Here is a 69,019-nt window from a genome sequence, read left to right as displayed (position 1 = left end):
TTCTAAGTGCATTTAGGGGAATTCCCTGGCGGTCCAGTGGTTAGAACTCTGTGCTTTCACTGCCGTGGACCCGGGTTCAATCCCTGGTCAGGGAACCAAGATTCCACAAGCCATGCAGTGTGGGCAAAAAAAAAAATTTTTTTAATTAAAAAAATAAAGTGCATTTACTATGAAAGTAACTTTCCCAATGTCCATAATACAGTTGCGCTTTCACAATCCAATATACAACTCAAAAAGTTTTACAGCCCAAAACTTATATTTACTAAGTTTCCAATTTGAATGTAGTCTAAAATATACAAATCAGGGCCCTGACCATACAAAAGGGTAATATTCAAAGAAAGCTCAGTTCAGAATCATTCTGTTTTTGGATCCACAGAAACTTTTGTAGTAATTAGATTTAACAGTAATATAATTCTAATGAAGAAAGTTAAATCAGGGATCTCTAAATTCTGGCCCACATCTATCACCAATGACTCAGATGTTTCTTTCTAATGAATTAAACATTTCATGCATAAAGTTCTGAAATGGCCAACAGACCATAGATACTTCTTTACGCTCCTGCTTAAAACCAAAAGCTTCAGGGCGAAAGCGTTATCACTTCTGTTACTCAAATATTATCTTAGCAGACCAATGCTTTCTTTTTTACTTTTTTAGGCCACACGGCATGTGTGATCTTCAGGGATCGAACCCACACCCCCTGCAGTGGAAGAGCAGGGTCTTAACCACTGGACCGCCAGGGGAAGTCCCTCATCACTTCTAAAACTGTCTTGTTTGCCTGTGTCTACTGTCTGCCCTCCCCAACTAGAAAAAAAGCTCCTTGAGAGATGGACCTTTGAGTTCAGCACTGCTTCCGCAGCACCTGGAGGAGTGCTCTGTCCACCGCGGGCGCTCAGGTTTCTTGAGAATGAAGCTGATCCCACACACGTGGCTGAGCTTTCCGCTGCCCCCAGGAAGCCCAATTACTCGTCCTGACCGGTTCCAGGCGTTCTGTGCACACGCTGGGGCTGTCTTCCACACTGGGTCCCGTAACCACCACCTCTGAGGCGGCCAGTCCCCAACCAGATGAGGCTGAGGCTCAGATCTGTGATCCTGGGCGTGCCTCAAAGCACTCACTGGCCAGGGGCAGGGCAGAAACGAGGACGGAGACGTGGGGATGGTCAACAGATAAGGGCTCAGCCCTTGTCAAGCAAGCCTGCCCCTGAAAAGGCTCTTTGTGCACATCACATGTGTGGGGACATGAGCGTGTGCTCTACCTGTGCTGTTGGAGGCACGTGTGCACACCCTCAGCCTGTTCTCTGGACCCACGTCCCGAGTCATCCTGGCCATACCTACAACTGGGCAGAGTCCCAAAAGGGAGTGAGGCCCAGCCAGGACATCTCAAACCAGCAAAGCGTTTTGTACTGGGCTGGGTGGGCAGCTGGGCTTCAGGGCTGGCCTAAGGGTCTGGGGAGGCCCACAGGCTGAGGCCAAGGGCAACCGGGACGAGTGAGGGGACGAGGTGGGGCCACTGCCCAGCTCAGCACCCTCCCCAGGATATGACTGGACAGAAGCTCCCGCAGTGAAAAGAACCCAGACCAAAGACCAGGAGCCCAGCTCCCACGCCTGGCTCTGCCACAGGTGCCTGGTGGCCTTGGGGAAAGTCCTGACCCCCTCTGGCTGTGGGCTTGACTCCCAGGATTATGGGGCTCAAGAGACCCTGGTTGGGGAAAGGATTCTGCACCCCCTGCAAAGCCCAGAGAGGTCCTCCTGCAAGGCTGCCCCAACTGGGTGCTGCCCACTCTCGCCCCCTGGTGGCTCCAGCCTGAAATGCAGCTCTGGCCAGTCTAGGCCTGGATCCTGAGCCCACGGGTGCTGCATGAGGTAGCAAATTGGGCCAGAAGTTGGCTTTGAGGCCCACTGCCCCACACAGAGCTCAGAATGGACTCCAGAAAAGTGTGCAGACGTTGGGGAGGGGTCTCACGCCAAGGACTCTTGCTCAGCCCCTCCAGACCTCAGCTAGCCTCCGCCTCAGGGCCCACATGTAATTCCTGCAACCTCCTCTGTGCCTTGACTCGACATCTTAGGGCCTCACATGAGTCATGGGGATACCATGCTCATCGGGAACCAGAGGTTCAACTCGGGCCATCTCCAGTCATCTTGAGACAGCACTGTAAGTATGGGACCTCCATCCATCCCCAGCTATCACTACCCCTTTCGAAAAGGTAACTAAGCTTCAGAAGATGCCAGAACCCAGGTGATTAATTGGTGGGCAACCAGCCGTCTGCCAAAAGGCTGGGCAAGGCCGTCAGCGCTGCTGCAGCTGTGCTCTCTGCCCTCTGCTTAGGTGGGGCTGAGGCCACCATACCACACGGGCAGATGTGACGTGGGGAGCAGCTACAGCTGGAAGGGGGATAAGCAGGGGCATTGTACACCTGGAATGCCAGGGGCTGGACTGGGGTTCAGTCACCCCACCAAAGGGTGGGCCAGACATCACAGGCCTGGGTGCTGGGCTCTAGCAGCCAAGCTCTTACCAGCCTACATGATGCAGGTGCACAATATATGGTCAGCACAGGGGACACTGGCAAGGGACAAGTGGCTGAGCCAAGTCACCAAAGCAGAGCTAGACCAGAATGGAAATTGGGGTTCAATGACCTCACCAGCCAGGTGAGCCTGGTCAAGGCACTCAACCTCTGCCGGTCCACATTCTCACCTGTTTTAATGAAGTCCTTGTTAATCACCAGGGCTTTCCTCAAAGCAAACATTCCAGTGTTTTCCTAAGTCCCAGGTGCCGTTCAGGGCTTCTACATGACACCCTCTCCCATGGCCAGAACTTTGCCGCTGGCTACAGAAGAACCTCAACAAGCCCTAACTGGAACCCCTCCTGCATGGATTAGTGACTAAATTAGGTATCTGTACACTCAGCAGAGAGCCAGGGTCTGCCCTGCCATGCCCGTGGGCAACAGCAACACCAGGTCCTCACTGCCTCCTTCCAAGCTGTACAGACACAACGTGTACAGCAGAGACCCAGCTTCCTTGCCCTGTGACAAACATTTCACACAGAGCTCACTCCCCAGGCTGGCTGTAACAGTGCAGGGCAGACCAGGCTGGCTGGCTCTCGCCTCCCGCTTCACCTAGTCTGCTCCAAGCATGGGGCCCGGCCAGTGGTAGGGCAAAGAGGCAGCCAAAGAGGCTGGGGGGACAGCATGCCTCTGGGAACATGAGGGCCGAGGGAAGCAGCCAGGACCGGGAAGGTGAAGTACAGGCAGATGAAAATATTTTCACTGGAAAATAATTTTATTGAGATTCTACCAGCTGTATAATCTGTTCTGACATTAGGCCCCTTCTTCCTTTGCAATTCGGTCCTTCTTAAGTGGTCCCTGTGGAGAGAAATGCAGCAGGCAAGGTTAGAGATAGAAGGCAGTTAAGAATAACCGCCAACCGCAGTGCGGATCAAATTCCGGGCAGGTCTCCACAGCCCGGGGCACACACATGCACAAGGTGGCCCCCTCTGCATCAGCACCAGATGGGCAGGCTGACAGCTGACAGCAGCTGAAAGCCACCCCCACCCCAGCCTGAGGGCAGCAAGGTAGGTGCTCACCATGAACGCTTTCTTCTCCTCCACAGTCTGGAAGCGGCCATGGCCAAATTTGGAGGTGGTGTCAATAAACTTGAGGTCAATCTTCTCCAGGGCCCGCCGTTTGGTCTGCACCAGCAAGGACTGTGGACCAAGAGGGCAAGGGTTCAGAGCCAAGCCTTTCTCTGTACCATCTTTGTTCACAGGTCCCTCATCTTAAGAGGGCAGAGGTCAACTCCATCTAAATCAGTCCTGGAATCAGGACACTCACCCACCCCAAACACCACCATCCAGCCACTACCAAGGGGTTTCCTCCTGCCACCAGGCGGATGAGAATACACTTAAGAACAGAAGCAAACAGCTGGGCCAGGCCAGACACAGACTTCCCTCCTCCCGGGACTTCAAAGTCAGGAGTAGCAATCTCTCCCCGCTTTCCCTCCCAACTCCCCTAACAGAGCTCAGCCTCCCCTCCTCCAGCCTCACCTTGCGAAGGGTGAGCACTCGCTTCTTGGTTCCCACCACGCAGCCTTTGAGCATGACAAAGTCATTGGTCACTTCACCGTAGTGGACAAAGCCACCCTGGGAAGGAGCAAGGCCATCAGAGGTCAGCACAGATAAAACAAGGGGCTGGAGACAGGTCTGACCATGCACACGACACCCACCGCCCCCCGCAGGTCCTGGTGGTCCCACCACCTGACCAGAGCTGTTCTCAGAAGGAAGGCAGCAAGGAATACTTCCGCAGTCTGACTCGGGCGCCGCACCCAGCGCTCATTCCAGGGCCTCATCACTGAACAGCTGGGCCTGCCACCCCACTCCTCACCAGCCAGTCTCCCTCCAATGACAAAGGGTGGACAGACAGCTGGGTGCTGTGCAGGGATCCAGTTAACTGGCTGTAAAAATGGCCCCAGCCCCATAGGGGAGGCCTGGAACCAGAAATCCCCCACCAGACCAGATATCTGAGGCTTTGCAAGGACAGCTCCCATTACTCACCAGAGGGTTGATGCTCTTGTCAGACAGATCGTAATCAGTAGAGGCATTGTTCTTGATCAGTTTGCCATCCTTGATGAGGTAGCCCTGGCCAATCTTGTAGATCTGAAGGAGGAAATGAGCATAAATACTTGAGAACAAGCAAATTGGGCGGGGAGACAGCTCAGAGGCCTCTGGAGCTGGCTGGAGGCAAGGACAGCCATTAGGGACAAATGATCCATCTTGGGGGTGGGCTAGCCTACAAAGGCCTCTGGGAAAGCAGCTATGACCTCGGCCCTAGTGAGGGGGCGTCCCAGGCTCGGAGCAAAGAAAAGGTGGCTGGGCCTGAACTGCGAACAATGCCATCCAGCGAGACAATGGACGAGGCCTCTCCAAACACCATGGAACAGGAGAGAGTAGACAAAGCTCATATCCTCAGCCCTGCCAAGGGTCAGCTGCACCAGAACCACCTTCAAGGATGGCACTTTACTATCATGACACCCAAGAGCCAGAACTCTGCCAGCGGACATGAGCAACTAAGTCCACGGGATGCTCCACCGCAAATGGACCGATGGTGACGGGGACTGGGACCCCCAGCTCCCAATAGTGGGGCCACCCTGCCCCTCCTAGGGTTGAAGTCTCCACAGAACCCCCTTGGGCACCTCACCTTCTTGTTGATCTCGGTGCGGTGATGGTAGCCTTTCTGCCCGGCCCGAGCCACAGAGAAGGCCACCCGTGCAGGATGCCACGCCCCAATACAGGCAACCTTGCGCAGCCCTCGGTGGGTCTTACGGGGCAGCTTCTTGGTGTGCCAACGGCTGGTGACCCCTGGAATAGACACATGCTATTTACTGGGGTGCCTGGTACCCATGCCATTGGCCCTTTCCTGCTATGAATGCCCAACTTGAGTTTGTGGTACTCTGTCCACAGAACATGCAATGCAACACGATTGCCGTGTCCTCTCCCTTCTTATACCTCCATCCAAGCTTGAATACCAGCTGAGACATAACCCTTGAGTTACAATCAGCAAACAAGAAGAGGCCTTGGAGAATCAGCCTACTAGAATGTGATCATGCTTATCTGAGGGCATTCAGGAAGCCTCCCAGTGCGTTTTGCAGTGTGGTCGAAGCGTATGTATGTCACCCCCGGTCCCACATGCTACCCCAGCCACCTGACCACAGCACCATCCTCAGGAGGAAGGCAGCGAGGAATACTTCTGCAGTCTGACTCGGGCGCTGTGCCAGCGCTCATTCCAGGGCCTCATCACAGAACAGCTGGGCCTGCCACCCCTCTCCCAGGTTAACCACAGCAATGTGGGCCACTGCGAAGCTCACCTTTGTAGCCTTTGCCCTTGGTCACCCCAATGACATCAATCATCTCATCCTGTCCAAACACTTGGTTCACAGGGACCTGCTGCTCTAGCCTCTCTCGGGCCCAGTCCAGTTTTTCAGCCACAGTGCCGCCGTTCACCTGGATCTCCATGAGGTGGGCCTTCTTCTGGCGTAGAGGAAGCAGGCGCATCTAGAAGGGAACAGATGCTTCAAGGTGAGAGGAACTCAGGCTGCACACAACAGGCAACAGTTTTGCTTTCCAGTGTCATGACTCCCCACTGGGTACCATTCCCCTTTCAATTCTGGTGCCTGAATCAGGTCAGAATGAGCTGATCCTTGACAGACACACCAGGCCCACATTAAGACAGGCTCATTTAACCAGATCCTGGGACCAACCAGCCCAATGTTCCTGACCACTGTCATTTTGGCCAGTTCCTTTCAGGTACCTGTCCTGGTTTACCCTGGCCATCTACCTTGCTCTATTAACTACCAATAAGCCACTTATTTTGGGAGCAGGATAACACTGCGAGAGTACAAGCTGTGATTAAGGAATGAAGCTAAACAAAGATTTTAAAGCTGTCCGGTGTTATCCTACTGACGCATCTTCAGTAATGGACACACACCACAAATCTGTGGTAATCTGGTCACCACTAACCACACAGGACTACTGATCACTTAGGAATCATGGGTATACACCCAGGATAATCGCCCAGACTGACAGCAAAGGCAGCACCCATTCCTACCCAGACAACCAAGAGCTAATTCGGCTCACATGTCAGGTCTGAAGTGCAAATAGCCAGCATCTCAACACTATTTTCAGTTAGGCGCTAGACAACATTAGTTATGACTCACCAGTTCCTTCGACCAGTTCTCCTAAAATGGGATATGGTTTTCCCCAGTTAAGAACCATCAGGGACACAGTGCCCTCTGCTGGCAACAAAAAAACCAACCCTATGTGAGGAGGCCTGGATGCCTTCTCAAGCAGACAACTGTCCTAAACATGGCCCCAGGAACCCAGGCCTCAAGGCAGGGCACTGGCTGGACTTTGTTGCTTTTAACCCCTTCCTCCACCAGGAAATAAATTTAAGAACCTCAAAGTCTTACCATCCCTAAAATCCTGAGGCTCGACACAAAACCAGTGTGAGCTGAGGATCAACTCAGAAGATAACTGAGCCCCGCAAAAGCCACAGGTGGTCACGTAGGTCATCACCTCCACAGACCATAAGCAGTGGGCACTCACCTGGGTGTGGGCAATGACACGGATGACCTGGCAGTACTTCTTCATGCTGCTGAAGTCCCTCTCCAGCTGCTTCTTGCCGTCTACATCCTGCCACTTCTTGCAGTATTTGGTGAAGGCCTTCTTCTTAGATTTATGCCTTCAGAAGCAGAGCAGAGTTGGGGAGGGGGCCAGGTGCCAGCCTTCATCGCCCCTCCAAGGGGTGAGCGGAAGGCAATCGGGCACCATGTGGGGACGGGGCTCATTGCCGGCTTCTAAGGAGCCTTTTCCACCGGCAAGCGGAGCCTGGATGGAGCTCATCGGGCAGAGCCGAGCGGAGCTGAGCAGAGGTCCACAAGATTAATGATGCAAGTCACACACGTTCAGATACACAAGTTCTTGCTCTAGGTTATCCGTTAACCAGACCACACACCGGGGGTGGTGGGGTATGGGGGCATTACTGCTATCCCTCAGCTTCTAAGTAGACTCAACACTTGCCAGCAACTCAGGAAATACTGACTCAAGGTAGCACCCACTAAGGTGAACACTGAAGGAAATGTCTCAAGATGCTCTTCCCAGCGCAGGAAAGAATGGTTCTGCTCTGTTCCGCAACTAAACCTGACACCAGAGCACCTCCTCCCACCCCAGCTATGGAGCTGAGGCCCTGCGCGGCACACTGCCCCTCCTGGCCAGCCTAACCCAGGGCGGAGGGCGGCATCGGCCCCCTTACCAGTTCTTATAGAAGCGCCTTTTGCATTCATCACTGATATGCTCAGCAAAGATGGTCTTAAAGGTCCGGAGGCCTCGAGGTGTTTCCACGTAGCCCACAATGCCCACAATGACCATGGGCGGCGTCTCCACGATGGTCACAGCCTCCACAACTTCCTTCTTGTTCACCTCTGCAGACGAAGCAGGCAGTTAGACCTGAGCGGGCTGCCTCAAGTACCCGGCAGGAGGGCTGTCTTTTGGAAAAATGTCACGTGCCCTTCCAGGCCAGCAACGCAAGTTGCTTCAGATGACAGGAAGGTTTGTGGGGAAGTATGCATCGCAGCCCAAACTCCCTCACTGCTGAATGCTCAGTCTGTGTGCATTGACCTTTTCAGCAAAAAACTATCTGGACCCTAAGCAGCCAAGTAACAGCCTGGTTTCGGTGCTGGTTTATCATAACCTTCTCCAGAGACAAACTCCTTATTACCTAGAAAATACAAGAGTACTAAGTATAGTGAGGTAGTAATTCCTCAGCATAGACAATTTTAACTGTTTACTGTGTTTCAATCACCAGCACTGTGTGTTCTACTTAGTGCCTTTTCTACTTCGAACTTCACAACCCAGGAAGGTGGGTAGTATTCAGGCGCTCAGGTGAGGCTCACAGTTCAGTGCTGCCACTAAAATGTGAGTGGAGTTTCTATTTAACCCTCAGTGGTTGCCACCTCCCATGTTAGCATACTTCTCTGCTGCAGCTCTTGACAAATTTCCTCATCACGCTCCCTGACTCCATTACATCCTTCTGCCTAAATCAAGCAGTGCCAGCCACCTGAACCCTGGAAGCATTAATCAATCCTAAAATATCTTTCCATTGTGATATCTAGAGGTTCTGTTGATCTCTCCAAAGCCTGCTCTCTTCTGAGAGCTTGGCCCCATCTAGTCATTTCCCACCAACTCCTACCCTCACATCAGCTGGGAAGATGCAGCATGTACTTACTGGACCCTGGCCTATCGACCTCCCTCACAATGTGGGTCATGCCAGCCTTGTAGCCAAGAAAGGCTGTGAGGTGCACAGGCTTGCAAGAGTCATCCTTGGGGAAGCTCTTCACCTTCCCGCGGTGCCGGCTGCTGCGCTTCCGAGGCAGAAAGCCCAGGGACCCATGCCTGGGAGCGGAGAACTTCCTGTGAGACTAGGAGAAAATGATCGATCAATGTTAGCACCTTCTAAGTAGCTCACGCCTCTTCATCCCCAGAGGCCTAGGTTCTAAGAAGATTCCCAGCAACGCTAGATCCACACCAGAAACCCAGGTAACGGGCTTACGTGCGGGATTTACTTTTTTCAGGATCACACATCTAAAAGGCATTATTCAGCCAAATGAGTTAACATTTATCTCAAACCCTCACCCTATAATTTAAAGAACATGAACCATCTACCTTTTCCTCTAAAGAGAACAAAGGCACACCAGGTAATGGTATTAAAAATCGCTTAACAAGCAGCCTTATGTGCAAGTCAGTTAAGATTCTGATCACGCACATACATACAATGGAATGTTACTGAGCCATAAAAAGGAACGAAATCCAGTTATTTGTGATGAGGTGGATGGACCGAGAGTCCATCATACAAAGTGAAGTCAGAAAAAGAAAAATACCGTATGCCAACGCACATAAATGCAATCTATAAAAACAGTACTGATGAACCTAGTGGCAGGGCAGGAATAAAAACGCAGACGTAGAGAACGGACTTGAGGACACGGGGGTGGGGGGAAGCTGGGACTAAGTGAGAGAGTAGCACTGACATATACACGCTACCAAATGTAAAATGGATGGCTGGTGGGAAGCTGCTGCATAGCACAGGGAGATCAGCCCGGTGCTTTGTGACGACCTAGAGGGATGGGATAGGGAGGGCAGGAGGGAGACACAAGAGGGAGGGGATATGGGGATATATGTATGCATATGGCTGATTCACTTTGTTGTACAACAGAAACTAACACAACACTGTAAAGCAATTGTACTCCAATAAAGATTAAATAAAAGAAACAGATCCTGTCCACAATAGGGACTTCTGGTCAAACGCCTGGGTGGCAGATAATAGTAGTAAAGGTTCCTCATGCTCCCAACGGGAGCTAAACGGGCAAGTGGAGGCCACTAGAACTCGACAGAACCAAATCAGAACATGACAATCAGCACACAGTCTCTGTCCGCCCGTCAATAAGTTCATCATCTCTGGTTTCTGAGAACTCTAGAGGCCCAAGAGGTTGTACCAACCGTCCCAGACGTTTCAGAAGAGGATTCAACAACCCATACCCAAAGCCTCCCCTGCCGCCTGCGGCCTGGATTTCTGCACCTCCCACTTTCACAACAGTGCCAAAACGCCCCCACCCAAGGTCCTCCTGGCGAAAGTGCTCATGACTCGGATTTCGAATGTTGAGGTCGAGATCCAGGATAAGTCCATGGCCTGAAGATTGTCGGGCCCGGGCCCCTCAACCCAGCTCCCGTGGCAAGGACTCTCGCCAGCCGACCGGCAGGCCCAAAGCCAACCTCAAGCCTCGGACATTTTCAGAAAATAGACCTGACTGCGGATTCTGCTAAGTGCCCCAAGCTCCTAGAGCACAACCCCGGCGCCGGGTGAGGCGAGATGGCGGGGATGTGCCGCGGATTCACTCATGCCGCCGCGGCGGACAAATAGAAGTCCGCCATCACAACACTCACCATCCAGCCGTCGGATGCTGCCGGTAGAGATCGTTCGACTCTCAGCGCGCAATATATAAATCCCAGTCTAGCTCCGCCCCTTCCGGCGTGAGAGCGCGCGCCCGCGGCAGTCATCGGGTCGGGGGGCGGGTACTGGGTGCCGTTTCCACGCACGCTCGTCCTCGCCTTGCTTACGTTCCGACCGGGACGTCAGTCTCGTAGGCGGGACTTAGAGGCTCTACGGCGAGCGGCCGAGTTCAAACTTAGTGAAAAGCCTCGGACTCGCCGGCAGGGAGTTGTATTACAACGACCCTGAGGCGTTGGGCAGCGGCCAAATTTGATGAAACGGCTGTTACGCTGAAGGAAAATGGCTACGTCGGTTCTTTTCATATGAAATGCAGGTTTCATATGAATCCTCTGGAATTGAGTAACCCTGTTGGGGCTTCAGTTCCAAGGCTCTTTCCCACGTGGTATCCCGATTCCGTCCCACACAGCGTTGTTGCCATTTTGCAGGCACATAGAAGTGGGACGAGTCGCACCGCTTCCACCAGCTCGAAGTTGGAGAGGAAAGACAGGAACCCTGGTTTCCTGGCTCCCAAACCAGAGCCGCTTCCCGGTACCAGCTTGCCTTTAATGCTTCCTGATTTCGGGCCCCCCTCCCTCAAGCCCCATCTCGGCTACTCCTCCGAGAATCTGGCTGTGGGGGCCCGTGCTTGGTTCTGAAGGTCTTAGGCGACGGAACCACCTCACCGTCTAGGGTCATGGGTCCCGCTGCCCGGCCTCACGGACCCTGGCCCTCCCTGCTTCCCAGACTCTGTGCATGAATGGCTCTTGCTGATGTCTGCTTGGGCTCGGGGTCACCTAGGTCCTAGGAGGTTTCCTAGCGGCTCACCCTGCCGCCAGGCTTGCCCCTCCAAATCTTTCTAAGAATCAGATCCCTTCTTGTTACTTCCCATGCCCCTCCCCACGCCCACCCCCAACCCTCGTTGTTTCCTGTGGATGAAGCCTTAACTTCTGAGCCTGCCAGCCAAGAATCTGCCCTAACTAGCTATTCCAGCCTCTTCGCTGCAGGCGAATACACACACTTTTTCATAGATCACCGCCTTCCACATCCATCCTTCCCCGTCCTGTGCTTTGATTCTGGGCCTGACCATTGCTCACACCGTTGTTAAAAAACATTCTCTCATGTAACCCTCACGCCATCCCCCAGTGGCAGTGCTGATAGTCCTCAGCCCCTTACTGGAAATCTTTGGGGCCAGATATGTATCCAAATTCAGCATTCTTCACGTTTTAGATAATACCGTGCAATATGGTGCACATACTGTATATTATGTAATCATACCTAAACTGTTGAATGAAACACGTTAATTCTGCTAAGAAATGTGAATATTCACATGGAGTGGGATAATTATAAATAGCCTCACAGTTAAAGGCTAACTTAGCTACCTAAAAAATTCGGGTTAGTTTGGTTTTTGCCACCAAATGATTTAAGAAGTTTTTTCATAATGCCCTTTACAGCAACATGGATTGACCTAGAGATTATCATACTGAGTGAAGTAAGTCAGAAAGAGAAAGACCAATACCGTGTGATATCACTTATATGTGGAATCTAAAATATGGTACAACTGAACCTATTTACAAGACAGAAACGGACTCACAGACATAGAAAGCAAACTTACGGTTACCAAAGAGGAAAAGGGGAGGGATGGATTTGGCGTTTGGGATTAGCAGATACAAACTACTATACATAAAATAGATAAACAAGGTCCTACTGTATAGCACAGGGAACTGTATTCAATATGCTGTAATAAACCATAATGGAAAAGAATATGAAAAAGATATAACTGAATCATTTTGCTATACACCAGAAACTAACACAACATTGTAAATCAACTATACTTCAACTAAAAAAAAAGTTTTTTCATTTCAGAATTGCAGACAAGGAATTATGGCCCATATGACACAGAAAACTAAGTTCAGGCCAAGAGGAAATAATTTGGCAAAAGTCATGCAATAAGGACAGAGCTCAAGTCTGACTGAGTCTAGGTTGGGTTTTCATGACATCAGACTCAGGGTTCAGTAGCCCTTTCTCTGGAAAAGGAGCTCTGGGGTCCTGAGTCACTCATTCACTCAATAAGAAATTCTTCCTGAAGGCCTGCTCTGTGCCAGGTACTGCACCAGTCTGTGGGAATACATAGGAGAACAAGACAGCTACCGTCGCAGAGCAAATAAGACTGTTTAAAATTATGATGAGGGTTGGAAAAGATTTAACAAACAATGTTACCAAAGGTCCTGGACAAACCATTCCCCCTAAAAGGAATTCCCTCTTTCCAGTCAGAGAAAAGAGAGTATCGACAGACCTGCACAGTTCTGCCAGTTTGCACATAGCTCACTGAGTTATTGCCTTGAGCCTCAGTTTCCCCATCTATCAAATGAGGGATTCATTCATTCACTCAACAAATGTGTACTGAGCCTCCTCTGCCTAAGAATGACATTAAAGGACCAACTAAAGGTGAGAATAAGGTAGAAGGGCTTTCACTACTCCATGCAAGCCGTCAGGTGGGTGACCTGGGAAAGGACACTGAGGGTAGACATGAAGGAGCAGAATCTGGAGATATTTAGGATAGCAGGATCTGGAGACTATTTGTATGAGTCATTGTGGGTGGGGGCAGGGAGAGGAAGCAGAGATGGCAGGAGTCAGGATATCCGTTTTGGACTATTGGATAGATAACATTACTTTTAGAAAGGATAGATTAATTTAGATATGTAGGTTTGGATTCAGTTATGGGGTTAACTGTATCTTTCCTTCTTCCAAGAACATGTTTAAGACTACACAGCAAGATGTATGCAAATCAACAAGAAAAAAATAAGGGACTTCCCTGGTGGCACAGTGGTTAGGAATCTGCCTGCCAATGCAGGGGACACAGGTTCGATCCCTGGTCTGGGAAGATCCCACATGCTGAGGAGCAACGAAGCCCGTGCGCCGCAACTACTGAGCCTGCGCTCTAGAGCCCGCGAGCCACAACTACTGAAGCCGGCGCGCCACAACTACTGAAGCCCGCGTACCTAGAGCCCGTGCTACGCAACAAGAGAAGCCACCGCATGAGAAGCCTGCGCACCTCGACGAAGAGTAGCCCCCGCTCGCCGCAACTAGAGAAAGTCCACGCGCAGCAACGAAGACCCAACGCAGCCAAAAATTTTAAAAAAGTAAAAAAAATTTTTTAAAAAGGAAAAGTCTATTTAAAAGAAAAAAAAAAAGTAAGGACGTGAGTGAAGGGAAATAAGATGAAGCCAGAGAGGGATTGATGCCGAAAGCTCAGCCTCTCTGTACACCCATGCCGAATCGAATCTCGGAGACAGTTTTGGGTCAAGCAGAAAAGAATAGCTTTATTGCTTTGCCAGGCAAAGGGGGACACAGAGGGGTCCTGCCCTCGAAAACTATGTGTCCCAACCCAGGGTGGGGTTCTTAGTTGCGGCATGTGGGATCTTCGTTGCAGCGGGCGTGTGGGATCTAGTTCCCTGACCAGGGATCAGAGCCGGGCCCCTTGCATTGGGAGGGCGGAGTCTTAACCGCTGGACCACCAGGGAAGTCCCTGGTCCCTTTAATCTTGTCTCAGGTGGTTTCTTGGCTGCTCCTCCCTTGATTAGCAACTGTTCGAATCTGCCCTTTGGAGCTCAGGGAAGGTCAGGAAGGCTGGAGTCTTGCCTACAAGAAATGGGGGGACAAAAAGGCCTCTGTGCCCGGGAGCCCCACAGGGCCCCGCTCGGTTTCACGATCACACCCAAAACAAACATTATAGAACTCTTGTTTGTGCTAGAGTAGTCCTCCCATTAGGTTTCAAGCCTCTGTCCAGCTAAATAAGAAAGATAAATATGATTAGTAACATGATTCACAATATCCACATGATAAAAACAAACCAGTGGCCAAAGGAATCCACCGTGCCTAAAGTAAGGCTTGAAAGAAATTTTTCTGGGGAGATGGGGTCCTCCTAAAGGGGCCAAAGTGGGATGCAGCTAATGACACCCTGAACATCACCCCACAGTGAACACACAATGGTTGAGCACATTTGATGAGGACCAGTGAAATCAGGGTGACTCACCGAGCCCATCTGTGTGAGCTCTTTACGAAAGGCCAAAACAAGGGGGTTGGGTTACCCGATCCTGGATTGCTGGTTTAATCCAAAGATAAAATCCAGAGTCTGGAAAGAAATGGATTAGCTTTGTTTACAAATGGTCCCCCATCGATACTGTTTTTCAAAATGGAACTTCTAGTAAGGAATGGAAAAGGGTCCAAGGTTTTGCTCACATCCCTGAAGGGCAGATGTTCTCTGCTGCCAGGTAAAACCAGAGGTGTGGACTAAACTCGGCAGAAGTTAGGGGGACTTGAGGAGCAGGATGGGGAAGCATGGGGGAATTCCCTGGTGGTCCAGTGGTTAGGAGTTGGCGCTTTCACTGCCGGGGCATATGAAAGCACCAGGTTCATCCCAGGTTCAATCCCTTGTCAGGAACTAGGATCTTGCAAGCCACATGGTGTGGCCAAAAAAAAAAAAAGAATGGGGAAGCACGAGGGCAAGAGAGGAGCTGAGTGATGCAGTTTTATCATGAGGGCGTTTCAATGTCCATCTCTCTTACTGGACGGGAAGCTTTGTGGCGGCAGAGATTGCAGGTCCTAGCCCAGAGGAGGCTCTGGCTCACATTTGGCAGATGTGGGCATGAACTAGAACATCACAGTTTCCAAGGCTGCCTCCCTTGCCCATTGAAGCAATAATGCTCCCTCTTTCTTTTTTTTTTTTTTAATTTATTTAATTTAATTTATTTTATTTTGGGCTGCGTTAGGTCTTTGTTGCTGCACGCGGGCTTTCTCTAGTTGTGGCGAGCGGGGGCTACTCTTCCTCATGGTGTGCGGGCTTCTCATTGCGATGGCTTCTCTTGTTGCAGAGCACGGGCTCTAGGTGCGCGGGCTTCAGTAGTTGTGGCACGCGGGCTCAGTAGTTGTGGCTCACGGCTCTAGAGCACAGGCTCAGTAGTTGTGGCGCACGGGCTTAGTTGCTCCTCGGCATGTGGAATCTTCCCGGACCAGGGCTCGAGCCCATGTCCCCTGCATTGGCAGGTGGGTTCTTAACCACTGCGCCACCAGAGAAGCCCAGCTCCCTCTTTGACAAGAGCTCACATCCTGATCTTTTGTGCTGTCACTGATTGTTGCAAAGCCACCTGGCTCAGATGACAGGGCATTTGGGCCAGAGGCTCAGTTAATATGAGCTTGTGGCATGAGTGCAGCCCCTTGCCCCTGGAGCGGGAGGCTGGGCACAGAGCCTCTGGGTCATGAAGGCCCCCCTCCCTGCTCCTCCACCGCCAGCTGCCAAGGGGATGCCCCTCAGAGAGGGCGTCGGCTGGCCAGAGGCGCCTGGCAGCTCCTGCTCCTGTGCGGGCCGGGCCTGGTGGAACTCTATGGAGCCCTGCTGGGGCTGCAGGCGACCTTGGCAAACACGGCTTCTCACTGCCTTTGCGTCTCCATGCTGGGCCTCTGCATCCTGTGCGGCAGGAGTCTGCAGGTGACTGGGGGGCTCGTCCTGGCCTGCAAGCTGAGCGTGGAGGTACCGTTGCCCATCCAGCAGGCCTTGTGGCAGCTGCTGACTGTCGTGCAGGGCTAGGGCCTTCAGCTGCTCGCCACCCTGCTGCACGGAGCTTGCCACTGCGTCCCATGGCTCCAGCGGCACTTGCGGGGGGAGGCCCCCCAGCCCTGCTCTCTGTGGCCCAGTGGGCCTACTACAGCCTGGTCGACTCCCACCACGAGAACTGCAAGGCCTTGGAGCTGCTGCTGCGGGCTGTGCTGCAGCAGGTGGCAGTGTCCCTGCTGCTCCGCTGCCAGGACAGGCTGTGGGTGATCGTGGGACAGGTGGCTCAGGCCCCGCAGGGCAGTGGCCTGCAGTCCCTGGGGTGGGCCGGGCTGTGCGGGGCACCCTCCAAAGACCTGGATGCGGTCACCACCATCCTTCCAGTGACCACCATCCCTTTTAGCCAGCACTTCCCTGGACCTGACCCGGCCACCCTGAGGTGGGTTCACGCCAGCCTCCATCAGCCTGTGCCTAGTGGCTGGGGACAAGGATGCCAGTGAGGGAGAGAGAGGCTGCAGTCTGGGGGCCAGTTAAGGTGCCCATTAGCACCAGGTTCCAGAGCAATAGGACAAGCAAGATAGCCTTCAGGTCTTCATCCAAGCAGGCCCTCACACGACAAGTCAAGGCGACCTGTATTCTTATCATTCTTCTGTATATCTACACCACATGTCTCTTCGTGCAGATCTTAAAATAAATGACCAAGTGTGAGCCAGCCTCTGGTATGTCCATGACTTGCTTTGTCAAGAAGAGATTGAATGGCATCAGATCTGTCCACCCAAGCCTTTGCTGGGCTGGGGGCAAGGGTGGGTGGTACCCAGTATGCAAGCCACATTGCATAGCAGGGCCTGGGCTAGGGGGCCTGGTCTCAGCTCTGTCGCTTCTATGTGTCCTTGGGGAAGTTCCTGGGCCTCAGTTTCCTCTTCTGTAAAATGTGGATAATAAGCCTCCAGGGAGAAGAGGTATATAAAACTGAGCCATTTGTAAGTTGTAGAGGGCTCTTCCCCCTCAGTTATCCTAACAGAGCTTACAAGGCCTCCTTGGAGAACACTTAGATTCTATTAAAGGACATGAAAAGAAGACCTGAATAAAGAGGGACATAATCAATTTACGGGTGAACTGGCCTAATGTTTTAAAAAAGTCAGTTGTCTCCAAATTAATCTATAAAGTCATTAGGATTCCAACCAAAATCTCAAGGGATTTGAGGGCAAGGGAGAGGACTCATAGTGATTCTAAGATGTATATGGAAAATCAAGGTCCTTAAAATTTTAAAGCATTTAAAAAAAAACGGAGCCAAGGTAGGAGACTTGCTCTACCAAATATTAAGACATAGTATGAAATCACAGTAGTAAAAACAATGTGGCAGAAAAAAACAGGCAGATGAATGGAACAGAATGCAGAGCCCAGACATAAGCTGGCTACAAATGGGAACTTGGTACACGGAAAAGGTGACATCACAAACCAGTGGGGAGAGCAGGAACTATTTAGCAGATAGAGTTGGAGAAATTGGTTCACTATATGAAAAAATAAATAAATATGCATCTTCTAATTGTTTGAATGGTGGTCCCCCAAAGATATGTCTATCTAGAACCTGTGAATCTGGGCTTATTTGGGAAAAGGGTCTTTGCAAAGGACACTTTGAACTAAGGATCTTGAGATTAGATCATCCTGGATTAGGATGGGGGACCCAATGACACGTGTCTTTATAAGAGAAGCTAAGGGGAGGAGAAACACAGAAGAGAAGGCCATGTGAAGAGGGAAGCAAATTAGCCAAGGAATGCCAAGGGTTGCCAATAGCCACCGGAAGCTAGGAGAGAGGCATGGAACAGTTTTTCCCTCAGCCCCTCCAGGAGGAATCAACCCTGCTGACACCTGATTTCAGACTTCCTGTTTCCAGAACTGTGGCAGAGTGAGTTTCTGTTGTTTTAAGCCACCAAGTTTTTGGTGATTTCTTACTGCAGCCATAGGAAACTAATACAGATCTTTACCTTGTATCTCAACTCTATACCTAAGGTCCAAAAATATTTGCGGCAGTATACCAATGCAGAGGTTATTTTAATGTGCTTGAGGCATTTATTATTCTTTGGGAAATGATATTAGCTGCCATTTACTGAGGGCAGAACAGTCTTTTATTTCATCGGATCATCCAATCAACCCTTTGAGGAAAGCACTCTTTTATGTCTCCATTTTATAGTTAAGGAAATTGCCTCAAAAGAATTAAGTAACTTCCTTAGATCATACAGCAGAGCTCACACCTTCAACCACACCTCCTGCTCAGGTGTCATGTAGATGGGCTCTGCTGAGTTCCCTGCTAAAGGCCTAGAGCATTTATCCTATGAATGAAATCAGATGCAGGACTTCCCTGGTGGTCCAGTGGTTAAGAATCCACCTTCCAATGCAGAGGACGGGGTTCAATCCCTGGTTGGGGAACTAAGATCCCGCATCCCTCGGGGCAACTAAGCCGTGCGCCACAACTAGAGAGTCTACGCAGCCAAAAATAAAAATAAATAAATAAATAAATAAATAAGAAATCAGACGCACTGTCCCCTTGTAGACTTTCGCCTGTGCCATCCCCATTTGTTTGTGGTTCAGCAGATACTCAACCCTCAACCCACTAAGTCTAGGTCACGGTCACCTCCCACCTGGATTGCTGAACCAATCTATAGGTGCATCCTCTTGGCCCCCCTCCTGCCCCTTCAAGCTGTTCTCCACCCAGTAGCTAGGTAGATATTATACCGAGAATCAGACCATTATTCCACCCATTAAGACCTCCAGTGGCTTTCCATATGAGGCCTCTGGGGACTGCCAGCTTGGTCCCAGCACATCCCTTGGTCCCGGGGTTTCCCCTCACGCTGACCTCCCCCCTTCCACAGGCAGCCCTCCCTGCAGCAGAGTCTTTGGACCTGCTTCTCTTCCTGCCCGGAACATGGGCTGACTTCTATTCTTGTTAAAGCATAAATTGTAAAAGATGATAAAATCACGACACTTGTACAGATATAAAATGAACATATGTGAAAGATTTTTATTTAGCTCATTAATTAACGAGGAAACCAGGCAGATGCCGCAAATGGTTCAAAGGAGAACACAGAACCACGTAGTTATATGCAGCAAAGAAATGTTGAAATGAATTTACAAATAGACATAAAACTGGCTTTTTCCACTGGTGGGGGTGGGAGTGTCCTTCCACTGGACAGGATTTATTTGCATGTGTACAGATAAGGATTATGTGCATTGCTATCCTTTGTCTACAGTGTACAGAGATGCAAAATAGTTTAAGGGCAAAAAAGAACCTTTAAACTACAAAGAACTAGATAATCTCTGAGGCTCCAGCTTGTCATTATAAGGATAGCCAGTGATCTCTTTTGCTTATTCCAAAAATCTTTTTTTTTTTTTTTAAATGAAGGGCAGGGATCTGTGGATCTGCCCCTAGCTGGGTATCTGCCTCTGGTGCGTGGGCCTTGGAGTTGTTGTTGTTGTTGTTTTTTTAATATGATGAAAGCTTTTATTATTTATCTATTTATTTATTTTTTGGCTGTGTTGGGTCTTCGTTTCTGTGCGAGGGCTTTCTCCAGTTGCGGCAAGCGGGGGCCCCTCTTCATCGCGGTGCGCGGGCCCCTCACTATCGTGGCCTCTCTTGTTGCGGAGCACAGGCTCCAGTCGCGCAGGCTCAGTAGTTGTGGCTCACGGGCCTAGTTGCTCCACGGCATGTGGGATCTTCCCAGACCAGGGCTCGAACCCGTGTCCCCTGCATTGGCAGGCAGATTCTCAACCACTGCGCCACCGGGGAAGCCCTCCAAAAATCTTTAAACGTTCCTATACTCTTCACATCTCACCTTGTATGTTATCTCTTTGGGAGCCTTCCTCAGTCACCTGATCTTGTAAACTGGCCTCTCTCCCCTCCCCAGATCTTTTTTTTTTAAATTAATTTACTTATTTTTTAATTATCTATTTTTGTCTGCATTAGGTCTTTGTTGCTGCACGCGGGCTTTCTCTAGTTGCGGTGAGCGGGGGCTACTCTTCTTTGCGGTGAGCAGGCTTCTCATTGCGGTGTCCTCTCTTGTTGCAGAGCACAGGTTCTAGGCACGCAGGTTCAGTAGTTGTGGCTCACGGGCTCTAGAGTGCAGGCTCAGTAAGTTGTGGCGCACGGGCTTAGTTGCTCCGGGCATGTGGGTCTTCCCGGTCCAGGGCTCAAACCTGTGTCCCCTGCATTGGCAGGCGGATTCTTAACCACTGCGCCACCAGGGAAGTTCCCCCTTCTCAGATCTTATCCTGCATTGTGGATTCTAACTTATCAGCTTCTTCAGAGATGGAGCTATTTTCTGTTTTGTCCAGCAGCAAGCACAGAGGAGGGCTGCATAAATATTTGTGGGTAAATGCAATGGTGAGCCTGCTTGTTTTGGGGATATGTAAGTATTGTCAGTGGAGCCCCAAGCGCGGACATCCTGGGTCTCTCTAACAAAAAGGCATTTCTCTTCCCTGGGGGAAATATGAGGATGAGGAGCCCCTTCTCCCAGAATATCCAAAAGTGTAGTTGTGTGTCCTGGCCTTCAAGACTCTGGAAACTTCCCTTTTTGCCATCCCCCAAACAGCATGCCCATCGCCCCCAGCCTTTTACTAATTTGACCAGCTAACCTAATAGCCAACTAAACCATTGTTTCCTCAGCTGTAAAATGAGAACATCACATGTAAATCAAGGGGTCATTTATTCATTCAGCGAACACATAAGGAATGCCTGTTACCAGATTCCGTTATACTCATTACATATAATTCATTATATAATTATAATATTCACTATCTCAGTCATTCTTCAAAATCTCCTGAAACAGTGTTTTTCAAACTTTAATATGCAAACAAATCACCAGGCAGCTTGTTAGAATGTGGGCTCCGATTCAGGAGGATTGGGGTTCCAAGGCTCCTGGTCCATGGAACACACTTTAAATAGCAAGGCCCTAAGTACATCTTATTAATTATACCCATTTTACAGCCCATTACTGAGGCTCAGAGTGGTTGAGGGTCCCACAGCTGGCAAAGGTGGAGAGGGGTTTCAGGGACAGAGTAAAGCAGAGATTCTTCAGCATTGGCTGTACATTAGAATCACCCAGGGAGGTTTTAGAAATTCTGATTCCCAGGCTGACTCTCAGCACAACAAACTGTAGTTTCTGAGGGTGAGACTCAGGCATTAGACATTTTGAAAAGCTCTCCAGGTGATTCCAAGTGTAGCCAAAACTGAGAACTACTGGGCTAGAGAATTCAGTTGGAGGATGAAGTTGTAGGTTTCAACGTTATCCATTCAACCAATCTTTTCTATTTTCTGAATGTGTGCGATGTTCTGCCCTGGGGGGTTGGGGATTTGGACATGAATCCCTTTGGTGTTCATTCAATTCACCTGGAGAGAGGTGGGGAAGGGCTGTAGGAGGGGAAGGACGGAGGGGGAGGAGGGGGAGAAGGGGAGGGGGAGAGGGGGGCCATCTTTCAAAAGGAGGCAGATCTCCCCTGAGGCGATAGCGTTTCTGTGTCCTGCCCTACAGGCTCCTGGGCTGAGTAACTTGTGCTGGGGTAAGTCTCCCAGGGACCTGAGGAGACCCTGGTGTGGTTCTTGGGCACAGAATCCCCTGAAAAATAAAAAATACGTATCAGTCGGGGGTGGTGAAATAAATCACAGCTCACCTTACCCAACATTAAGACATTTCACAAAGTCACTCATTCAGCACATATTTTTTGTGCACCTGTTGTGTGCCAGGCACTGATTTAGGCATTTGGGAAAAATCAGTGATTAAAACAACGCTTCCTGCCCTCTGGGTGCTCACATTCCAGCCTTAATGATAAAAAGAGCATGGAACCGGGACAGGTACAGACAAAGGAGTAAAGACAGAGCATGGAAGCAGATCTCCATGCACATTGGGACCGGACCCATGATTGATGAGCCACAGGCCATGGGGCACAGATGGACTGACAAGTGATATGTATGGTGTGGGGAGAACCGATTCACTGGGGGGAGAAGAACTATGGCATCTTCTACATATGCCATATATGAAGGCAAATTTTAGGTAGATTAAAGAAATGTACGACTATAAAGCTTTTTTTAAAATGGGAGAAAAATCTTTGTGACTTACGGATGCTGAAAGACTTCTTATATAACGCCCCAGAGGGCTACCCTGGTGGCGCAGTGGTTAAGAACCCACCTGCCAATGCAGGGGACACGGGTTCGAGCCCTGGTCCGGGAAGACCCCACCTGCTGCAGGGCAACTAAGCCCGTGCACCAAAACTACAGAGCCTGCACTCTAGAGCCCGTGAGCCACAACTACTGAGCCTGAGCGCCACAACTACTGAAGCCCACACGCCTAGAGCCCATGCTCCACAGCAAGAGAAGCCACCGCAATGCGAAGCCCGCGCACCGCAATGAAGAGTAGCCCCCGCTCACCGCAACTAGAGAAAGCCCTCACACAGCAACGAAAACCCAATGCAGCCAAAAAAAAAAAAAAAAAAGATTGACACCATTGTAAATCAACTTACTTCAATAAAAAAATTAAAAACAAAATTAAAAAAAAAAGGCCCCAGAAACACACATTATAAGGGGAAGATGATTGTATTCAGCTATGTCAAAATTAAGGATTGCTTTTCATTGAAGGAGATTATACTTAGCACTTGCAGAGTATTTCCTAGGTGCCTGGCACTGTTCTATGTGTTTACAAATGTTAACCCATTTCATCTCCCAGCTCTATGAGCTCTGTTCCATTCATATCCTCATCTCATACATGGGAAAACAGAGCCACGGAAAGGTACACTTGAAAGTGATGAGAGCAGATTCAAGCACAAGTTGTCTGGGTCCAAGGCCTGGGTTCATTAGCCAGGGCTCCACAAAAGCTTTCTGTAAAGGGCCAGAGAGGAAATATTTGGGGTTTTGTGGACCATATAGTTGTGGGGATTCAAAATGCACTCCAGTGGCATTAAGATTATTTTAAGCTGAAAATATCTGAACAAACCGCAGCCACAGAAAGAAAACTTACCTAAATGTCTTTGCTGCCTTAAGCAGGACCACCTGAAAGATACAGCCACCATAAATCCACGGTCTGGGAGGTTCACGGTCAGAAAGGAGACTAAGCATCATAACCTGAATATTGCTTAAACCAACTTTATCTGAAACTGTCACACCTTCTATTTGTTCTTCCATAGACGCCCTTTCTACCCACTCCCTATCCCCTTATTAAGTGGGTATATAAATTTATTTATTTATTTATTTATTTTTGGCTGTGTTGGGTCTTTGTTGCTGCGCGCGGGCTTTCTCTAGTTGCGACGAGCGGGGGCTACTCGTCGTTGCAGTGTGTGGGTTTCTCATTGCGGTGTCTTCTCTTGTTGCGGAGCACGGGCTGTAGGCTCATGGGCTCAGTAGTTGTGGCCCTTGGGCTCTAGAGCACAGGCTCAATAGTTGTGGCGCATGGGCTTAGTTGCTCCGCGGCATGTGGGATCTTCCCAGACCAGGGCTCGAACTCATCTCCCCTGCATTAGCAGGCGGATTCTTAACCACTGTGCCACCAGGGAAGTCCCTAAGTGGATATATAAACCCTTATCTTCCTTTCTTTTTCTTTATTTTTTTATTGAAGTATAGTTGATTTACAATGTTGTGTTAGTTTCAGGTAATACAGCAAAGCGATTCAGCTATACATATATATTCTTTTTCAGATTCCTTTCCATTATAGGTTATTACAGATATTGAAGAGAGTTCCCTGTGCTATACAGTATGTCTTCCCTTTACTTTAATTCAGTAGTTCTTGAAGCAAATGAGAACAGTGCAATTGAAGCAGGAGGTGGCGGCAGCCCCAGTGGCCACCACTATGGGGATGGATGAATAAGATGTGGGGATGTACACAATGGGATGGACCACATTTGGAATTGCCAAGTTCGATGCTCCTACTATAAAGTGGAGAAGCCTTAAAACATAATGTGGAGTTGAAAAAGGGAAGAAACAGTAAGATGTTTAGCCCAATGCCATGAATACTGTTTAAAAACACAAACACAAATGCATCCATACTTAATTTACAAGGGGGAACAAGGTAGAAACACAAAGGCCCAGGCCATACCTGTCAGCAAAGCTGGGGTTCCGTGTTCTTTCTTAGCTCTCCCGGGGAGGCTGTTACACTCCAGCGTTTGAGAACCTCTCTTTAGAAACTGTTGTGATGAAGGGCCTGGGAGTGAGGGTCAGGGGAAAAGGCAAGAAATTAGAGGAGACAGGAGAGGGCTTTTGACCGAGTCTGGAGACTGTAATGTGTTGTGAGCTGAGGAGACCAATGAACCCGGCAGTTTGCACTTGAGGTGAACAAAGAACAATAATTATTATTATTACCACGATGATTGTAGGGGATGAAAAAATTATTTTTCCTTCTACGCTTCTAGGTTCTTGGCTGGGGCTCTATAACATATGACTGATTAACAAGAGAAAAACGAACAGAAGTTTATTAACATTTATATAGTATATACACATGGGAGAAACCCATGAGTAACTCAAAGGAGTGGCTAAACCTTGGGCTTATCTTGCAGCTGCAATAAAGAACCACACGACTGTAGAAGAATGCCGGGACAAAGGAAGTGGGTTTAAGCTTCCAAGGGTGGCAAATTGTGGGGAAGTAGATACATGGGGGGAAACGAATGGAATACAGTTCGTTTTCAGATTCCTCTGGTGCTGTCTCTGGGCTAATAAGAGTCTAGAGTTGTCTCCAGGAAAGGAAATTTTATACCCTAGAAAAGGGGAGGGGAAAGAGAGCTTTTCCTGTATTTGCTACTTTAAAAAAAATTTTTTTTTCTTAGTTTTAATAGATTTTATTTATTTATTTATTTTTGGCTGCGTTGAGTCTTCCGTTACTGTGCGCGGGCTTTCTCTAGTTGCCGCGAGCAGGGGCTACTCTTCGTTGCGGTGCGAGGGCTTCTCATTGCGGTGGCTTCTCTTGTTGCCGAGCACGGGCTCTAGACGCGCAGGCTTCAGTAGTTGTGGCACGTGGGCTTCAGTAGTTGTGGCATGCGGGCTCAGTAGGTGTGCCTCACGGGCTCAGTAGTTGTGGCTCACGGGCTCTAGAGCGCAGGCTCAGTAGTTGTGGTTCACGGGCTTAGTTGCTCCGCAGCATGTGGGATCTTCCCGGACCAGGGCTCGAACCCATGTCCCCTGCATTGTCAGGAGGATTCTCAACCACTGCGCCACCAAGGAAGCCCCTGTATTTGCTACTTCTTAATTGCCTTCAGCTCAAAAGAATTCTTATGTCAAAGAGGCATATTTGGGGGTGACATATTCTGGTTTCCTTCAATGATATTTCTGTACAGTGAAATAGTTTACAGCCTGTTAATCAGAATTAGGTAGATCTATATATAGTGACGTGAGAAGACTTTCAAAACACATCAAGTTAAAATAAAAAAAGCAATTCATGGAATAGTCCAAATGCTATAATCCTATTTATTTAAAAACTAGGGACTTCCCTGGTGGCACAGTGCACTCAGCTAGGGAAAGTTTGGGCAAATCATTTAAGCTTAAAATCCTAGTAATTGTGTAAGTCTTTGCTGTGCACCAAAAAGCTCCTGTAGGACATTACAAAGCTCTTGTTGGGAGCCTTTGAGCAAATCCCTTCCCGTCTCTGGAAAATGAGGGGGTTGGACCAGAATCTCTTTAATGGATGGTCCCAGGCCCCTTGCACTTACCTTTAGGATTCTAGATGAGCTGTGTTTCTAATCCAACCAACCAAAATCTACTACTATGTTGTTAAAAAACAAAACACCAGATAACAGCTCTGCTAATAAATACAGAATAAAAATAGAAAAATCACCCCTTTGTAATCCCTAATTGAATCAGGCAAGGATCGTCAAGAGACGTTAAAACCATTGAGTGAAACACAGCTGGGAAACAGGCTAGTCATGTGAAGTATCAGCTACAGATTACTTATTAATAACCAAGGAAAAGTGCACTTCCACATCAGGGAGACTGATGGTCACACTTTAAGCCAGCAGCACATAGTAGGACAACTTGGCATCATGTCCCTCCCAGTGGGGTGCACGGTGAAGTGCATGACATCATATGTGAACTACGAACGTCCAAATGTTTCACATAGGTGTCATCATGAGGAAACAGACAAATCATGCCTCTCTGGCCTCCACTTTCCCCCGCCCCTTCTCAAGCTCTCCCCTTCAGCTCCTCTAAATTTATTGCAACTCCCACAGATGACGTTTGCAGTGTATGTAGAGGTGACACATATGACAAGTACAACATAGAGCAGGGAGGGTAAAGGGACTTCTATGATGGCGAGATTTTTACAACCTAGTTGTATCAGTTGAAGTTCTCCAGAGAAACAGAACCAAAAAAAAATATATGTATGATTTATTTTAAGGAATTAGTTCATGTGATCATGGGGGCTGGCAAGTCTGAAATTTGTAGGGCTGGCCAGCAGCCTGGAAACTCAGAAAGGGGTTGATGTTGTAATCTGGAGTTTGAATTCCTTCCACTCTGGGAAGCATTCAGGCCTTTACCTGATGAGATGAAGCCCACCCATATTATTGAGGATAATCTCCTTTACTTAGTCAAATGATTATGTGTTAATTACATCTACAAAATACTTGCACAGCAACATCTAGACTAATGTTTGACCAAACAACAGGGCACTCTAGCCATCAGTAAACTATACCAAGGCATTTAATCACTCTGATCATCCACCTCACTAATTCATTCTTCAGCTGTATCCATGCTGTGTTCTTTATTTCAACATTTATATTTTTCATTCAGTACTTCAAGGGAGTTCCCTGGTGACTTAGTGGTTAAGATTCTGGGCCTTCAGTGCCGTAGCCCAGGTTCAATCCTGGTCAGGGAACTGAGATCCCACAAGCCATGTAGTGCGGCCAAAAAATAAAATAAAATGAAATACTTCTGCTGGATTCACTTTGATTATTTCTTGTTCCTCATTTATATCATTAATATCATCCCTTAGCTCTGTGTCAGGCCTATTTTATATTCTTGGTTTGTTTTTACCAGTAGCCCAGCTTCAAGTGGTATATGTACTGCAATTTACTGTGTTTATTTTCAGGGACTTGTCCTACTCAGACATCTAGTTATTTTAGCCTCTGAGCCCCACCCTCCCCCACAAGGATTTCAACTATTCAATCTGGTAATGTGTATTGGGAAAAGAAAAAGGGCAGTTTCGGGCTTCCCCGGTGGCGCAGTGGTTGAGAATCTGCCTGCCAATGCAGGGGACACGGGTTCGATCCCTGGTCCGGGAAGATCCCACATGCCGCGGAGCAACTAAGCTCGTGTGCCACAACTACTGAGCCTGTGCTCTAGAGCCCGTGAGCCACAACTACTGAGCCCTCGTGCCGCAACTACTGAAGCCTGCGCGCCTAGAGCCCGTGCTCCACAATGAGAGAAGCCACTGCAATGAGAAGCCCGCGCACCGCAACGAAGAGTAGCCCCCGCCCGCCTCAACTAGAGAAAGTCCGCGCGCAGCAACGAAGACCCAACACAGCCAAAAATAAATAAATAAATTAAATAAATTAAAAAAAAAAAAAAAAAAGAAAAGAAAAAGGGCAGTTTCTAGTGTGTGTTTGTCCCAGGAAATTGAAGTAGAGGGGAGGGTGAGCCCTGGGGCAGAGAGCTCCTGGCTCCACAAGACAGCCAAGCACCCCCTCTTGCTGACACTACCTCCCACTTTACTATGGTTTTACCTGAAAACGCTTAGGGTGAAGGGGCTTTGGGAGGAGGCCGTCTCCCAGCTGTCATCCCTGGGTTGCTGCTTTGGAGGGGAGGGGTGGGTAAGTGACTCCTGCGGCCCGTCCACACCTGTTTTCACAACTGCCACACCCGCTGGGGCTTTTGATTTGCACTGATGGTACTTGCAACCAGCATGTGGAATTAACTTGTGGGAATGATGTGAGGTAGGAACCCAAGCTCATTTTCCCCCCATGTGGACAGCCATTCTTCCCAGCTACTACTTACTTACTGAATGGCCTATCCTTCTGTTTGCAGTGTCACTTCTGCTGTATAACACACTTCCATATGTTCACTGTTCTATTTCTGGGCTCTGTATTCTGTTCCATTGTTCTTTCTGTCTACCGCCTTACTTTAGCTTTATAATAAACCTTTACAGCTGCCCTACCTGTCCAATAGGGCTTGCCCTTCTTCCTCAGACTGTTTTACCAATTCTTGGCCCTTTGTTCTTCCATAAACATTTTAGAATCAGCGTATCAAGTTCCACTAAAAAGCTTATTGACATTTGAATTGGAATTACACTGACTCTGTAGATCAATTTGGGAAGAATTGAGATCTTTATAATATTAAGTATTCATACCTGATTATCTTGGAATACATCTCCATTTTCTTAGGTCTTCTTTACAGTAAGTCCCCTACATACGAATGAGGTCCCATCCGAGAGCGTGTTTGTAAGTCCAATTTGTTCGTTAAGTCCAACAAAGCTAGCCTAGGTACCCAACTAACACAATTGGCTATATAGTATTGTACTATAATAGGTTTATAATACTTTTCACACAAATAATAAATAAAAAACAAACACAAAACATAAAGAAAACAATTTTAATCTTACAGCACAGTACCTTGAAAAGTACAGTGGTACCGTACAACAGCTGGTACACAGGGGCACGTTCGCATCTTTTAAAGTTCACAACTTGAAGGTTTGTATGTAGGGGTCACTGTGTTAGGGCTTAGGTTTTATTTTTATTTTAAAACTATTTATTTATTTATTTACTTATTTTGGCTGCGCTGGGTCTTAGTTGCGGCACGTGGGATCTTCGTTGTGGCACGCAGGATCTTTTAGTTGTGGCATGTGGACTTCTTAGTTGCGGCATGCATACACGATCTAGTTCCCCAACCAGGGATCAAACCTGGGCCCCCTGCATTGGGAGCATGGAGTCTTACCCACTGGACCACCAGGGACGTCCCCACACCCCCCCTTTTAAAATTACCCCTAGATTTTTAAAAAATACATTATAAATGGCTCCCTTTTAAATTTTACATTTTCTAAGTATTGGCTGTGGGAATATAAAAATACAATTGCTTTTGGTATTTTGATTTTCTAGCCAGCATACTTACTAAACTCTAATCAATTCTAATAATTTGACTGTACATTCTTTACAGTTTTCTATGTACAGCAATTATATCACCTGGAAATAATAAATATTTCTTTCTAATCTTTGTACCTTATATATAGTTTTTCCTTGTCTCACTGTGCTGGCTATGATCTCTAGAGCAATGTTGAATATAGTGATGGCTGGTATTCTTGTTTTTTCTCTAATTTTTAAAAGGAATGCTTTTTTTTTTTTTAAAGGAATGCTTTTAATGCTTCATCTATTAAGTATACTCATCCTGGGGCTTCCCTGGTGGCTCAGTGGTTAAGAATCCACCTGCCAATGCAGGGGACACGGGTTCAATCCCTGGTCCGGGAAGATGCCACATGCCGTGGAGCAACTAAGCCCGTGCACCACAACTGCTGAGCCTGTGCTCTAGAGCCTGCAAGCCACAACTACTGAGCCCGAGCGCCACAACTAATGAAGCCCACGTGCCTAGAGCCCATGCTCTGCAACAAGAGAAGCCACGACAATGAGAAGCCCGCGCACCACAACGAAAAGTAACCCCCACTCGCTGCAACTAGAGAAAGCCTGTGCGCAGCAATGAAGACCCAACGCAGCCCAAAAACATAAATAAATAAAATAAATAAATTTTTTTAAAAAGTATACTCGTCCTGTAGGACTTTTGTAGATAATCTTAAGTTAAGGATGTTGTATTTTTAGTTTGGTAAGAGATTTTATATTGAACGGGTATTGATTTTGAATAGTTTTAATGCATCTATTGAGATGATCATGTAGTTTTTACCTTTTAATCTGTTTATATGAAAAATTACATTTATTGATTCCCTAAAAATGAACCAAGTTTGCATTCCTAGGATAAAACCAACTTGCTCATGATGTATTACCATTTTATGCATTGCAGGATTAGGTTTGCTAATATTTTCTCAGCACTCTTTGCAATGATATTCATGAATGAGACTGGCCTGAGCTTTTCCTTTCTAGTATTATCTTTCTCTGATTTTGATGTCAAAGTATTCTAACTTCATAGAATAAAATAAGTATACCCACTTTTTCACTCTAAAAGAATTTGTGTGAAAATGAAATCATCTTTTTTGGGTGATTGTTAAAATTCACTCATAAAATTATCTGGGCCTTGTATTTTATTTGTAACTAGATTTTTTAGCCACTGTTTCAGCTTCTTTAATGGTTATAGGACTACATAGATTTTTCTATGTCTTGTTGAATCAGTTTTGGTAAACTATATTTTTCTATAAATACATAGGCAATTGTCCATTTTTCTTTATTTTCAAATTTTATTGGCATAAAGTTCACAATATTCTCTTGCTATATTGGTATTATTATTTTAAATCTCTGCAGCTCTCACAATGATGTGTTAGGGCTCTTTCCTATGGACATACTGGGGACGCCTTGTTTGGGGTTGCAGTGGGAGGCTTGCTTCAGCATTCGGTGGCAAGCTAAATCTTTGTCCTCCCTTCCTGGACCCATCACTTTCTTAAGTCAGAGTCCCAGGCAAGAATCCCCTGCAGTTCTATTCTTTGCTTCCTTTCCCAGTGATGGAGTGCCACCCCTGTTGCTGACTTCAGGCAAGAGCCTGGCTCAGGTTCTGTCTCTTTTGGAAAGTTTTAATCTCTGTTATCCTATAAAAGCCAAAGCTTCAGTGGCTACTTGGATGCAGAGCTCAAGTATCCATGACTTCAGCCCTCTCCCCAGCTCGTATTTCTGCTCTGTGGCATTCAGCTGGTACATGATCAGTCTGGAGGGTTCAGGACAGTGGTGGTGATGGCTGGAGGGATGGGCTCAGCTGGGAAAGTGCTGAGTCGTAACCACTGGACTGCCAGGGAATTCCCTCAGCTGGGATTCTTGACCTGAGTATGGACATGATGTCTCAGTGGTGTCAACATAGTCAGACTTCTTACGTGACAGCTCAGGGCTGAGTGTTTCAAGAGGTGGAATGTGAAAGCTGATATTTTCTTAAGGCCTGGGCCAGGAAAAGGGCACAAGGCCATCCTATTGATCAACGAATCACAAGCCTGCCCATATTCAAGGGGAGGAGACATAGACTCCACCTCTCTGTGGGAGGAGTGTCAAAGAGACCACGTACTATGTCACTGTTGGATCCCAAGAGTCTTCAATGACCTGGTGCACAGTGGTGTTACAGATATATTGAACAAATGACTAGGTGAATGTGCAACCCGGTCTTAGAGCTAACTAGATCTGTGTGTACTTCCTACATCCCTTCCTTGGGAAAAGAATGGGATTTCTGTATCAAACGGCACATTCTTTATTCAATTGAAACACACTGCCAAACAGCTCTCCAGAAAGGTACCTTTGGCAAATTTTTAACGTTATCATTATGCTGTGGCTCATGCACTCAAATACAATGAATGCATTGCCCATTTGCCCAGGTAACTCCACGCTCGCAAAAAACAGACCAAACACCTTCCATACCAAAGCGGCCTCCAGGGGGCAGGAGAGAAGGAACAAAGGCGAGTTACAGCTCAGCCTGGGCTGGGAACTTGAATGACCAGGCAGTACAAGGCATGATCCAGGCAGCTCTGGGTTTGCAAAAGCTTGACCTACAAAGGACAGCCTGACTTCCTCCTTTGGCCTTGCCGCTAATGCAGAACACATAAATACAGACAATAGAAGAGGAGGTTTCTATGACCTGCAATGATAGTTAAAAAGTAGAGGTTCTTGGGTGAGTTGGGAAGCTACCCACCATTTATAGCTTTGTGTTTCTAAGAAAGTGCCTATATACCCTGTTGTACACAGCTACCCTGAAGACCAACGGGGATGGGTAGCTCACTAACGTTTACTGAGCTCATTCTTTGTATCAAGCGCGATTCTAAGCACATTCTGTGAGTTTTCTCCTTTAATCCTGTCAATAATCCTCAAAGGTAGGTACTATGCTTATTTTCATTTTTCAGATGAGGAAACAGGCACAGAGAGGTGAAGCCATTTGCCCAAGGTCACACAGTGAGTGAAGGGTGGTGGGAGCCAGGACGTCCACCCAAGAATATCTCAGTCTGAAGCTCAGGTTCCTGAACACTACCCTTTCTGAGATTTAATTCATTAGTGTGATCAAACCTTAGTGCTGGAAGGTCTAGGGACAGTCTCTAAATTCTTCACTCTTATGGCCCTATGCTTAGCACAAAGTCTAATGCATGGTGGGCTTCAAATAAATATTTATTGAATGAATAAATGAATGAACATGACTCACTGATCTGAATATTACTCACTGATTCAGCCCATCACCCTTGCACCTTTTTCTCCATTAAAAAAAAAATTAGGTATAACTTCAATACAAAAGTCACACTTTTATGGACATTTTTGCAAATTTTGACAAACATATATAGTCAATTGTATAATTATCACCACAAACATGATATAGAATGGTTCCATCATCCCCCCAAGTTTCCCTGTGCTTCTTAGTAGTAAATCCTACACACACACACTCACGCACACCCCAACCTCACTCCTAGCCCCTGGCAACCACTGGTCTGTTTTTTGTTCCTATAGTTTTGCTTTTGTAAGGATGTCATGTTAAGGAAGTCGTGCAGTCTGTAGTCTCTTGTGGTTGAGTGTATCAGTTGTTCATTCCTTTTGATTCCTGAGTAGTATTCCATTGTATGAATGTTCCACAATTTTTTTTATACAATCTACAGCTGAGGGACATTTGGGTTGTTTCCAGATTTCAGCTATTCCCAATGAAACTGCCATAAAAATTCCTGTACAGGGTTTTGTGTGAACGTAACTTCTCGTTTCTCTAGGGTCAATACCTAGGAGAGGGGTTGCAAGGTCATATGGCAAATGTATAGTTACCGCCATAAGAAGCTGCTAGATTGTTTTCCTAAGTGGCTGTACTATTTTGTATTTTCATCAGCAATGTACAAGAGTTCTAGTTGTTCTAAATACTCATTAACACTCAAAACTGTCAAATTTTTATTCAATTTAATTAATTAATTTATTTATTATTTTTGGCTGCGTTGAGTCTTCGTTGCTGCGCGAGGGCTTTTCTCTAGTTGCGGTGAGCGGGGGCTACTCTTTGTTGCGGTGCACGGGCTTCTCATTGCAGTGGCTTCTCTTGTTGCAGAGCACAGGCTCTATGCGTGTGGGCTTCAGTAGTTGTGGCACGCGGGCTCAGTAGTTGTGGCTCACGGGCTTAGTTGCTCTGTGGCATGTGGGATCTTCCCAGACCGGGGCTCGAACCCATGTCCCCTGCATTGGCAGGCGAATTCTTAACCACTGCACCACCAGGGAAGCCCTAAATTGTCAAATTTTTAAAACATTAGCCATTTTAATAGGTGTGTGGAAGTATCTCATTGATTTTAATTTGCATTTCCCTAATTACTAATGATGTTGAGCATCTTTTCATGTGCTTAGTTGCCATCTGTATATCTTCTCTGGTGAAGTGTGTCTGTTCAAATCTTTTGCTCATTTTTTAAAAAATGGGTTGTTTATCTTATTATTGACTTTTTAGAGTCCTTTATATATTTGGGATGCAAATCCTTTGTCCGAAATGTGCTTCGCAAATATTTTCTCCCAGACTGTGGTTTGCCTTTTCATTTAGTCTTTTAACAAGGTCTTTGGTGAGTGGTTTTTTTAAAAAATATTTATTTATTTATTTATTTGGCTGTGCCGGGTCTTAGCTGTGGCACGCGGGATGTTCGTTGCCACGTGCTGGATCTTTGTTGTGGCGTGTGGGATCTTTTAGTTGCAGCATGCGGGCTCTTTTAGTTGTGGCATGTGGGATCTAGTTCCCTGACCAGGGATCGAACCCCAGCCCCCTGCATTGGGAGCGTGGAGCCTTAACCACTGGACCACCAGGGAAGTCCCCAGATGAGTGTTCCTAATTCTGACGAAGTTCAATTTATCGATTTTCTTTTATGGATCATGCTCTTGGTATCGTATCTAAGAACTCTTTGCCTAACCCAAAGTCACAAAAAATTTCTGTTTGCTTCTAGAAGTTTCATATAATCATAGAATATGATTGCTGTATTAAATGGGATAACGTATGTAAAGCCCTTAGCTCAGGGCCTGGTGCTGAGTTAACACTCACTAAACAGAGCCTAAGATGGACATTTGTCTATGGAATGTTTATAAGGGGTGGCCTCACACCCACCACATTTCCTCCGCACGGATCTGGTGTCCTGTCATCACAGTATGCAGCATGTTCTGTGATCACCAGGACAGCAAAGGCCCCTGCAGATAGACATCCTTATCCAACAGCCTCCTGGAACCAGTGGAGACATGAGGCCCTAGGGACTACAGGTCATGCTAAGAGCCAGACCTGGAAGGCAGTCATTCTCACTGCAGCGAGCACTCCTCCATCCAGCCTCGGTTTCCATGAAAGCTGGAGCTCTAGGTCAAGCAGTGATGGGGTGATGGGGATTAGGGTCTGTTTACTGAGCACCTACTGTGTGCCAGGCCCTTGGCTACCGCAGTGAACAAGTCAGACAAAATTCGCAGACTAGCAGAGGAGGACAATGAACAAATAACTACATAATTAATTAGTGGATTAAGGAAAAGGGTAGCGTGCTGGTGGGGTGGGGGTGAGAGTGTCTCATAAAGAATCAATTGCCCTTCCTCAGTCTCTGCCTCTGAGTCAGGTACCTCGGACCCCTCCAGGCTGGGGGTTGGGGGTGCGCAGACACGGGGACTCACGTGACGTCAGCGTAAAAACAGGGTGGAAAGGTCCTCCGGGGCGGTGGGGCTGTGCTTTAGAAGGCTCTGAGAGAAGGGTTATTCATTCGTGGTTCATTCATTCGAGAAGTCCTGCGGCACCTACTGTGTCCCATGCACCCCATGAGGAGTACAAACGCGGCCTCTGTCCGCTCACTATATTGGGGGCAGACAGAGCGACAAGAAACCAGCAAAAATGTCACGAAGGTGGTTTCATCCAGGGCCGTAGGCTCGGAGGGGGTAGGGCGGCCCAGCAGACCCGCCACCCGGGGGCGGGGACAAGACCTGCATTTACTGCACCCCACCCCCGTCCCCCCTACTCAGCAAAGAGGTCACCAAGCCAGTGACGAGCGCGCCCTCCGCCGGCGCCGCAGCACCCGCATCCCCACGATCGAGGGCGCGCGCGACCCCCCCGCCCGCGCCGCGCCCGCCCGGCGCCCTCGGCTTACGGCGCCCCCTCGCGGGAGCCCTCGGCCTCGCCGGTCGCGCGAGCAGGGGAGGGGGCGGTGGCGCCGCGCACGCGCACGGGCTGGCGGCGCGCGCCGAGCGGGGTGCACCGCGCGGGTGCAGCCACGATGGAAGGGGGTGCGTACGGAGCGGGCAAAGCCGGGGGCGCCTTCGACCCCTACACCCTGGTCCGGCAGCCGCACACCATCCTGCGCGTCGTGTCCTGGGTAAGGACGGCTGGGTGGCCCAGCCAAGCAGGGGGTGGGGCGGGGTGGGGGCGCGGGCGAGGGCGGCGCGCCCGGACGGACCCCAACCCCACCCGGCTTGCTGCCCGGGCGCGGCCGCGGGTGGGGAGCCGTCCGGCTGGCGTACTGGCGCCCGCCCCTCCCTCCTTCCCGGGCTCCGGGCGGGGGTCCCGGCGTTCGCGGGGGCGCCTGCTCCCCGACCCCTGGCTTCCCGGTGTCCCCACTTCTTACTCTCCCCCCCGCCCCCCATCGCGGTGACCTCCAGGCCGCGACCTGGCGCCTCGCGGTTCGGGTTGCGCGCGGCCGCCTGGGCGGACCGGCGACCGTGGGGACGGAACCCTGGTTTCAGGTGGCCTTTTTTCGGGGGTGGATCGGGGCGTGGATCGTTTCGCGGGGTGCACGCGCTCTTGCCATGGACGATCAAGGAGGAGAGGGCAGGAAACCGGGTTTTTGTGGCTTAGCTGGGCTCATGTGGAGCGACGCGTCGGGAGCCGGATACTTGGTCTCTCTCCCCGGGAACTGCCTTTCTGCAGCGTGACCTTGGGCTGGAAGCCGCCCGAGAAATGTTCACGGAAAGCGAGGAGTTAAATTCCGAGGTGGGCAGCGTCACCTCCTCTCGCTTGCCTCAGTTTCTCGAGTTGTAGCGAGGTGGGAGGAGCCTCCTTGAGACCTCCTTGGGCTCGGATATTTCCCGAATTCGTGCAGACACCTGGATGCCTGAGGGGGCCGTGGGCCGGGAGGGCGTGAGAGAGGTCCCCTGCCCACAGGGAAGAGCAGAGAAGCCCGTTCTGGACCTCCAGCCTGGCGAGGGCAGAATCCCTCAGTGCAGAGAGCTGAGTGGGGATCCCTGTTCAAACCTGGGGTCGGGGAGAGGAGGATGGGACAGAGTCAGCACACAGGGAGGGGTTCACATGACCTGGGCAGCACCCCAGGGAAAGGAGGCCTGCTGCTGTCTGGGGAGGGGTGTCTGGGCCTCCCTAGGGTTGCTGGCCATTGCCCAGACCCCCTCACTAGAGGGTCTTGCCTCTGCAGGCCTGCCGGCGCCTTCCTGTGGGCCTAGATCAGAAAGGCCTGGATTGGGGACGCTGGGCAGGGGCCCTGTCAACCACCCCAGGGGGCTAAGCCTAAAGCCAGCTGTGGGGTGCTCAAGCTCCCTCACTTCCTGGATTTTCAGGGCCATATAAGGGTGTGATGGGTGGGACAGCTGGAGTGTTTATCTCTGGCCTCCCAGAGGGAAAGGGAGCTACCTTTCCTTTGTCTAAAAACGTTCAAACCTCCCTCTGGTGCCACAGGAAGGGTGGCCACGTTTAAACCCCTTTTTCTCAAGTGCCCACCAGATGGGGAGCTCTTTGAGGGCAGGGAAGCCCTGTTCTTTAGTCTTTGGGTCCCCGGTGCTGGCACATGGCCTGGCACCCTGGGTGCATCCAGGAGGGTTTGTGGTGCTGAGTTCATTCATCCGTGTTGTCTCCAGCTCCCCAGAGACCCTGGCAGGTCCTCGGCAAAGGTAGAGCTCTGGGGGACACCTGCCTGATGAGGTGGGCCGGCTCTGTGCACTGCTCCCCTCCACCGGCCCAGAGCGTGAAGTCACTGGCTTTGTGAGGGGGTGTGGGCGTTTTGTCTGCTTGGGTCACTTCTGCCGGTGAGGGCTTCATTTAGCAAAGCTTTATTGAGTTGGCTAGGCTTCCAGGGAAGGCAGCATGACTCAGACGCAGCCCTTAGTGCTCAGGGAGCCTACAGTCCCGCTGGGGAGTGAGCCAGGCACCCTCAGGCAGAGGCTAGCAAAACCAGGAGAGCAATCAGGGAAGCTTCCTGGAGAAGGCGATGTCAAATTGGGCCTGGAAGGATGAGGAGGGTTTACATGTGTGCACATAAAGGTGCCGGGAGGACATTCCAAGCAGAAGGGAGAAAAAGTCACTGAGCACCCACTGTATGCAGGGCTGTTCTCGCGATTACCTGGCTAGTTCCCCCCACAGTCTGTATCACACTTGAGGGAACCGAGGCTCAGAGAGGCCCAGAGTTACTGAGCATGTAAGTGCAGATGGAGGATTTGAACCCGGATCTTCCTGTCTCCAAAGCACAGTGCTTCCCCTGGCTCAGGAAGAGTTTGAAGTCCTGGGATTTCAGGTTTGGAAAGGATAAGGGTCATCTGGGTCAACCCCCATCCAATGTTCAAATCCCCCCAGAGGCCCCCAACAGTCTCCCAGCCCTGCTCGCTACCTTTGCGTGAGCAGAGGTATCTGATAACAGGCTGATTGAACTTTTAAAAAATATATAGGTTTTTTCCTGATCATAGAAGTAATACCTGCCAATTATTGGAAAACATAAATCACTTGTGATGGTTGCACAACAATATATATGTACTGAATACCACTGAACTGTACACTTAAAGATGGTTAAGATGGTAAATTTTATGTTGTGTGTATTTCACCAAAAAAAAAAAAAAAATTGGAAAAAAAAGCACGTGTGATCCCACCACTTAGGGAGGGCTGCTATCTCCTACCAGTCTTTTTCAAAAACACGTGATGCACTGAGACATTTTAACACGTGGGGGCACGTAGTGGACGCACATGGCCACCTGCCCTCCTCCCTCGAGCTCCCTCTGCTTGCTCACCGCAGGGTCTGGAAGGCAGTCTGGCTGGCGTTAAGCTTCACCTTCGAGCTAATGGAGCCTGAGCATTCAGCACCAGCTTGCCCTGGGTTTGCCAGAACTTTCCAGGCTTCAGCACTGAAAGTCCCATGTCCTGGGAGCCCCCCTGTCCCAGACAGACAAGACGGTTGGTCACTCTATCCAGGACTCCTGTGCTCCCCGGACCCCTTCTGCCGCCCTGTAGGGCCCTAACAACGTGAACACATGGGCTTGCGATTTTGTAAAATTTGTAAGAGAAAGATCTTTTTTCTGTTATTTGTTTATTTGAAAGTGGGTCCCCAAACATGTAAGCTTCAGGGAGTCACCAAACCTGGACCTACCCTGGAACCTGAGCCCCCAGGCCTGCAGGACCCCTTATCTCTTGACTGAGGCTTTCTCAGCTCCTCTCTGCCCCTGTGTGCCCTACACCACCTCCCCCGACCCCCCACACACACCTGGGCGGGGGTGGTGATTACTCACAGCGGGAATTGAGGAATGCACCCTGATCCCAACTTGGACCCTTCCTGCCCTGGGCGAGGAGGTGATGGCTAAGTTGGGACAGTGTCCAGGGTGAGCTCAGAGCTGCCTCCTCTGACCTGGGTTGGCAGGGAGGTGGGCTGTGCTAGCCGGGGGCCAGGAGATCTGGCACCAACTGTGGCCACCCCCTCTGCCTCTGTCTCCTCATCGGAAAGCGGAGGCTGGGCTGGGTCAGAGATGCCCAATCCTGCCCCGATCCTGCAGCCTGTCAGTGACCCCTTTCTTTACCTGGAGCCAGGTGGGGGGAAGTGGAGTTTCAGCAGGGAGCTAGCTGATTTCATATAAAGGACCACCTTCTATTTGGAATTTACATCCTTTTAGAGCTTTGAAATGACATATGGGAAAAGAATATTGGCGCTGGTAGATGAGAGGTTTTCTTTTTCTTTCTTTCTTTCTTTTTTCTTAATTAATGCTCTGTTTTGGCAAAAATAAAACAATAAAATGTTTGAAATTTTGCCATTTTCAGGGTTGATCTCTTAAAGGCTTTGGCTGTAACACTCAGGATGTTGTAAGGAGGGTGGGTGTCATCCCTCCCATGACAGAAGTAAGGGGCAGGCTGGAGGTGACTTCTCTACTGACTAGAGACAGAGCTACTGGGCCCTGGACTGTCAGAGCCGCAGTTTCAATCCACATTGAATGTGGACATGGGTCCACATTCAGTGTACTCCCCGTGGCTTCCCTGTCTGAGTCGCAGTGGCACCAAGGAGTGGCTTGAGGGAGCAGTTTTACACCCTCATTTTTATCAGACCCCCTCAATCACTCCAAGCAAACACTGAGTATAAGAGCTGAGCTTGCAGGACTTCCCTGGCGGTCCAATGGTTAAGACTCCGTGCTTCCACAGCAGGGATCGCGGATTCAATCCCTGGTCAGAGAATTCTAGATGCTGCGAGGCTCAGCCAAAAAAAAAAAAAAAAAAGCTGAGTTTGCTTTGCAAACGCAGCAGCTTCAAAATGAGACCCCTTGTCTCCGTACCCAACCAGATTGCCACACTCTAGCTGTCCCATATAGAAATTCTAGAGCCTGCAGGGGCTGGGGTGAAATGGGTCCAGGGTGGAGACAGAGCCTCTGGCCAGCTCTGGCATTCATTCATTCATTCCACAAATACCAAGTCCCTGCTCGGTGCCAGCCTGTGTGTCCCACCGGAGATGCTCTCAGTCCAGTGAGAACAGAATTGAGTCGACAGGCACCATCCAGAAGGCTTGGGATGCAACAAGAAGGAAATCCAGTGGGGAGTAGGTACCTCTGCCAGGGGGCGTGGAGGGCTTCCAGGGGGAGGTGACCCCTGTGTTGGTCCTAATAAAGAAGGTGGGGGGGAGGTGCATTCCAGGTGGGAGGAACAACATGTATAAATAAATACCTGGGGGCACAAGGTCTGAGTGGGTTTTAGAAACGTTGCTGAGCTCCTGGGGACCCCGGGTGTGTGAGTGAGAGCAAGTCAAAGAGGTGTGGGGGGCAGGCAGGGTGGGCAACCCAGGGTCGGCCTTGGATGCCAGTTTCACAAGCTGGGCTGCGTCGGAGGGCCATGGACAGCCTCAGAGAGGGGTTTTAAGCAGAGAAGAGGTGTGTTTCGGAAGCTCGCTGCGGCTGCCATGTGGAGGTATGGCTTGGGGAGGGCTCTGGGGGCAGGAGGCCCAGCAGAAAATGTGTGGTGTGGTCTAGCCTGTCCTCTCGCTGCACCGGGCAAGGCCCTGTCACTTACTCAGGGAGCTGGGTCCACGCAGGCATGTCCTGTGCTCCTTTGGCATGTATCGCTGACAGTCTCGGAATCTTCTTGACCTCTTCGCCTGCCTGTGGCTGACCTTTGGCTGGTCCGTCTCTCTCAGGCCTGGGAGAGAGTCAGGACAAGGAGGTCATCAGGAGACGTGGATGATAGGTTTCTGCATGCGTCTTGGGCATTTCCTCGTGTCCTGGGGCAGTGTGGGAGCTTGAGGAGTCTTGGGTTTGGCATCGAGACCAGGGCCACCAGAGAGGGACCTTGGAAAGTCCTCACCTGTAACGTGGGATTGGAGTGCCTGGGTTCAGGGCGGACTCGGTTTGTGAAAATGGATGTACAAAGGGCCTGCCATCCCGTTCATTCCTCTAGGCACGTGACATCCCTGTCCAGTGGGTTTCGTTACCCCCACTTTAGGTGAGATGCTGAGGCCCAGAGAGGTTAACTGGAGCTGCTGGGATTGCAGCCCATGCCTGACTTCCAGGGCGTGGCCCTTGCTTCCTGCTTTGGGGAGTTCCCAGCCACATGGGGAGTCCCACACGGCCACTTGTGCAGAGCTGTTAGGCAGGCTTGAGCCTGGGGAGAAAGAACAAAGGCTGGGGGGGTGGGGAGAGCGGAGAGGAGGAAGAACCAGGAGGAGGAGGGAGGAAAGGGAGAGGGCAGACGGCAGAGCTGGCACGGAGCCACATTTGGCACCTACACCGGAAGAACCAGCTGTCCGGTGGGAGGAGAGGCAGGGCAGAGCGTCAGGAAGTGCCTGGGGCCCGAGGCCTGAGTCCGTGTGTGTTCTGCGCCCACTCCGCCCCTGACAGGTGGTGTGACGTGAGCAAGATGCTGGTGCTCTCTGGGCCCCAGTTTCCCCATCTATCAGATGGGAAAAGGGTAGTCAGATTGGGCTGGTGGTTCCCAGCCTCTCCACCCTCAACAAATGCTACTCTTGCTCCTAGTGGATTGTAGGTTGGGAACTTCGGGACTGGTCAGTATTTAAAGAAGTGATGTCAAGGACCAGTCTCCCGCACCCCTGATGCTCTGTGGGGGCCTGCAGGGGGAGCCTGGGCCCCAGATCCATACTGCAGGAGCAGAACGGTGTCAGCTGGAGCCGGCAGGGTGGCCCGTGCCCCTGTGTTTCTGGGGAAGCCCTCCCTTCCTGGAGGGAGTCGTGCTCACCCCCACCTCTGCTTGGGAAGATGGTGTGGGGGGAGGGGGACGGCGGGGAAGGGGTGGCTGGGACAGTCCCAGGCTGTCAGGCCCAGACTGTTCAGAAAGCCATCACCTAGGGACCCCAACCATCCCGGCTCCTCAAATGACTCAGGGTCCAGGGGTCAAGAGGACATGGTCTTCCCCAAATCTTGGCCCCCACTCTGAACATCCCTGACACCTTTTGTCAGTTGCACCGTAACCTGGCCTCCCCCCACCCCGGACCCTGCTTCCCCAGCAGCCTTCTCAGTGGGGGCTGTTCTTTGCCTCATGCCCTCCCTCCGCCGGGCCTGGAGATGGGACACGGTCCTCCCGGCTCCTGAGTCTGCTTCCAGACCATTCTCCCCCAGCTGTGAATCTCATCGCAGCCCTGGACCAGCCACTCCCCTCATTGCAGGCCAGCCCCAGGTCACTTCCCCTGTCCCTCAGCACCGTCCCGCCTTCCGTCCTTCTCCCCGTAGTTCCCGCTTCCGTGATCCTTCTCACAGCCTGGCCTCTCATTTCCTGGGCCCCCAGCCTCCCACAGGCTTGTCCTCCCTGCCTCAGCCACTCTCACTGGGTGTACCCGGGGCCTGGCCCTCGTTCCTGGCGAGAACTCAGCTGTCCGCCTCTCCCCAGCCCTCCTGTGGTTCCAGCGCTCTGCCTCGCGCGCGGTCCTTGGCCTGGGACCCTCCCTCTGTGCACCGGCCCTCACCCCATCCTCCCCGTCCCCCTCTCCAGCTTGGGCTCCCTGGTGGTCTCACCCACCTGCTCCCGGCTCTGGCCCTCCTGCGTCTCTGCGCTCACCTGGCAAAGCCCTGCTTGCATCCGCCCTTGGCCTCCTCACACCCGCCCCTCCCCCAGGCTCTCTCCTGTTCTGGTGGCCAGGCCAGCCTCGCAGGGTCCACCAGGGGCACCCTCTCACCTGCTCGAGGACTCAGATGCCCTCCTTCCCTCCTTCCCTCCCTCCCTCCGCCCTTGCCTCCATCCTCCACTCTGGCTCTTTCCCATCAGCTTACAAATGTGAGTTCTTCCCACCCCCTTGCCCGTGCCTCTGGTCCTGCAGAAGATTTGTCTATGGTCACCGTCTCTGGTGTTTCTCCCCCGGTTTTCTCTCACTTGCGCCCTGCTCAGGCTCTCGCCCTCACCTCTCCATCTCGTCAAGATCATCCGTGACCTTCACGTTGCCAAATCCTGTGGCCGATTGTTATTAATGGCTCTCACGACCGCATCTTGGCGCAGCGAGGGGTTCGTACGTCCTCCCGTTGGTTCCGACAGCCGCAGGACTGTCACCTTCTCTTTAATGTGCCTGGTCTTTGCGAGACTCACAGTCTAGTGGCGGGAAAAGTGGCTGAGAAACCACTTAAAATATGGAGGTGAGCATAAGCCCTAGAGTGAGGGAACACTCACTCAGGCTCACTCGGGCTCGGGACAGGTGGGAGGGATGGGGCCAGCCAGGCGGAGAGGGGGGACATTCCAAGCAGAAGGGGCAGCACGGGTGAAGGCCAAGGCCAAGGCGGAGAGGCGCGGCAGGGTGGTGATGAGAGGCTGCTGCCCCCCTACCTCCACGCCCCATGGGCTGTAAGCTCTACGGGGCAGGGACCGTGTCTGTCAGGTCACTGTCGTATCCCCAGTGCCAGACGGCACCTGGCATCTTGTCATGGCTCACACGTGGGTGAATGAGGCCGGGAATTGCAGTGCTCTGTCCTCCTCCGTCCACCCACCGTCCCCATTCAAGTCTCCAGTCTTCAGGCCTGGGTCTGTTTCCCCGTTTCTAAGGAGGCTCCCTGCTCTCCTGGTGTTTGTGCAGCCACAGGAGGGAGAAGACAGGGAAGCCTTCAGATCACCGGCTCGAGCGAGTCTCAGTGCCGCGGGGACAGGGCCCCTGCCCGCAAGCCCACTTCCCACCCCCACTGCGCAGAGCACACGGAGACAGCTTGCGGGAAGATTACGGCCTAATCCGCAGCAGCTCTCTGTTTCCAAGGCTGCAGAGGTGGTGGCCGGGCCGGGCCTGGGAGGAGAGAAGGGAGCCCGCCTGCCCCGCCCCCGCCCTGCGGCTCTGCACGAGGCTCTTGAGGAAGCCGAGTGCCCCCCCAGTGCCCGTCACGCGCCCCTGCGTTGGCTTCGGCCCTTTCCCTCACGTGACCCAGGGAGAGGCAGGGCCCGTTCCCGTGAAGGGGGGCCCTTGCAGCCTGACTCATCCCTCAAATGCTCGGCTGCCCGTTTCCTTGTCCACTCTTTCCGTGGGGCCCAGGAGGCCGGTTGAGGACTTCATGGGGATGCCGGCAGGAAGGCGGGGAAGGCGGGCTCAGCTTGTGCCGAGGGAGAGGACGTGGCAGCCCTTTGTTACGGAGTGAGCTCCCTGTGGTCAGAGGTGTGCAAGCCAAGGATGCTGAGGAGAGAATATAGTCTTTCTCCCAATTCTCGTGCTGCCTGTGCCTCTGCCCATCTATCAGGCTTGCTGTTCACTCACCTTGAAGCCTTTCCTGACCCTACCTCTGGGTCTGGAGTGGAGACATACACCCAACAACTGAACCAAAAAATAAAAAAATATGTAATGAGATTATCAGGAAAATAAATGGGGGTATTGGAGTATATTGGGAGTCAGGTCCAGAGAGCTTCTCTGAGGAGGTGGCTTGCATTGAGATTTGGATGTTGAGAAGGAACCAGCAGGAGCCAGCCTGGAAGATCTGGGGAACTCTAGGCATCCCAGGTAGAGGGAACAGCCGGTGCCAAGGCCCTGAGGCAGGAATGAGCTTAGGAGGGAGCGAGAGGAGAGTGGCAGGAGAGGAGGGTGAGAGGAAGGCAGGAACCCTGGGGGTTGGGGTGGGGAGGGGGATTTCACCATGCGGGTGTTGGTGAGTGGGATGCAGCAGGGGGTGACACGATCTGACTTAGGTTTAAACAGATCTTTTCAGCCCCAGTGAATTGAATGGTGCAGGGGCACGGGAGTGGCACACAGAGGCTGGGAAGCTGCTGTCATCGCTTAGCAAGAGGTGATGGTGGCCTGGACCGGCACGGGGGCGGGGGCGGGGGCTGCATGGAGGAAACTCAGAGTTGTTTGGGGAAGGATGAAGAAATAGACCCAAGTGCCAGGTTGGATGGGGTTCAAGGACGTGCCCACTCTGGGGTCTGAGCAGCTGAGTGGGGGCCAGTGTGCAGATGGATGAGGGGCTGGAGGTCACTGGGGGCGGGGAGAGACCAGAGGTGAGACCAGCAGCCCATCGTCGTCGTCTTCGGGGCTGGACTTTATCCTCAGCCCCAGGAGGGACTGGTGAGAGTTGGGGGAGTGGTGAGCGCCCCCTGGCGCCCGTCTGGAGATGGGTTGGAGGAGGCGGGAGGGGAGACTGTCCTGAGTCAGGCAAGCAACACTGTGGCCTGGAAGGGGACAGTAGCCGATGCCGCGAAGTGGAGAGCCGGCGAGCGGGTCCGCTGGCCGCCTGCAGCGTGAGGCAGGGACCGGGGACTCCTCCCAACCCCCCGTCTTGGGAACAGATGTCCCTGTACAGGGTGAGGTAGAAGGTGCCGTCAGGAGCTGGCAGGACCGGAGGGTCGTGGGCTCCCGACCTCATCTCTTGACAGCTTGTCTGGGGGAAGACTCAGCAGGTGCCTAAGGATGTTTAAAGCCAGGCCTCTGGGAAGTTCCCTGAGAACAGCAGGGTCCTCTGTCCCCACCTGCCCCCGATGCTGGCTGGGCCCCGCTGTCCCTGGAGCCCGAGTTAGCCTGATGCCCGGCCCTGGCCCAGGCACAGCCTCTCTGCCAGCTCTCTGGGCGGATGTGGAGAAAAGTGGGCCGGGCCCCTCCTGCACTGTGGGATGGAGACAGGCTCGGCACAGCAGCTGTCTCTCCTGGGTCTCGTGCTGGTCCTAGAGTCTGGGATCTGGAAGTCATTTCTCCACGGGGAGGCAGCTGAAGGTCGAGGTTTGGCTCCCATTCTGGAATGGGGCTGGACCAGGGGCAGGCCTGGGCAGGAGGCCCAGCACCATGCTTACCTGCCCCGGGTCGTCCGGCCGTGGGCTGGCCAGAGACCTGGCCTCGTGGAACCTCAGCTGCCCCCTTCTGGAGTGGGCTAAGTAAGCCTGCTTTGTGGGGGTGGGCGTTTTGTTATTGTTTTTGTTTGTTTATTTATTGAAGTGTAGTTGAGTTTTACAATGCTAGTTTCTGGTGTACAGCAAAGTGATTCAGTTATACATATAGGTGTATATATATATATTTTTAGATTCTTTTCCATTATAGGTTATTACAAGATACTGAATATAGTTCCCTGTGCTGTACAGTAGGACCTTGTTTATCTATTTTGTACATAGTAGTGTGTATCTCCTAATCTGTGGGGTGTTTTTAGGTTTATTTTTTTCCGTAGAGGTTTTGATGAGGATTAAATGAGATGATTTTTGTCAAGCCCTCCCAGTGGATGCAGGGCCCCTGCAGAGGCTGTGGGCTGGCTCAGGGTCGGGGGTGAGGGTGGGCCGGGGGGGACAGACCGGTGGATGAATCCCAAGCAGGAGTATGTGCAGGGTTAGGGGGGGCGAGAGTGACTGGGAAGGAGGGTGTCCCAGGAGGCAGCTGCAAGTCACCACCTCCCAACAGGGTTTTGAAGGGTGGGAAGGAGTTCGTTCCTATTTGAAAGATGAAGAAGGTGGGGAAGGGCGTTCTGGGAGGTGGGAACAGCTAGGGCGAAATTATCAAACAGCCTGTGGCTTTGCTAATGCTGGCCCCCTAGGATGGTTGAGTCATGGGGTGGGAGAGAGAGAGATGTGAGGCCAGGGCAGGGTCTGGCAGTTCTGGGGTCTCTGTTTCTGTGTGTCTCTGAATTCAGGAGCCTGAGATGCTGAGATCCCTTCGATTTGTTTTTCTGAGTTTGAGATAGCTCTGCTCTAAGTGCCATCTGGAATCCATTTTTTTAAGACTCAGGATTGGATTATAAAGACGGTGAAAAAAACAGAATCTTGCCCATGTTTACCTTGGTGCTTTTTTTTTTTTTTTTAAACATTTTTCTCTAGTGCAAGGGAGGGAGGTTGTTTTTCCTGTGCCTGCCTGTGACCAGTGGCCCCCCTGAGTACCTCCCGAGGCCCTCGCCCTCCATCCTCTCCTGTTTCCCGGCTGCTCGTTCTGCCTCCGCAGACCTGTCTCCGGCCCCTGCAGCAGATCTGCTCGCTGGGGTGAGCGTCTCCCTCCCATGCCTCTGCCACTGCGGCCAGCGTAGAATTTCACTGTGGTTTAATTTCCGGTTCTCTGGTGGCTGCTTTGCGTGCTCCCTGCCGTCCCTGCCGATCCGGCCTTAGCAAGTCACCCCCTAGGCCGCCCGACACAGGGCACCGGCCTTGCATTTTTGTCAATACTCCATCCACCCTTAAACAGCCGTGCGACCTGGGCAGTTCCCTGGACGTGGGTAAAATGAGAATAAGGACATGGACCTTGTGGAGTGAAGAGCGTGTGTTTCAGTCACATCATGGGTCTTGAGGGAGTCCCCGTTCCTCCTGCCTTGGACTGTGGAACAGAAACCTGGGGCCTGGGCCTGCTTTTGGGAGGCTGCCTCCCACTCGGGGTGGGGAGACTGCAGCTAAATGGAGGAGTTAACCTGGGGCCCAGAGGGTCCTGCGGGGGGTGTGGTGAGACTGCAAGGGCCTTGTTGTGTGTCCTTGGCAACGCTTCTTCCCCTCCCCTGGGCTCAGTTTCTCCATCTGTAGACTCTCAGCCTGGTCCAGGGGTGGCTCCCTGCCCTGGCCCAGCCCTGCAGCCTGCGGGGGACCTGGCACGACACCTCTGTTCCCAGTTCTCACCCAGCCCAGCCCCTCCCCGACCTGCTCGTGCTCTTCCCCTGCTCCCCGCAGCAGGCCAGTGTCTGCAGATGCTGGTGGCTTTACCTCCAAAGGACATTCAGCCCCCACTACGTCACCCCATCCCGCTGCCCATGCCAGCCCCGCCCCCTTGTCCCTCACCTGGGCGCTGATTAGCCCCGCTGGTCTCCCTGCTTTCACCCTCGCCCCACAGTCTTTTCTCCACCATGAGCAGGGTGAGTCTTCTTAACCTAAGTCAGATCAATCACTCACCTGCTGTTAACCCCGAAGCGACTCCTGAGCTCAGCCTTGCCCTGCAGGCCCTGGGGGCCGGCCCCTGCCTGCCTTGGTGACCTCCCCGTGCTCACTGTGCTCCAGCCACACCCTGTGCACCTCCTCAAGGCACCAAGCTTATTCGCGCCCCAGGGCCTTTGCACTTGTGGTTACTTCTCCCTGGAACGTCTCTCTCCAATATCTGCATGGCTCTGCCTTTCTGCATATGGGCGTCTGCTCAAAGGTCACTACATCAGTGACCCCCATTCACCCAGTCTGTCTCCTCCTGCCCTTCTTGATGCTTCTTCGGGACACTCGTCTGGACTTCTGTACATGTTTCTCAGCTGTTTGTCTTCCTGATGAGAACAGGGACCTTGCCCCCTCAGCCTCTCGCACAGGGCCTGGCACATACTGGGTGCTTAGAAATACTGTCAAATGAATGAACAACCGAGAGGAAGCCCCAGTTCTCTGGCCTCCGAGATGCGGCCTCCCAGGCCCCGGAGGCAGGGGGCCCTGTGGCTGCAGAGCGGTCAGCTCCCTGGGTAGTGCATGCCCAGCAGAGGGGCAGCTCACCCCACCCCCACCCAACATAGTCAGAAAAGTTAGTTATAGCCCAGCACCTACCGCGTGGTAGAAAGAATATTACAGAAAGAAAACAGTGGAAAGGGCCGGGGGTGTGAGGTGGGCAAGTAGGTGGCTGGTGGGAAGTGGAGGGAAGGGAGGCCCCGGGAGAGGCGGGCAGAGCGGGTACTTAGAGGACCTTGACCACCAGCCCTAGAAGCTTGGATTGTGTCCAGAAGGCCCAGGGCCGGGGATTGGGGGCGGGGGCACTTAGGTGACCTTCGTGCTGCAGTGTGGGGACCATGATCCATAGACCCAGATCGCGTTGCTCCTGTGGCTTCTCACTGCATTTAATCCGATGTTCCCGTGGCCCACCAGGCCCTGCCCTCCCTGCCGCTTCCTGCCCCATTGCCTCTCCAGCCCCAGCTCTCTGGTCCCTGCTCCAGGCGCGCTCCTTCCCTCACCTTCAGCCTTTGCCCCTTCTGTTCCTGTGCCTGAAACACGCTTCCCCTGATCTGTGCAGGGCTGGCTCCTTCTTGGCCCAGCTCAGAAATCACTGCTCAGGGCTGCCTTCCCTGACCACTGCCACCTCTTCCCAGCACCTGCCACCGTGGGTCATTGCCTCCATTATCTATTCCACTTGTTTAGTGTCAGTCTGGCATTTGTTGGATGCTTCCTCTGCATCACGTGCTCTTCCTTACACGTAGGACCTCGTTTATTCCTCACAGAATGTCAGTGGTTTAGGTGCTATTGTTGTTGGGAACTGAGACTCAGAGAGGCTAAGGCCAAGGTCACCCCGCTAGACAAGGGGCCTGGCTCGGATTCAGCAAGCCCGGGTAATCTGACCCAGGCTCTCGCCCCCTCGCTCCTGTCCCTCCAGACGGTCAGCTCCCCGACAGCAGGGGCTCCACGGACGCGGTCCCCCTTGACGCCCCCTCCCAGCACAGTGCAAGGCACTGAGAAGCCTGTGACCTGTGATGAATGCCTGACCGAGGCCCAAGTCTGCAGGAGGGAGCCGTGGGCGGAGAGGAGGGCGGGGAGCTCGGGGCCTGAAGGACTGGCTGCAGGGAGCTGGCACGCCAGCTCTGCCGGTTCCGCGGCCCCGCCAGGTCCCTCGGAGGCTGTTTTGATCTTGCTCCTTCCCCTCTTGGGGACACGTCCTCACCAGCACTTTCCTCCTGGCCCCTCTGAGGACTCGCTGCTCCTCTCCGCCAAGAGGGCCCGTCTTAATGGTTCCTCCTCTGCTGTCCCCAAAGCCTCCACCCCTCCACTCAGCCTGCTTTAGGGGAGGGGTCCAGCCTTGTTCCAGCCCCCAGGGAGCGTGTCTGTTAGGAAGTGCTGCTCCAGAGGGCCTTCCTGGTGCTCTGCCTTCTCTCCCAGGGCCTCTGGAGAAGGGAGTTAGCCCTTAACTAAGTCCTGACTGCTGTGCTCTGTGTACTTGTGTGTAATTCTCCCATCAGCCCTGGAGGGAAGGTTAATTTTTACAGAGGACCAGTCTGAGGCTCAGAGAGGTTAAGTCATTTGTCTGAGGCCACACAGCATGAGCAGCAGGCCTGGGATTTGAATCCAGCAGGTCTGTGTGACTCCTCAGTGTCTGAAGTCTCTGTCTAATCAAGAGGCTTTTCCATTTTGCTGGATTGGTGACGTCTGATGACATTGGGACTGGGCCTCAGATTCCCAACCTGGCAGTTTTCTGGTAGGAGCCTTGGACTTGTCTTGGTGCACAGGCCCAAGGGGCTGTGTGAGTGGCGGTCCCTGGAGTTGTGCAGTGCACGGCCCAGGCAGCTGGCTGTCAGAGCCTGCCTTTGTCTCCCAGTGGCGTCTGCATTGCTTGTCTGGGCTGTCAGTAGCCCGGGGGTCCCTTTGACAATTGCTTTGAAGTCTGGACTTTGTGCCTCTCTCCTCCTGTGCCCCTGAACACCAGACTTGCCATTCCAGTCCCACGGCCTGTTCCTGTCACACTGATGCTTTCCTACTGATCCCCTGGGTCTCTGGAAATAAAGGGTCACGCCTGCTTCAGGGCCCACCTCCTGAGGCTGAGAGCTTGGTCAGGTGGAAGAGAGCGTAGGGCTGAGATTCAAGAGACCTGGGTTCAAGTTCAGCCTGTACCCTGACAACAGTGTCACCTTCTCTTTCTGAGCCTCAGTTTTCCTTCTCTGTCAATTGGGGGCAGTACGAATTGCCCTTGCTGCTCCATGCGGAGATTGTGAAGATACAGAGCCTGTGACCGGGCAGAGCTGTGTGCCAGGAGGCCTGCACTGGTCTGCAGGTTGAGGTGACATGTACATTCCCAAATCAGGATTGGCAAATGTGTGGCTCACAGGCCACCACTGCCCATTTCGGTGCCCGTGGCTGAACCAGGACACAGCCCCCCACCCCCAATCCTTTCTCTTTTTTTTGAATTGCAGAAAAATTCATATTACCCACAATAAACCATTTGAAAGTATACAGTTCAGTGGCATTTAGTGGATTCACGATGTTGTGCAACTACCACCTGTCTAGTTTCGAAACTTTTTCATCACCCCATAAATACCCCCCATACCCATTAAGTAATCACTCCTCATTCTTCCCTCCCCCAGCCCCTGGTAACCTGTAGTCTGCTTTCTGTCTCTGTTTTGCCTATTCTGGGTATGATACATAAAAGAAATCATAATACTGACCTTTCGTGTCTGGGCTTCTTTCACTTCTTTCTTCACCTGTTTTAAGGTTCATCCAGTTGCAGCGTATATCAGAACTCTGCCCCTTTTTATGGCTGAATACTATTCCATTGTATGGATGTGCTATAGCTTACTTCTCCATTCATCCACTGAAGGACATTTGGGTCAGAATCCTTGTTAACACACAGTGTCATGAACCAGTGGTCTCCAAACCTTAGTTCATGCCATCCTTCAGGAAAAATTTTTGAATCAGTCCTCCCATTAAATGTAAATTTGAAACCCACGGACCTATGGTCAGTTAATCTATGACACAGGAGGCAAGAATATACAGTGGAGAAAAGACAGTCTCTTCAATAAGTGGTGCTGGGAAAACTGGACAGCTACATGTAAAAGAATAAAATCAGAGTGTTCTCTAACACCATATACAAAAATAAACTCAAAATGGATTAAAGACCTAAATGTAAGACTGGAAACCATAAAGCTCCTAGAGGAAAACGTAGGCAGAACACTCTTTGACATAAATCATAGCAGTATTTTTTTGGATTTATCTCCTAAAGCAAAGGAAATAAAGGCAAAACTAAACAAATGAGACCTAATTAAACTTAAAACCTTTTGCACAGCAAAGGAAACATGAACAAAACAAAAAGACAACCCTACTGAATGGGAGAAAATACTTGCAAATGATATGGCTGATAAGAGGTTAATATCCAACATATATAAACAGCTCATACAACTCAACGTCAAAAAAACAACCTGATTAAAAAATTGACAGAAGACCTGAATAGACATTTTTCCAGAGAGGAAATGCAGATGGCCAGCAGGCACATAAAAAATGCTCACCATCGCTAATCGTCAGGGAAATGCAAATCAAAACAAAAATGAGATCTCATGTCACACCTGTCAGAACGGTTATCATCAGAAAGAACACAGGGACTTCCCTGGTGGTCCAGTGGGTAAGACTTCGCACTCCCAATGCAGGGGGCCCGGGTTTTATCCCTGGTCGGGGAACTAGATCCTGCATGCGTGCTGCAACTAAGAGTCCAAATGCCGCAACTAAAGATCCCGCATGCTGCAATGAAGACCCGGTGCAGCCAAAATAAATAAATAAATATTTTTTTTAAAAGAACACAAATAACAAATGTTGACGAGGATGTGGAGGAAAGGGAACCCTCATACACTGTTGGGGGGAATGTAAATTGGTGCAGCCACTGTGGAAAACCGTATGGAGGTTTCTCAAAAAACTAAAAATAGAACTACCATATGACCCAGCAATTCCACTCCTGGACATATATCTGAAAAAAACAAAAAACACCGAGTGGAAAAGATACATGCACCCCAATGTTCATGCATTATTTACAGTTGCCAAGAAATGGAAGCAACCTAAGTGTCCATCAACAGATGAATGGATAAAGAAGATGTGGTAAATATTGTATATATATACAATGGAGTACTTACTCAACCATAAAAAAGAATGAAATTTTGCCATTGCAGCAACATGGGTGGACTTGGAGGATATTATGCTAAGTGAAATAAGTCAGACAGAGAGAGACAAGTACTGTATATCACTTATATGTGGAATCTAAAAAACACAACAAACTAGTGAATATAACAAAAAGGAAGCAGACTCACAGATATAGAGAACAAACTAGTGGTTACTAGTGGGGAGGGGCAATATAGCGGTAGGGGATTAAGAGGTACAAACTATTACGTATAAAATAAGCTACAAGGATTTATTGTACAACAAGGGACTATAGCCAATATTTTATAACTATAAATGGAATGTAACCTTTAAAAATTGTGAATCACTATATTGTATACTTGTAACTTATATAATATTGTACATCAACTATACTTCAATAAAAAATGTGGATTTGTTTTATATATATTACTCCTACACTAATATATCCAGTACATTATAAAACCCATGTAAAGTGTAGACATCTTAAAAAGATACAATTTAAAAAATGATGCTTCTTATATTTTTTCTCACACCTGCGCTGGGGTCACTTCCCATCCTAGGTGTTAGCTAAGGACGAAAATGTGTCTGGCTCATATTGAAATTCTAGTTCCTTATTGTAGAAAAATTGGAAAGCAAAGTGAAGTGGAAAATGGACAATAAACCCTCTGCAGCCTGCACCTCAAGTTCACTGTAGGCCACATCTGAGGTTCTGTTTTCCTGTTTGTTTGTTTGTCAGTTGGGTCTGGACCTCCTCGTAATCATAGTTTCCGGGGAGGTGAGAGGTAGGAGGAAAAAGCAGGAACTTCAGAGTCAGGTCCCTGGGTTTAAAGCCAGCTCTGCCACGTACCAGCTGTGTGACTCTGGGCACATTAACCAATACCTACACCTTCCCTGCCTCATCTGCAAAACGCCGATGATGCTGATTGTATTCGTTAGCTGCTGCTATGTAACAAGACACCCCAAAATGTAGTGGCTTAAAACAACAAACATTTATTATCTCACAGTTTCTGTGGCCAGGAATCTGCTTAGCGAGGTGCCACTGCCTCATATCGTGGTGTCAGCCAGGGCTGCGGTCTCATCTGAAGGCTGAGGGAGGATCCATTGTCAAGCTCGCTTACATGGTGCTGGCAGGACTCGTTCCCTGTGGGCCGCGGGGCTCAGTTCCCTGCTGGCTGTTGACTGGAGGCCTCTCTCAGGTCCATGCTGCGTGTGTTTCTCCATAAGGCAGCTCAAAACCTGGCAGCTGCTTCCATCAGAGCAAGCAAGTGAGAGGGGTCAAGAGAGGGTGAGCACAGTGGAGGCCGGATCTTTGTAACCTCCTCGCACAAGTGACATCCCATCACTTTTTGCCATATTCTGTTTGTTTAGAAGCAAATCGCTAGGCTCAGCCCACAGTGTAGGGGAAGGAGATTGCACAAACGCGTGAATACCAGGAGGTGGGGTCTTAGGGGACCACCTCTGCTGGCTGCCAGCCCAGCTGAAGTAGACCTGTCTTGGAAGTTGTTGGGGGCACTTAAGGAGGTAACACATGTTACACTTGGGGTCCTGCAAGTAATTGACCTGTTGCTCTGTAACTGACAGGGTTGTGACTGTTGTATTCTTTTCATTTATCATTCTTTCCACTTGTCAGGGCCTGGGCAACGGAGAAGGGTGGGACCAAGGACAGGGCCTGAGACCCCAGAACAGCCCGTGGCTCTGCAGAGCAGAGGAGAGCACAGGATGGGGCTGGGCACATGCCCACATCCGGAGGAATCAGCTGGGGGCTTCCTGGCTTGGCAGTTCACCACCCAGAGGGCTGAGACCTCTTCTTCTGGGAGGCCAGGTCCAGTCCTAGAGGAACTGTGGTATCAGGGCCCAGGAAGACCTCTCGGCACCTGGCTGGAAGGGGAGCGGGGCCACATCTGTGGTCGGAGGGTCCTCAGTGCCTGCAGCTGAAGAAGAAAGCGATTGACCCCGCCTGTGCTGTGTGACCCCAAGCAAGTTCCCCTCCCTCTCTGGGCCTGCCCTCTGAAATGCCTGCTTAACACCGGCCCTGTGGCTGTTTGGGGTGAAGAGGGCTCACAGAGAGGCAGGCAGCAGGCCGAGGGGGTTGGCAGCCCTCCCCTCCCCTGGGGCTGGTACTGGGAGGGGTCTCACGCCCGCCCCTCCCCCGCCACCGCAGGTGTTCTCCATCGTGGTGTTCGGCTCCATCGTGAATGAGGGCTACCTCAACAGCCCCTCGGAGAGCGAGGAGTTTTGCATCTACAACCGCAACCCCAATGCCTGCGGCTACGGCGTGACCGTGGGCGTGCTTGCCTTTCTCACCTGCCTGCTCTACCTGGCCCTGGATGTGTACTTCCCGCAGATCAGCAGTGTCAAGGACCGTAAGAAGGCCGTCCTATCCGACATTGGCGTCTCGGGTGAGCCCCCATCCCAGTGGGCACCCCCCAACCCCAGCACAACAGAGTCCGCAGGGGGCTGTCCCGGCCGTGGTCCTGCTCATCCTCATGCACATCTGGGAGGCAGCTGCCACTCTTCTCCCTATTTTCCAGATGGGGAAACTGAGGTGCAGGCGGGTGAAGGGACAGACTTGGGGTCACAGGGCTGGCAGCAGGGAAGGGTGGGACCAGGGCTGGGCCTGAGACCCCAGAACAGCCCACAGCTCATGCGGGGAGGGGAGCACAACGACCAGAGGAGTCCCCTCTTCTTTCAGTGGCCTCTTCTGGCCCCCTCCCTGGTGGAGCCCCGTGAGAAGTAAGCAAGGCGATGGCTGAAGGCCCTGGCACACAGTAGGTACCCCGGGAGGGTCAGGACCTGGAGCTGGGGAGCTGCCGTGACCTGCCACTCTTGCCCTTCAGTAAGGGCCTTTGGCAGAAGTACCGTGGCCTCTGTCCCCATGAGTTCTGAGAGACTGATTGGAGGGTGCTTGGGTTTGGTGTCACTGGCCTAGGGTTGTGGTCTCAGGTGTCTGGCTGGGACCTCCCCCCACTTCCTGGCCCCAGGACTCTCAGGATGTGCCTGGCTTGCAGGCAGTGAGGCCCAGGGTCCCTTAGACTTGAAGGAACTAGAATGACATGAGTGGTTCTCAAACTGTGTTCCATGGAGCCCCAGGGTTCCCCAGCAGTGCCTCTGGGAGGGGCTGGGCTCTAGGCACCACCCCCAGCACACACGCTTTTTATCCTGAGCAGCTCTGGACTTCTATGGATAGACTGTGGGCATCCAGAGATCTTGTTGCCACAAGGCTCGCACCACTAAACTCCGCAGACCTCGGCTCTCAAAGGGCCCCTCACTAACCTCGGGGCTTTGTGAGGCTGCAGACACATTAGTGGTTGAGACTCAGACCGGCTGGCCCCAGCGTCCCCTCATCGTCCCCTGCCCAATTCTCTGGGAGGCTGCAGTCAGGCGCGGGGTTGGGTGGACGCTCCTCCCAGAGAGCTGCAGGCCTCAGGGTGGACCACGGGTCAGTCAGGGATTCAGCCAGGAAATCTGTGTTGGCTGAGGTGAGAGAAACGCCGGCCGAGGCTGACTGACTTTTCTCTGTCTCTCCTTCCCTCTGTCTCTCCCTCCCTCTCACTGCCCGGCCCTCCCTGGATCTGCTCCCGGCCTGGCTGGTTCCTTTCTGTGGTCTCTGTCCCGCTCTGCATCTGACCGGCCTCTCTGTTCTCGCCTGCACCTTCCCTGTGCTCTCCCCACTCTGACCCCCACCTCCTCTCCCTTTGGGGGTGGGGGAACGTGGGAGACGTGCTCTTGAACCTCCCCTGTTCCTCGGTTTCCAATTTCCTCCCTATTCGCCCTTTCTCCCCATGCGGGCGTTCCGCCTGGTCCCATGCACACCCCAGCCTTCTGGGCCTTCCTCTGGTTCGTGGGCTTCTGCTACCTGGCCAACCAGTGGCAGGTCTCCAAGCCCAAGGACAACCCACTGAACGAAGGGACAGACGCGGCCCGGGCTGCCATCGCCTTCTCCTTCTTCTCCATCTTCACGTGGGTGAGTACACCGCCCACCCAGCCCGCACTCACCGGCCCCAGCCGGGCTCCTGGGCTGGTGGCCTTTGAACATGGCCATGGACTCTGTTCTGCTTCCCTCCTCAATGCTCATGGCGGGGCTGCTCCTTGAGGAAGGAGACTGTCCAGAAAAGACAGTCAGGTGGTGGTGGCAGACCCTGGCTTTGGTGCAGAGCACCATTCCTGTGGTAATGCACTCCCCTCCCGACCACTCCAATAGTTGGGTGGTAGGTATTAACTGTCCCCTTTTACAGATGACAAAGCTGAGGCATAGGTGGGAAGATAAGGCCTTGAGGTTCAAGGCTGGGAAGGAGCCCAAGCTGAGAGTCAGGAGACCTGGGTCAAATCGTGGGGCTGCCTCTTAACTTTCTGGGCCTCTGTCTTCCCATCTGTAAAATGGAGAGATTGGATTTGCTGTGGGGTGTGTCACAAACACAGATGGCCACGGGGCAGGCAGGATGTGAGAAGGCGTGAGTGGACCGGGTGGCATGTGCACACCATCCTAAAAGGGTACCCTCTGCCCGGCCCCTGTTCTGAACAGTAATGGGGACCCACAGAGGCCAGGTCTTCCTGTTTTCCCAGGGAGCCCAGAAGTCTGAATTTCTATGAGAAACCTGATCTTTATGTGTTAGCAATTTGTTCAGGTTTAAAAAAATATATTGTGTGGGTCCAAAAAAGCATGTCTCTGGGCCCCACTGGCCAGAGGCCACCCCTTTGCAGGCTCTAGACCGAGTGGTCTTGAACACCCATCAGCGTGACAGCAAGGCTGGTCCTTCTTTCCCACTGGTTCCAGGTCCTCTCGATTTATTTTTTCTTCTCTCGTCTTCCTCCTGCAGATATCTGGGGTTATATAGGCTCTGTTCCCCCATCCCAAGGGCTCTCGCCTCCCCTCTGACAGTGCCCCCCAGCCCACAGCCCCCTTCCCTCCAGACCTTCCAGCCGTCCTGGCCCCTCCTGTGAAGCCTTGCTGCAGCCGGCCTTCCCTGTCCCCCCTGCCCTCCTGGGCCTGTCCTAGACTTCTTCCTTTTTTGTGGGCTCCTGGCTATCCCTTTTCTCTTGGGGGCGGGGCTTGCAGAGGAGGAGTGGGTGATTGGACACCAGGACTTCCAGGGGTGGGTCTGAAAGCCTGACTGACAGGTGCCCACCAGCCCACTGAAGTCAGCCTCCCTGCTGGCACCTCTGCCTCTCCCTGTTCTTCCCCGCTGGCCTCACCCCTGCTCTCTCCTGGCAGAGCCTGACCGCAGCCTTGGCCGTGCGGAGATTCAAGGACCTTACCTTCCAGGAGGAATACAGCACGCTGTTTCCCACCTCAGCACAGCCGTAGGCCCGCCCGGCTTCCAGAGGCAGGGAGCCCTAATCATGCCCAGTGGCAAGGTTGGGGGGCAGCCCACTTCCTGGACCGGCCGAGATGCCAGGGCGTGCAGGGCGGTGGAAAGCTGGCTAGAGGGGCCAGTTAAGACTCCCCACTCGCTCACCGCCTCCTTTGTTTATTCTTCATGTGTCCGTTCATTCAGTAAACATTTATTGAGCAACTGTTCTGTGCCTAGTGATGAATCAGATGTGGTCCCTGGCCCCAGGAGCCCACAGCCTGGGGAGGGGAAGACAGACAAACCGAAACCTCCCCCAGATGTGCTGCACAGGCTGTAGCAGGGCCGGAGGTGGCTCCACCCGTGGGCTGTCAGGGTGCCGAGCTGTGGGCTGAGAGCCCGTCCCATGGCTGCAACATGAAGGCCGATTTCCCAGTCCCCACGGAGGCTGGCTGCCAAGGGGGGTCTGGCCCAGGACGTCAGAGGACTCCTGGTCTGGCTCTGCTCTCGTGTGCTTTGTGACCCTGGGCAGACCTGTGCACCTCTCTGAGCCTCAGTCTACTTCCCGGGACTGAGGAGTGATAATGGACCAACCTCTCAGGGCTGTTGCACAGATGAAACAAAGCTTGGCACAGGGCTTGGCACAGAGATGCTCAATAAATGTAGATTCTTTTGTTCATTCATTCATTCTTTATCTCCAAGGAGTCAAGGACACCTTCATAATCTCTACTTTGGGAGTGATTCCCGTGTGGTGAATCCCTGTTCTTCCAAAGGACCTTGGCACCCATTTCTACACAGGTTCCCTCCGCTGCCCTGGAGTACAAACTGGCCCCCAGGGCAAAGCACTGCACGGTGGAAATGCCACAGAGAGTGCACCTGCTCTGGAGAAGCAGGGCCAGGTGGACCACCAGGTCCCTGGGCTCTGAACAGAACTCCCAGCCTCACCTCTGCACCCCAGTCCAGCGGGGGCCCACACCCCTCCATGGCTCCTGAACTGGCTGGCTAAGGGAGGCCTTGACTCAGTGGGGATGGAGGAGTGACCACAGACATAGCACTAAGTGCCTGCAGCTAGAGGCCCCTCCCTGGAAGGGTCTGCAGAGGTCATCTGCTCCAGCCCTCTGCCTCCGTGCAGACACCCGTGGAGCCAGGGAGCTGTGGGAGGACCAGGTCTGCAGAAGTTCCTCTCAGGGACTCATTCATTCATTCATTCATTCGTTCCCCGTGTGCTCTTGTGGGCTCACTGATGGCTCAAGGGTGCTGACAACGTGGCCGGTACCCCAGGGGGGACTTTTCACCTCCCTGCTTCTCCAGGCTTCTGCATCCGAGCGCCCCCGCAGCCAGGACCTCGTACCAACATAGTGGAAAATACAGGAGGGCCACTCCTAACTTCCTCAGCCCACCTCCTTGAGGCCTGGTCTGCCTTTCCCAGGCCCCTGGCCCTTTGCCCCCTGCCTCTCACCCACTGACCCTTTTGGGTTCCTGGTTGACTTAGTGCCTTGTCAGCAGGCTGATCAAAAGGAAGGAGGTGGGGAGGGCCTTGGCCTGGGAAGGGGCAGGACCCCTGTGTTCAGGTCTGGGTTCTGGCACTGACTGCCATGAGGCCACCCTTTTCTAGGCCTCAGTCTTCCCAGCCCCAAAACAAGGGTATGTAGAACATTAGCATTTTCTCATCACAGGCAGATGACCTGGATTGGGAAGGTCTCTGGAGAAGGCTTTCAGTGTAAACCTATAAACTTCGTCGTTTAATGACAGATTTAATTGATTCCCTAGCTTCGTGTGATCAGTGTCATTGTCCTTAATAACAATGTAACTGCTTTTACTGGAAAAGAATTTCCCGCCTATGCATTTATGCAGTAGACAAGTCTTTCCCAACTGGGTCCTATGAAAAAAGGGCTTCAGTGGTTGGATAAGGTTGGCAAATGTTGCTTGCCATAGTTTTCCCCTTGGGGATCCCAGCATACATTAGTCAAAGCTCTGACAAGTCCTATAGTCTTCTATTTAACTCAGTTTCCCAAACTTGTTTGGTGAAGCATTTCAGTTAGAATTAGGTTCAGCGACAAATGACAGAAATCACAAATGACAGTGGTTTAAGCAAAGTCTAAGTCTGGGAAGACAGTCCAGGGCTGGCATAGTGGCTCCAGAAGTCTTTAGTGACCCAGGCCTCGTCCATCCCTACAATTTGGCTCATGGACCTCATGGTCCATTATGACAGCTAGAGCACCCGCTATCACACCTGCATTCCAGGCATCAGGTCAAAGGGTGGGACAAAGAACTTGGGGGTGACCCACTGGCTAGAACTTAGTCATATGGCTATGCCTAACTGCAAGAGAGACAGAATAGCTTTTAGGAGATGCCGACATTTCTCTGTCCCACCAAAAACTTTTTTCTCCATTCCATCTAACTCCCTAAGAACACATTTTGAGAAGGATGCTGTGGGCCTTGGGGGCATTTTAACACTCCAAAATGAGGACTCTAGAATTTTTGTTGACCCAGAGTGACCTCTGGGATTAGGGGACATAGGGCAGGTGATTTCCGAAGTTCTTTCTGGCTAGAAGTGTGGTTCTGGGCTGGCTGCAAGGACAGCCTTCCTTCCTCCCCAGTCAAGCTAGGTTTTATCTCCTGTGTTTTGAGGATATTTAACCCTCTATTGCCCGTGTCCTGTGGACTAACCTCTACTAACCCAGTGCTCTTGTCTGTCTCTCCCCTAACCATCCCCTCCCGCCTGTCCTTGTCCCCGCCGACCCCCGTCCCCAGGCGGGCCAGGCTGTGCTGGCCTTCCAGAGGTACCAGATTGGCGCAGACTCGGCCCTCTTCTCCCAGGACTACATGGACCCCAGCCAGGACTCCAGCATGCCTTACACCCCCTACGTGGAGCCCAGCACCGGGCCAGACCCCGCCGGCATGGGTGGCACCTACCAGCAGCCGGCCAGCGCCTTTGAGCCCGAGCCCCAGGGCTACCAGTCGCAGGGCTACTGAGCCACAGTGACCGCCTGCCCCCCGCCTGCCTATGACCTGCTCCAGCTGCTCCCTGCTCCCTCCCTTCACACCCGGCCCCCTTCTCCCTCCCAGGCTGCCCTGGCCGGTCCCTCCAGGTGGTTCCACTGAGGTCCAGGGCAGCTCGGGTGGGATGGGGCAGTGAGGTGTTGGGGGGGTATCCACATGTGTGTGCAGGTGTGTCCAGCAGGGCCCTGGGGTGTTTGCATTCATTCCTTGTGTCTTTGAGCGTTTGTTGAGCACCTACTGTATATCAGGCCTGTGCTTGGCATGAGTGCTGAAAGACAAATGGTCCCTGGAAATGGGGAAGAGGAGATGTGGAGGAGGCCCTACTGGTACCAGAAGTAGGAATGGAGAGAAAGCTAGCCCGGGAGGATGCTGGGAAGGTTTGGCTGCAGGGTGTGAGCACCCACAGGACACCGGGGGCTGTCACCTGCTAGGAGTGATACAACCGCCCTGCTAGGAGTGTTGGCCTGTCTCCATTTTATGGCTGAGGAAACTGAGGCCTGGAGAGGTCAAGGTCACTCGCCCAGGGTCACTCAGGCAGCCAGTGATAGAGATGGGGCCAAGCCCAGGCCCCCTGACTGCAGAGCACCTGCTGTCCCCTGGCCTCCCCACCATCCCCCCTCCCCGAGCCGGGGGCTCCACTGCTCAGTGCTACCGTCACTCTGGGAGGCCTTGGGGACCTCAGCCCATGAGACACCCTGATTCTGCTGCAAGCCAGGGGCCTGCTCTGCCCCGACTGTTCCCCCCAGTGGGACAGCCCTGCCTCCAGGCCCCTCTCCCCACATCCCGCCAGCCCCTCCCCTGGCCGCCTCCCAGGGCCGGAGAGCCGAGAGGGCGGGCCTGGCTCCCATGTGCCGCTCCATGCTGCGCGTATCCCGCCAGGAGCTCCAGCACGCCTTTGTGGCCTCCCGACTGACCGCTGTCCCTGCCTCTAGTCCCTGCCAGGGGCCGAGTGAACAAGGAGGCCTGGATGGGGAGCACCTCGCCCAAGGTTACAGTGAGTGAGTGGCAGGGCTGGGCTTGCTACCTGGTCTTCTTGGTCCCAGCTACCCAGCAGGTGCCCCATTCCCTGCCCTTGTGACCTCCCAGGAAACAGAACTGATCTGGGACACTGTGTCATCTTTCCTCATTCGGGGTCAGCCAGGGGCCCAGGGGCTGGGACAGCCAAGCCAAAGCCTTCCAGAAGGCCTGCCAAATGGCTGGTCTCCCTATGGGAAGACAGGGGCTCTAGACCCAGCAAGGCCAGCCTGCAAGCTGCTGCCGTGGGACAAACTGTCCTCAAGATGAACGGTGAGAGACCCTGGGGCGTGGAAGGCTCCGGGAGGCCACAGGCTGTAGGGGAGAGGGTGGCAGGTGTCCTCAAAGGCACAGGGAGGGTTGTGGGGGACAGGGAGGGACTTTTACACAACGTGGGCTCTCCACTGAGCCCTAAGGGTTGGGGAGGCCTTGAAGAGGGGAGAGGTGTGGGGAGACCTGGGGCCCAGCGTCCACCAGTCAGTGCCTCGGGAAGCAGGGCACTGGGATTGCAGGTCAGCACGGTGCTGGGTGTTCCCACCACCAGCCCCCACGAGAACCCTAAGGGGCAGGTAATATTTGTTCACTTGCCTGTTGATTCAGCAGTTATGGGGCATCTGTGCTGGGAATACAGAGGGTGGGGTCCCTGCCCTCAAGGAACTGACAGTCGTCAGAGATGAGCATTAAACTGACAGCTGTACCCAGGGTCCATTACAGGGGTGAGGCGCTACGCAAGTGCGTGACGGGCTGCGGCTCCCCAGGGAGGGGCCCTGAGGATGGGCAGCAGTTAGCTTGGCAATGAGGGAAGGAGAGGGAATTTCCTAGGCAGAGAAGTAGCATCATTGTCTCCACTTAAGGGGAAACTGGCGCTCAGCACATGAATTAGCAGTGGAGCATGGATCAGGTCTGGTCAAGTCCTCCCAAGGGGCAGCAGTGACAGGAGAGGACCCCAGACAGCCGAGTGACAGCTGCTTGTTGCTGACTTCAATTTTCCACATCTGGGGAAGGGGCTCTACCTATGGTTCTCTCCCCCTGGGTGGCCCAAGTGGGGACAGGATGGGGCTCTGGTATCTGCCAGGTTGAGCAGTGGAACCGGTACCAGACCAGAGGTTTGCGAAAAAGGTAAGGGTGGGAGTGGGTGTGTTTCTGGCAGAGAGAAGTTCTGTGCCCACATAGGATTCTATGAGAAGTCCTCTCCCTCACCCACTCCCCACCAAAAACATCCCTTGCTGATGGGCACCAGGAGACCCCAGGATGCTGCCCATCTCTTCCCCTGGGCACCGACCAGCTGCTGGTGATGCTGGGCTAGAGGGCAGGGTACCATCTAAACTTTACCCGGTCGCTGGGTGTTTATTACAGACTCTACCTGCCACCCCAGAATGGGAAAATTTACAAGGCCCTGCCAGGAGTAGGGGCTGCTGAATCATCTCACTGAGCATTACCCCCTAGTCCTGGGGCGCTGCCCAGACAGGGTCCCGTGGTCAGGCTGTGCTGCGGTGGGGGTGAGAAACAGGAGCAGAGATTTGGAGGGTGGGATTTGATTGAGACCCAGGGCTCCTGACTCCCCTACTGAGTGGTTGGTGGGGAAGCCCTGCTCCTTCTGTTGGCTAAGGACAGCCCCCTGGGGGCCCCAAGCTTAGAGCCTGTGCTCACAGGCCAGCTGTATCCCCTTTTCCCTCCCTGCTGCCCCCCTCTGCCTCTCCCTTGCTTCCAAGCCCTTCCTTGGAGAAGGGCACCCCTGCAGTCCGGCCTTGCTGAGTTTGGGCTCCCTCCTCCCATCAAGCACAAGAGAGGGCCAAGGAAAACTGGGTTCCACGTGAGTTTAGAGCTGCAAGGACACTTAGGGGTGGTAGAGTCTGGGCCAGGAAGACAGTGACTTGTCCAAAGTCAAGCACAGAGCTAGAGGCTCGGGATCCAGGCCTCCTGCCTCTGAGTTGACACTGATCCTGCTGCATCACAGGCATCTGCCTGGGTGCGGCTCCTGGTCCACCTGGGTGTGTAACAACTGAGGGACTAACTCCCAGGGTACTGGTATCTGCTCCCCACTCCACCCTTCCCTGGTGGTTCTTGATCTTCGAAGACTGTTGAGGGTCCCAGGCTTCCCCCATGTAACCAAGAGCCCCCGTGTTACCCCTCGGGAGCCCCCAACCTTGGCCCAAGACCCCTTTGATTCTCTAAGGAGCACAAAGGGGGAGCACCCCTCCCAAGAGTTTGTGGGAGGATGGACTTGTCCATCCGTCTCCCAGCGCTGCCCCTTGATGTGACGCTCCCCATCCCCTGGTGCCCACAGCCCTTGTCTGGGTGCCCTGGCCCTTCCCGCAGCGTTACTGCCTGTGTATAGTATAAATATATATATTTTCTATATATAAGATGTATAATATAAGCCTCCACAAATATATCTGTGTATGTGTGTGTGTGCAGTGAATGGCAGTCCCCATCCTGGGCCCCCACTCTGGACTCCCCCACCACCTGGTTAAGTCTCTCAAGAGTGAATCCAGTGGCCCCGTGGCACCCTCCTCTATGACATCTGTCCATTTGTGGTGAACCAAGTGAAGGTGGTGACTTCTGGTGACATAGTAATAAAGTGAAGACTCCAAACCCACCAATGGATTGCAGAGTGTCACGGTGTTTTTTTGTTCTTGGTGACTGTGGCTTGGCATTTGCCCATCCCCTCCGTCTCCCCTGACCTGGAACATGCTTTATTTGTTCATTAATGTTTAGTAAAAAGTCAAGTCATTACAGATGAAGCCAATGCCCCCCAGCTTTACATGTGTGCATGCACGCACACCCCATCCCCACTCCCTTTCCTGGTCCCTTCCCCAACCACCAGAGGCAGCCAAGATTAGCTTGGCCTCATTCCTTCCAGACCATTCCCATGCTCTTACATATGTTTGCAGGGCGCTGTTTTTAAAGTTAGTGGCCCTCAGCTGGCACAGTATTTATTCAGACTCTATAAAGTGCCAGACACTGTGCTGGGCCCTAGGAGTTCAACACTGAACCAGTTAGACACCCCTGCCCTTGCAGAGGTGGTCTTCCAGCAGGGGAGATGGACGTTAAACCAACATGCAAGCAAAAATCTCAACTGTATGAAGTGCTGAGAGTGTCAGAAGATGCGGTTTAGACCTGGGCCCCTCTGAGCAGATGACCCTTAACTTGAGCTGTCTAGGATGAGCAGGGGTTCGCTGGCAAGAAGGTGGGCTGGTGAGCATTCTGGAGAGGGACTAAAACGCCGTCCCATCTGGGGAAGAGCTTGAGAGTGGCGGACACAGGAGAGAATGCGGAGGGTACTCGAGTTGCACGGCGCAGGGTCTTGAGGCCTGCGTAGGGGTTTGGTTCAGAGCAAGTGTGTGGAACCCAGTGAAGAGCGAGTGACCGTTCCAGTGTGTTCTTTAAAAAGACCACTCCGGTGGTGAGATGGCAGTCGAGGTTGCTGCTCAGTGTTCATACAGGAAGGTCACCATGGCGATGAGAAGAGTGGAAGAAGTTTGACGGAGGAGCAGATCAGTAAATGATGGACTGAGTAAAGAGGGGTGAGGTAGGTGTGACAACCGCTCCCAAGTACTGGAAGTGCTGGAGGTCAGGCTGGCGGGGAGGAGCAGGTGAGCTCGGCTCTCAGTATAGACCCGTCAGTTATGGTGCTGGCCACGCCCACTCCCCTGCTCCCTGCAAATTCCACAGTAGTCCTGGCCTGGGAAATAACCTCTGGGCCTCTGATTGGACAGAGGTGAACACCTGATCCACGGGCCACCCCTTCACAGGCTGATGGGTCCCAGGGCCTTGGTGCCATGGCTGTTATAAAGCACCACCCACACTATGACTAAGCCAATCAGATTGCTCCCCTCGGCGATGGAGCAGAGGGACTGGTCAATCAGGAGTGGGCGGAGACTCAGGAAGAGGCGCGAGTTCCAGGAGAAAGCGGAGAACCGCAGGTTTCAGCCTACCCAGGTTCTGTCCTGCTTTGCTTTAAGGAGGCCTGAGGGCCGCAACTGCTCGCAATCAGAAGAGCCCCACCACCCCTGGAAGGCCCGCCCTTGAGGCTGCTGTCCCCCCACCTCCAGCCCGGCGTGAGGAAGCGCACCCCTGGGACACAGTGGGGCCGGGCTCCAACCCGCTAGCTTCTGCTTGACCCCGGGGCTCACCTGTAACAGCCTTTCCCCTCAGTCTTCAAGAAGATTAATGGAATCGTGATCACTTAGTAGTCACACCGTCCTCTATTTGCACTTTCTGTCCTCGTCATCATTTTTCAGGTATTCCCTCCACTCTTTACAGTTACCAAAGCACTTGTCACATATTGCCAAAGGACTTCAAAAATTGACATCGAAGGACTCAGATCTGCCATCTGGGATGGGGGTGGGGGAGCGATTCAGAAGAATGTGTCTCAGGTTGAGAAGACTGTGCCCCAAAGGGAATGAATAGGACATCACAGTGAAGAGTGTCAGCCTTCCAAGATGACCAGCCCTCCACGCTGTGATGTGGGTTTTAAAAAGTTATCACGTGATGGCCATTCATTGGACTGGAGGGAAGTCTGTAAAAGCCTGAAAGGGTTGTCACAGAGTCAGGACAATTTGGGGAAATGTGAAAACCCTTGAAAAAAATACTAGTTTTCAGAATCAGGGCCGCTACATAATTTGCAGAGCCCAGTTCAAAATTAAACGCAGGGCCTCTTGTTCAAAAAGCAGTTAAAAAAAAAAAAAAAGTGCAGTTAAAGGTACTAAAATATAAAGATTTTTCCTTTCAAAATATCTTATTACTTATAATGATAAGTAAGGGGTAATAGTGATACATGAGTAACACCATAAACCTAAAATTGGAAAAAAAAATTTTTTTTGCTGTCATAATTTTATATAATACAATAAATAATAATACCTTGTTAATATGATATCTGATCATTAAACTATTCTGGCTTACTTTTTTGTAAATTCATTTATTAAGTCATCAGAACATACGTTTGTCAACTTCATTTCAATGGACATAATTAAAAGCTATGACAGTCATTCTTGGCAAATGCAAGATCACAAATAATTTTTTATAATTTTTAATTTTGAGGATCTTTCTGCTGATGCAGTTGTTACTGGAGTTGTTAAGAATATTTTCTAGGCTGTCACATTAGGAGAAATTTCTGATAAACTACTTCGGAATATATCAAATATTAGTACATCTAGAGCTGATGATTCTTGTGGAACAATTTTTCTAAAAAGATTTAACTCTTCATACAAACCAATTTCATATGTCTGAATTTAATTTTATATGTAAAGTTATACAGTGACATTTTAATGTTTCCTCTAACATTTTCTGTAACTTGTGGAAGTTGTATAAGAAACTGAGAGACTTCATGATTTGTATATAATTTTTTTTTTTTTAATTTGGTTGCGCCGGGTCTCAGTTGAGGCAAGTGGGCTCCTTAGTTGCAGCTCACGGGCTCCTTAGTTGTGGCATTAGAACTCTTAGTTGCAGCGTGCATGGGGGTTCTAGTTCCCTGACCAGGGTTCGAACTTGGGCCCCCTGCATTAGGAGCGTGGAGTCTTAACCACTGCGCCACCAGGGAAGTCCCTGTATATAATTTTAATAACAACCTGTTCATACATTTGCTTGCTCTACCTTCGATTACAAGGAAAAATTAATTTTAAATTGCCTTCTTCATTAATAATGAAACTTCAGTGAAAATAGAATTCTTTTCTGAAGAATATGATCTTTAAATTTAATTTGTATTTCTAAGCCTGTGAATACTTGCTTTCCAATGCTGCAGCAGTTTTTAAAACCAGAGGTTCTAGCTCTAATGAATTCTGATGACTCCCTGATATGCTTTGTTGCAACATCCATGTGTATGCTTTAGTTTTGTGATAATTTACTGAAATCTTACTGTGTGAGTGCTGGCAGCTCCTGTCCCAGACTTAGGCCGCAGAGCTTATATTTGTGTAGATGCCACAGAACGGGCTCTTCCATATGGGGTTCCTTCTCTCACCACGGCCTTGGTGGACTGCTACATTCTTCTACTGCTGCCGATCTGGGCTCAGATCCTGGCCCCTTGCAGCCCCACGGTGTCCCAGATTGCCCAGCCAAATGGGTGCACGCGGGGTGGCCAGGCCAACTGCTCGGCACCCACGCTGCCCACTGCCTGCTGTTCTTGATGGCCAGAGCCTGCTTGCTGCCACCTGGTGTATCCTCTCCGCTCATACACATGCATCATCGGCCCATTGGACTTCTCTTACAAAACAAGTTCAAGGAGAAAATTATTAAGAATTTCAAGATGGCGCGTGCCGGCATTAAACCAAAAGCTGGGTCCATTCTGAGAGCAGGGCTCTGTGTGACTGCACAGGTCACATGCCCATGAGTTCAGCCCTGCCCAGAATACTGATTCTGGCCCCCTCTCCATTTCCCCTTTATTCTATTCTGAATCTTTTTTTCCTTCTCCTTTTACTCTCTTTGTCAAGTACATAGCTACACTTGACTGCGGGCCTGTAATATTGTGGTATAAAAAGAAATACATATTTGGTCTTCATCCAATCCCAGTTCCTGGCACAGAGCTCCTAAAATCCTTGGAATTTCTGAATGATATGGGTAAAAGAAATGTCTTTTATTATTCATAATAAGCCCCTTTCAACCACACCTGAGCAGATGTTAATGAGGTGACTTTTGGAAAGCCCCTAAGGATGGGGGATTAGTTCCAGGGGTACCAACCATGTGCTTAGAGGGTTGGAACTTTCAGCCCTACCCCCTGACTTCTGGAGGGATGGGAGGGGCTGCAGATTGAGTTCAATCACCAACGGCCAATGATTTAATCAATCATGCCTACGTCATGAAGCCGCCATAAAACTCCTAACCAAAGGGGTTCCAAGAGCTTCTAGGTTGGTGCTGGGAGGATGGCAGGCCTGAAGAGGGTATGGAAGCCCTGTACCCCCTTCCACATGCCTTGCCCTATTCATCTCTTCCATCTGACTGTTCCTGAGATGTATCCTTTTATAATAAATAGGTAAAAATAAGTAAAGCACTTTCTGGAGTTCTGTGAGCCATTCTACCAAATTATTGAACCCAAGGAGGGGGTCATGGGAACCTCTGATTTATATCTGGTAGGTCAGAAATAGTTTCTGAAGTGAGGGCAGTCTGTGGAACTGATCCCCTAACTTGTGGGATGGGACCCTAACTCCAGGTGGATAGTGTCAGAACTGAATAGGGTTCGGTTAGGACACCCAGCTGGTGTCAGAGAATTGGTCAGTGTGGGAAAAACCCCACACCTTTGGTGTCACAAGTGTGAGTGGGAGTAGGTATAGAAGAAAACAGTGTTTACCTGCTGTATAGCACAAGGAACTCTACGTCACTATGCTGTACAGTAGAAATGAACACAACATTGTAAAACAACTATACCCCGATTAAAAAAAAAAAAAAAAAGGAAGAAAACTGTTTTTTTCTTTTAGGGCCAGTGCTATGCTAG

General features: G+C 51.5%; 2 protein-coding genes, 1 long non-coding RNA gene and 5 other non-coding genes across 9 annotated transcripts; 1 reads left to right on the top strand and 7 right to left on the bottom strand.

Annotated features, from left to right (window-relative positions):
• Window positions 1–476: 476 nt before the first annotated feature.
• LOC114238730 (small nucleolar RNA SNORA2/SNORA34 family) lies at window positions 477–587 on the bottom strand. The gene has a single exon (XR_003624023.1). It is a non-coding gene; the product is annotated as a small nucleolar RNA SNORA2/SNORA34 family (small nucleolar RNA).
• Window positions 588–3,252: 2,665 nt separating this feature from the next.
• On the bottom strand, window positions 3,253–10,605 carry RPL3 (ribosomal protein L3). Its single transcript, XM_007189081.2, has 10 exons — window positions 10,481–10,605; window positions 8,769–8,961; window positions 7,797–7,965; window positions 7,091–7,226; window positions 5,854–6,040; window positions 5,187–5,347; window positions 4,544–4,645; window positions 4,037–4,132; window positions 3,578–3,697; window positions 3,253–3,356 (listed from the first exon to the last, which is right to left on the bottom strand). The coding sequence occupies exons 1-10, from the start codon at window positions 10,592–10,594 to the stop codon at window positions 3,312–3,314; spliced, it is 1,323 nt and encodes a 440-aa protein (XP_007189143.2). The 5' UTR covers window positions 10,595–10,605; the 3' UTR covers window positions 3,253–3,311.
• Window positions 4,256–4,349, bottom strand: LOC114238733 (small nucleolar RNA U83B). The gene has a single exon (XR_003624025.1). It is a non-coding gene; the product is annotated as a small nucleolar RNA U83B (small nucleolar RNA).
• LOC114238734 (small nucleolar RNA U83B) lies at window positions 5,702–5,794 on the bottom strand. The gene has a single exon (XR_003624026.2). It is a non-coding gene; the product is annotated as a small nucleolar RNA U83B (small nucleolar RNA).
• LOC114238737 (small nucleolar RNA U82P) lies at window positions 7,227–7,281 on the bottom strand. Its single transcript, XR_003624028.1, has one exon. It is a non-coding gene; the product is annotated as a small nucleolar RNA U82P (small nucleolar RNA).
• Window positions 9,934–9,997, bottom strand: LOC114238729 (small nucleolar RNA SNORD43). The gene has a single exon (XR_003624022.2). It is a non-coding gene; the product is annotated as a small nucleolar RNA SNORD43 (small nucleolar RNA).
• Window positions 10,606–20,757: 10,152 nt separating the features above from the next.
• On the bottom strand, window positions 20,758–35,213 carry LOC103015805 (uncharacterized). Its single transcript, XR_451647.2, has 3 exons — window positions 34,801–35,213; window positions 24,150–24,254; window positions 20,758–21,683 (listed from the first exon to the last, which is right to left on the bottom strand). It is a non-coding gene; the product is annotated as an uncharacterized LOC103015805 (long non-coding RNA).
• A 108-nt stretch (window positions 35,214–35,321) lies between these two features.
• SYNGR1 (synaptogyrin 1) lies at window positions 35,322–61,505 on the top strand. 2 transcript variants are annotated; one of them, XM_057555977.1, is made up of 4 exons: window positions 35,322–35,492; window positions 54,450–54,687; window positions 56,107–56,252; window positions 60,331–61,505. In XM_057555977.1, exons 1-4 carry the CDS (start codon window positions 35,394–35,396, stop codon window positions 60,550–60,552), a joined length of 705 nt encoding a protein of 234 aa, XP_057411960.1. In that variant the 5' UTR covers window positions 35,322–35,393; the 3' UTR covers window positions 60,553–61,505. The 2 variants fall into 2 exon arrangements, with proteins under 2 accessions (XP_057411960.1, XP_057411961.1); XM_057555978.1 differs by lacking the exon at window positions 60,331–61,505 and adding an exon at window positions 57,501–57,802 and having other exon boundaries at window positions 35,330–35,492.
• Window positions 61,506–69,019: the final 7,514 nt, after the last annotated feature.

Source organism: Balaenoptera acutorostrata, chromosome 11, assembly GCF_949987535.1.
Source record: "Balaenoptera acutorostrata chromosome 11, mBalAcu1.1, whole genome shotgun sequence".
Lineage (NCBI taxonomy): Eukaryota > Metazoa > Chordata > Mammalia > Artiodactyla > Balaenopteridae > Balaenoptera > Balaenoptera acutorostrata.
This window is presented reverse-complemented; position numbering and strand designations above follow the sequence as displayed.

Excerpts from the sequence above, each read along its gene's own strand:
- RPL3 (XM_007189081.2), bottom strand. The coding sequence starts at position 10,594 with ATGACTGCCGCGGGCGCGCGCTCTCACGCCGGAAGGGGCGGAGCTAGA. Across the intron at positions 7,227-7,796 it reads AGGCGCTTCTATAAGAACTG|GCATAAATCTAAGAAGAAGG; the intron begins GTAAGGGGGCCG and ends CTGCTTCTGAAG. Across the intron at positions 6,041-7,090 it reads GTGTCATTGCCCACACCCAG|ATGCGCCTGCTTCCTCTACG; the intron begins GTGAGTGCCCAC and ends GTTCCCTTCTAG.
- SYNGR1 (XM_057555977.1), top strand. The coding sequence starts at position 35,394 with ATGGAAGGGGGTGCGTACGGAGCGGGCAAAGCCGGGGGCGCCTTCGAC. Across the intron at positions 35,493-54,449 it reads TCCTGCGCGTCGTGTCCTGG|GTGTTCTCCATCGTGGTGTT; the intron begins GTAAGGACGGCT and ends CCGCCACCGCAG. Across the intron at positions 54,688-56,106 it reads ATCCGACATTGGCGTCTCGG|CCTTCTGGGCCTTCCTCTGG; the intron begins GTGAGCCCCCAT and ends TGCACACCCCAG.